Source organism: Dermacentor silvarum, chromosome 1, assembly GCF_013339745.2.
Source record: "Dermacentor silvarum isolate Dsil-2018 chromosome 1, BIME_Dsil_1.4, whole genome shotgun sequence".
Taxonomy (NCBI): domain Eukaryota; kingdom Metazoa; phylum Arthropoda; class Arachnida; order Ixodida; family Ixodidae; genus Dermacentor; species Dermacentor silvarum.
In genome coordinates this window covers 2,852,606-2,924,694 of record NC_051154.1, presented here as the reverse complement: position 1 = coordinate 2,924,694, position 72,089 = coordinate 2,852,606, and positions in this window count along the sequence as shown.

Below are 72,089 nucleotides of genomic sequence, written 5' to 3'. Positions count from 1 at the left end.
CAATGGAATGCAAGAGGCCTGAGAAGCCGGCTGTCTGACTTCGGGCAACGTATATTTAAATATCAATTTCCAGTGATTGTTATATGCGAGCCAAACATCGTGTCTTCATTTCGAGTATCCGGATACGTGACAATCTGGTCTCGTGACGACCGAAGTGCAAGCAAAGGGATGATTTGTGTCCGTCGCAATTCAGCCTATCTGAGACATGACGTAGCTGTTCGCGCCTCTAATGGATATATTTGTCTGACTTTAAAACATAAGCGACGTTTAATCGCTGTCATCGGTGGTTAGGTCTTTAACGTGCACCTAAATCTAAGTACACGGGTGTTTTCGCATTTCGCCCCCATCGAAATGCGGCCGCCGTGGCCGGGATTCGATCCCGCGACCTCGTGCTCAGCAGCCCAACGCCATAGCCACTGAGCAACCACGGGGGGTATCCGTTGTCTCTTGTCACCGACGCTCATGTAATCTGATTGTATGAACGACGCGAATTGTCTAGAACTATTTGGAAGACAGGCGGGTACCAGGGATTAATCTGGAACTTTCGATTACTCATGTATAAAAGCCGACGCGTTTCACCGCTGATCGGATTTTGAACGATCGCCGACTGTGTTCGCCGCTAACGTTGTGCTTTCAGTGTAGCTTGCTTTTGTGGGCACAGGTTCGCCTAATAAACAATCAGTTTCGTCATACACCGTTTTAGGACTTCACTTCATTTCCTTAAAGACCCCTCTAGGGGGTATTACATAAGGGGTGGGTTTACAATATAGCCACATAACGTCACTTACAAATAAAGTCAGTTACATCATTCAAAAACGTTGATGGACAAGCGATTGCTGCTATTTGGTGGGAAAGGCCGTTCCATTCTGATGCTGCGCGCGGAAAAAATGAAGATGAAAATGCAACGGTGCGGGCACGTGGGCGTGACACTTGAAGTTCATGGCCGACACGAAGAGATATGCGGGCAGGGGGTGCGATGTAAGGTGGATGGCCGAGAGAACTGTAAAAGAATTTGTGGAACAAAGACAGCGTGGCAATGCGACGGCGAAGATAGAGGTTTGATAAGCCGGATTCTGCTTTTAAAGATGATACACTAACGTGGTATTGATAAGCGGAATGGATGAATCTAGCAGCGCGGTTTTGAACTGCTTCCAGAGCAGTGTCGAGGTAAGACTGGTGCGGGCTCCAAATGGCGGATGCGTACTCGAGCTTAGGTCTGACGAGCGTTTTATAAGCTAGAAGTTTTACATGTATGGGGGCATGTCGGAGGTTGCGTTTTAGGAATCCAAGTGTTTTGTTGGCAGATGATATGATGTTAGTAATATGAGTACGCCAGGATAGGTCACTGCTTAAGGTTACACCCAAGTATTTGAAAGAATTAACGGTTTCTACACGAACTCCAGAAATTGTGTACGGAAAATGAAGGGGGTTAGAACGGCGCGAGAAGGTTACAGATTTGCATTTATTAGGATTAAGCATCATTAGCCATTGGCTGCACCAGGTTAAGACGTGGTTAAGATCAGTCTGTAAAGCTTGTTGGTCGAGGGCGTTATTGATAGTGTGATAAATGACGCAATCGTCGGCAACCATACGGATGTTAGTTGATACGTTTGAAGGCAAATCATTAATGTAAATCAAGAACAAAAGGGGCCCAAGGACGGATCCTTGTGGTACACCTGAGGTTACTGGGAGGAAATCAGAGGTTTTGTTACTAATAAGAACGGTTTGAGAGCGGTTAGCCAGGAATGCCTTAATCCATTCAAGAATATTGGGATCTATGTTTAAGTGGCTAAGTTTTAGTATTAGCCTTTTGTGTGCTATTTTGTCGAATGCCTTTGCAAAATCTAAGAAAATAGCGTCTGTCTGTACGTTGCGATCGAGGTTAGCGTGTAAATCGTGAAGGAAGGTGGCCAGTTGAGTTTCGCATGACAGACCTTTGCGGAAACCATGCTGTGAAGGGTTAAAGAACTGGATCGAGTCTAGATAATTCATGATATGAGAGTAAATGACGTGTTCCATAACCTTGCAGGGAACGCTGGTTAGAGAAATGGGTCGGTAGTTCAATGGGGAGTTTTTAATACCTGCTTTGTAGATTGGAAGAACCTTTCCCACTTTCCAGTCCTCAGGTAGGCTGGCAGTTGCAAGAGACTGTGAGTATAATAAACATAGATAGGCAGCAGAAATACATTTAGTGTTTTTTAGGAATTTTGAGGTAATATCATCTATACCAGATGATGAGGAGAGTTTAATGGTTTCAATCTGAGATGCTATGCCGTAGACAGAGAATACAATAGGTGGCATTTGCTGTTCAATGGGGGGGAATAAAAAAGAACATGGTGCATCACTTTCTACGGTGTAAACAGATGAAAAGGTACAATTAAATATATCAGCACATTCTTCATCAGACAAAACCTCATTGAATTCGTTTGTGAGACTTATAGTGCGGGTATTGTGAGGGTTAATTACTTCCCAAAACTTTCTTGGATTATTTTTTAATAGTTTAGGCAGGTCAACATGAAAGAATGAATATTTGGCGCGGCGAATTCCTTCCAAGTAAGTATTCTCAGCTGCGTAGTATTTTTCCCACGCATGCGCATTGCCTTTCAGTGTCGCGGCACGATAAAGCCGCTTCTTTTTATTTTCTAACCTTTTCAGTGATCTTGTAAACCATGGCTTTTGAGAGTTGGCGTGGAAAGTAATTTTAGGAATATATTTATTTACAAGCTCGTCTATTTTAGTTTTGTAGAGGATCCAATTGTCATTAACGCTTCGGTTCTCAAAGTTAGCTTCAAAAAGAGGAAGGAACTCAATTAACTCGTCATTTATAGCTTGATAGTTGGCTTTGTCGTAGAGGCGGATAGTCTTCTTAGAAGTCTGGCGCGGAACTGTTGTGAAGCTAAATGCGGCTTGGATGACTTTATGGTCACTAATTTCTCTGAGGTATGTAATTGATAAGAGGCTTTCAGGACTGTTTGTGAGTATTAAATCCAAGATGTTTGCCGATTCCTGAGTGATGCGTGTTGGTTCTGATACTAATTGCGTGAGGTTAAAATTTAGGCAAACCTCAATAAAATTTGTTGCTTCGGAGTTACTTACTATGGAAACTTGGTTATGCCAGTCAATGCTTGGATAGTTAAAATCACCGAAAAGCAGAACGTTAGCATTAGGTTGCGCTTCAAGAAGCTGGCTTAGTATATTATTGAGTTTCTGTGGGAAGTTTGGGTTGTTTAGGGGTGGTCTATAGCATACACCCAGTATGACTGTTTTTGGTGTAGCGCGACATATTAACCATACTATTTCTAGGTCAGACACGATATTAATAACGGAGCATGTCAGCTGCTGACTTGCAGCAACGAGAACGCCTCCCCCTCGGGAGCCTTTGCGGTCATTCCGATAAAGATTGAAGTTTGGCAAGTCAGCCAAAACTTCCGCGTCGCTTACGTCATTAGTAAGCCAAGTTTCTGTTAGTTCCAAAAGATTACTTGTGGATGACGAAACAAGGTTAGATACGATTTCTCGTTTCGGCAGGAAGCTGCGTATGTTTGTAAAAATGACGGAAAACGAAAGTTCTTTTGAAGGGGTGGCATTCGTACGAAAGGGTGTTTTCGGTTTTCGAGATGATTGCTAGGTGGTGGATTCTTTTACCGTTTGAGATGATGCGTCAAATGTATAACGCTGCGATCGGATGAAAAGCGTTTTGAAACGAAGGGAAAATGGAACCGATTTGGAATTGGCAAATGAAAGGAGGTGTTTCCGCGCAATGCGGACGGCACTGGAAAAATCTTCGCCCACGCTGTAGCCGGTTCCCTTGAATTTACGCCCACAGGAAAGAACTGAACATTTAGTTTTATGAAAAGCGAATTTAACTATGATAGGCCGGCATCGGTTTTGGGTGAATTTACCGAGACGGTGTGCACGATCAATATCTTTAGTATCTATGTTGGTATTTAAGTGGTTGCGACAGAGGTCAATGATTAGTTGTTCAGATTGGGTGAAAGTTTCTTTTGTGTTGGATTCGGGGATGCCGTAAAATATGAGGTTGTTCCTGCGCGAGGGATTTTCGGCATCATCCAGGCGGGCTTCAAGGTTGCAAACCAAACCAGCTGTTTGCGCAGTATCTGCCCGCAGGCTATCAATGTCTGTTTTAATTGATAGGAGGCTTTGGTAATGGTTTTCTAAGTCGGTAAGGCGTTGGCTTACGGCTGTTAATGTTTGTTCTGTAGTTTTTAACTTGTTTTTCAGGTCTTTAACCTCTGAAATCAGCTTTGACTGTCCGGTAGTTAGTTTCCGCAATTCAGCCAGTACGGCATTGAGATCCGGACCAGGGTTAGGTTCCACGTCACCAGCCAGTAGCTACAGACAGCGGATTAAATCAACCATTTCAACAGCGACAGCAAAGCAACACCGTGGGCCAGGTAGCTGCACCAAGAAGTAATTGCTCGTACTCTTGGAAAACAGAGAATATTGTTTACAGACCTGTGTGACGAAGACGAAAGGATTAGCCGTCATCGTTGTGGCGCAGCCACCAAGCCCACGAAGTGTTGAGCGCGGGTCGCATTCTTTTATAGGTAGCGAAACGGGGGCCGTTGATGACGATGGCACCTCCCATGCTGAACCGAGGGGCGGGTGCCCGACCGACAGCGCCGCTGGGAGGACCGGTGTAGCGCTGAAGAATTCCATGGCGTGTTCAGTGCGCAGTAGCGGACTGTTTTCTTCACTGTCACTACTACGTGACATCTGGTGGAGGTGCTATAGGGCGGTCATGCAGCGAACGCCCCCGCAAAGCCGCGATCCAAGCCCAAAACCGGAGGACAACACCAGCTGCCTGCCGCTCCCGTCGCCGAGCACAGAATGAGGGGGCGGACACGGCCGGATCGTTGAGCGGTGGTGACGTATTCCCTCGGCACTTGTCTTCGGTGTACGGCTATCGGCGAATCTGTTCAGCAGCCAAGATATAATTTCTTGATGTCAAAAAACAGCATCCACGGTCGCCAAGCCTGCGAATACGGAAGGTAACACGTTAGGCCGGGTGAAGCGTTCGAGCTGCCTGCCGCTGCCGTCGCCGAGCACAGAATTCACCTACCTTTCCTCTGTACTCACTCGCCACGCTGCATTGTTCGCCCACAGCACGGCAGAACTCCCAGGCACTAATTTGCTGGTGCACCATATACCCACGGGTGACCACTCGCCGATATGTGTGCCACTGAGCAGGTACGCTGAACGCGAGCATACCGTGATCGCGCAACACGTGCGGGAAATGCTCGACACGGGCATCACTCGGCCCTCTTCAAGCCCGTGGGCAGCGCTTGTCGTGCTTGTTCGGAAAAAGCATGGTTAGTTGAGGTTTTGTGTTGACTACAGGCAGCGCAATAAGTGTAGGACGCCCGCCGCGCACCCACTACCTCGAACTGATGACGCCATGGATACGGTCTGCCAATCCAAGTTCTTTTCATCGCTTGATTTAAGCGCGGGATTCTGGCACATCAACGTCGCGGAAGAAGATAAGTGTAAGACAGCCTTTTGGATTCCTTCAGGCTTGTACGAATTTAAGCGCATGCCATTTAGGTTGCGCACGGCTCCTAGTATCTTGCAGCTCGCCATGAATTGCTTGCTAGGACCTCTGAAGAACCAAGCTTGTGTCGCATTCAGGACCACATCCCGGTCGTTGGCGCAACGGAAGAATAACATCTGTGCAATTTAGACGAAGTACTGCACAAACTCTATGAGGCTGGGCTTCGGTTTAACCGCGAAAAGTGCCAGTTTGGTCTCTACAAGATTTCATACCTAGGACATACCATATCTCCAAACGGCATCCAGCCCGGAGCGCATTACTGCTGTGGCGGAATATCCTACACCAACTTGCCTGAAACAAGTTCAGTTGCTTGTGGGCATGGCTTCGTATTTATACAGATTTATTCCTCACTTCCTATCGACCACCGCTCCCTTGACCGATTTACTTAAAAGGGGAGTTTGTTTTCAATGGGGCGCCGCAAACGAAATAGGTTTTTGAACTTTAAGACAGCGGTTAACTCACTGCCCTGAACTAAGCCACTTCAATGACGTTTGGACTACGGAAGTGCACACTGATGCCAGCCAGATGAGCGTCGGGGCAGTGCTAGTGCATCGTGACCCTGATGGCATCGAACGTATTGTCGCATAAGCGAGCCGCAAACTTTCAGATACCGAGCGCCACTACCACTCCAATGAGCTGGAATGCCTTGCGGTGGAATGGAGTGTGGATGATCAATTCCGTCACTATCTCTTTAGTGCAAATTCACGGTTGTGACCGGTAATGCTGCATTAACATAAGTGTTTTCCAAGCAGCAGCTGAAGCATAAATTCGCCCGATGGATAATCACGCTGCAAGAGTACGATTTTGACGTGCGTCACCCTACTGGGGGCTAAACAACGTCGCAGATGCTTTCTCACGGAGCCCCCTTGACTGCGTGTCTCAGAAAGACTAGAATCGCATTTTTATTTCGTAACAAGACTTCTCCAAAGCCCCACAGGAGGACAAAGACTTGGCATCAATCATTGCCACAATCGCTGCTACAGGAAAGAATTCGACATATGTAATACGCGATGACACACTGTATCATCAAGGCGAAAGGTCCTTGTCAGTGACACAAGGACTACTCCGAAGAACGTGATATCCTAGTGATGCCCAATTGTTTTAGATCGGAAATATTGCGAGCCGTTTATGACACCCCGGAAGGAGGGCACATCGGCCAGCGAGCCACGCTCCGCAAAATACGGAACGCTTCTGGTGCCCGAAGATGGAAAGCAATGTCCACTCCTACGTCGCTAGTTGCGAAGTGTGTCAGCAATATAAACGACTGCCAGTATCCCAGCCTGGACTACTGACACCTATACCGCTTCCAGAAACTATTTTAACGGCGAAGCTGTTTAAGCCAGCCGTAATGTGTGGTTCGTATCCATGATACCGAAACATAACAAACCCATCAATCTACAAAACCTGTGCGCGATCTTCCCCACGTCGTGCGCAAGCAACCTATTCGGACACATGGTTCACAACCGACTTTCCCCGTACCACGAGGAAGATGGATTCCTGCCAAGCACCATGTACGGCTTTCGACCCCGCCTGTCGACGAGGACGTTCTCCTACAACTAAAGGAACGCGTGATAGACAACCTGAGCACGAAACACAAGAGCGCGATCCTGGCCCTGGACGTCAAGGGAGCGCTCGACAACAACTCCCATTGTGCTGTCCTTTACAGCCCGGACAAGACGGACTGCGGCCAGAAAACTTACAACTATGTCCGGGACTTCCTGACGGACCGGAAGGCCACGGTGGGGCTGGCCCACCTGAGAACGAAGCTCAGAGTCCCTCGGAAAGGAACCCCTCATGGCTCGGTAATCTCCCTACTGTTATTCAACATTGCGATGAGGGGCTTGCCACTGCTCCTGAGGGAAATCAGGGCTATCGAGCATGCGTTATACGAGGACGATATAACCATCTGTACCGAGCCGCACCTTTCCCCGGGAGAGCAGCGAGACGCGCTGCAGGAGGCGGTAGACAAGACCGAGAGCTAGTTGCGCGAGTGCGACCTCGCGTGCGCCCCGGAGAAGTCCGAGCTGATAGTGTTGAGTGGGAGGATGAGAGGGCGTCCTCCACTGGAGACGCCGGACCCCGAACTCACGCTGAATGGCGTAAGAATATTCAAGGTGGACACACTCCGAGTCCTGGGGCTCACTTTGCAAAAGGACGGCGCGGGAATGGCGACCATCAACCACTCAACAAGACCGTCGCGCAGATTGTCCAACTAATACAGAGGGTCGCGAACCGCAGACACGGCCTTAAGGAGCAAGATACGTTCGGGATAGTGCAGGCCCTGGTTATCGGTAGGGTGACGTACGGCACGCCTTACCTGGGACTTGAAAACAGCGAGCGTGACAAGCTGGACGCCCTGATACGAAAGGCACACAAGACGGCGTTAGGGTTACCCCAGACGGCGTCCACGGAAAAGCTACTGAGCCTGGGTATCCATAACACATGGGAAGAGCTAGCGGAAGCCGGGAAGAGACACTCTGAGAAGCCTGGGGTACCGAGTAGAAGACGACGGCAAAGGCAGGAAAAGAATATCGCTGCAGCTACAAAACAACATCAAAGTAGGGGCGCTGCCGTACCAAATGCATCCCGAGTATGACAAGGGAAGAAGAACAGCGAGAATCAAGATGCTCAGAAAGGCGTACGCAGACGACGAGGATATCCGCTATGCAGACGCCGCCAAGTACAGAGGGGTGGAGGCGCACTCCGTCAGCGTGACGAACGGTAGAAGAGAACAGCTCATGCACGCGTCAGTTGCCACCCCGGACACGGACTCGGCCGAAGAGACGGCGATCGCCCTCGCGGCTGCCACAGCGAGGGGAAACGGACACGTAGTCATGATAACAGACTCGCAAGCGGTGTGTAGGCACAACCAACTTAGAAGAATAAGTGCTCCAGCTTTAGACATACTCAGAGAGGCCAAGGACCTCCCGGACATATACATAGTCTGGAGTTCGGGACACGAGTCCCTGGCTGGGAACGCGGTGGCCCACGCCGTATCCCGAGAACACACTCTCCGGGCTAACCCGCCGGGGGTCCGCGCCGCGGAGGACCCCGACGAAGGCGTCCAGCCGCTCCCGGAGCGCATTACTGCTGTGGCGGAATATCCTACACCAACTTGCTTGAAACAAGTTCAGTTGCTTGTGGGTATGGCTTCGTATTTATGCAGATTTATTACCCACTTCGCATCGACCACCGCTCCCTTGACCGATTTACTTAAAAAGGAGTTTGTTTTGAATAGGGCGCCGCAAAAGAAATAGCTTTTTTAACTTTAAAACAGCGGTTAACTCACTGCCCTGTACTCAGCCACTTCAATGAAGTTAGGACTACGGAAGTGCACACTGATGCCAGGCAGATGAGCCGCGGGGCAGTGCTAGTGCAAAGTGACCCTGATAATGAAACCCATTATTACTATAGTTTACTATTCTTTATATTTTCTGATTTATTTTGAATTTCGCTTTAGCTAATTAATTCTTATTATTCCAGACACTTTAGTAACTCGTAACTAAACTTATGCTCTGATATCATATCTGTAATTAAACCCATTAATTTTGTACAGTACTATTTTTTCTATTTCTTATCAGTTTCGTCCCCGGTCGTCTCAGGAGGTGAACTGGAAGTGCTGCACAAGAAACAAGAGTGTCACTCGATGCTCGTGCCACAAAAAATTCATGAGCCATTCCGCTCAGTGAAGGTGGATGACCAGCGAAGATGATTAGCGCACGACACAGAGGTGACACAGAATTTTGAACAAAGGTACGAACATAATTATTAGTGGCACGAGCATCGAGTGACACTCTTGTTTCTTGCGCAGCACTTACGGTTCTCCTCCTGAGACGACCAGGGAAAAAATTCAGAAAAATTTTTTAAAATAGTACAGTACAAAATTCATGGGTTTCATTATAGATATGATATCTGAGCATACTTTTAGTCACAAGTTGATTTACTGAAGTGTCTAGAATAATTAGAATTTATTAGCTCAGACGACCGGGGACGAAATTGAGAATAAATCAGAAACCTTGGGGCCGGCTGCGAATGACGACGACAATAAAGTTGGGCGGCGCGTGCTAAGGGCGCAAGCACGACACGCGCTAGTCCATTCTGAAAACCTGCTGAGCTGCTGCTCTGGCGCTCCACTGCGACCCCTCGGTTCCCGACAAGAGAATAAGTTTAGTTACAAGTTGAGTTACTGAAGTGTCTGGAAGAATTATAATTATTATAAATCACTGATTACCGCACACCAATGCACAGAACACCAACGCCGAGGTGCGAGTGCCACTTAGACACCTAAATCAAAGATTAGGGTCGCCTACCGTTTTTCCCTGATCCATGGCCGTCGTGACGACGCACACACATTCCCGTATCACCTGTGTTATTAAATCTGTCCGTCACATAAGACGGAGATACCCCCTTTAGCAATGGCTCATATCCCCGTCACGGAGCGAGAATTATTGAGGAGACGAAACAGCGCTCGCCAAGTCAAGGCGTCGGGCACTAAAGTGCCAGTATAGTAAAAGTACCGTCATCTACTCTTTCCTCCGTCGTCTCCTCTCCTAAAGCGCTTTTTTTCCCTTTACTTTTTCCTTACGAAAGCGAGTCGACGGTGGCGACCCTAGAAAGTCCCCGTTAAAGCTTTCAGGTCAGGCGCGCGCCATGGCCGCCGCCGGCGACTGCGGCTGTGGCTACGCAGAGGGAGTTTCAACATGGCTCTGAGGCGAAAAAAACAAAAACAAAACAAAATATAAACAAGTGAAAGCGCGCGCTATCATCGTCCAATCGGAGATACAGGAGAGAGACAAGCGGCGTTGATCAAAGGATGGCATCCTATATAGGATGTCACTTTTCCTATATAGGGACTTTATCGATGATGGTGATGATTTATTGGCATCCCCTTTGAAACGGGGCGGCGACAAATAGTCACCTAGCCTGCTTGATTTAATCAGGTATACTATACATGTTCTTTATCTAGCATTTTTGTACACCTCTCATTATTTTTCTTTTTCAAAAATTTACCTTGTACAACTGCCTATGATTTTAAGAGATCAGGTCGTATCCATCTTTTCCCTGCTTTTTTTCCACCAGTACTCTAATCGTCTCTTGCTGATCTCTACGGCTGATCTGTTTATGTTTCCTTCCACTTTAAACCCAAGCGCTTCTGGGAGTTGCACGTTACCTACGGTTCTCGCTGGGTGGATCCCGTCGCATTCCATTAGGATGTGCTGAGTGGTCTCTGGATCTTTACTGCAGCATACACATGTCTCATCTAGTTCCGAATATTTGTTCCGATATGTTTTCGTCCTTAGGCAACCGGCTCGAGCCTCAAATAGCAAGGCACTGCCCTATCGGGCACGCTTCTGGAGCGCCCTCTGTCGTGAGTCGGGTCGCCGAGAAGGCAATACGCGCACGGCGCGCTTTGCTAAAAAGCCTCGCCGGTTCATGGTCGTTCGGTGGCGATTCGCCACAAGCGCTTTACGCACGAATGGGTGTGTTTGTTGCGACTCTTCGCCGGCTGCAAAAGCCTTGAAAAATTAATGAAAAAAATGCGTCACTTACAGAGCAATCACCTGCGTGATGTATTCTTGTAGAACGCCAAATCTATAATGTATGTTTTTTATTGCGATAGCAATTATATGGACACTTCAACCGGATTTCTGCCGTCGGCGTCGCCGTCGCCATCGCCGTGAGGTTCCGTATAGATTCCAAGGGCGATAAAATCGTCGCCGCGCGCCGTATGCGCGAGCGCAAGCGCGCGGGGGACGCGCGCTATCACGGAGGGCGAACGCATGGCGGAAAGCCAACGCGACCGTCTCGCGAAAGGCCGTTGGGGTATGGGAGGGAGGGCGGCGAGGCGGCGCTGTGCTCCGGCGCCAAAGGCATATCTTACCACTCAATCTCCCACGCGAAAGCAAGAAACGGGAAGAGGGGGGGGGGGGGGGGGGGGGCAGCTTCTCCTCTGCCAACAACTTCTCTGCCCGGCGGTCGCCCGCACCGTCTCTTATCTCCACACGGCTCTGACCTTTGTATGGGCTGTGCATTTGCCGCTCAGTTTCCGTTGAAGCGATAGACCGCGCGAACTTGCGCTTGCTGCCAGCGTTTTGACACTCGTTGGCTGCGGTCATTCAGTGTGATCTATTCATGTTTGCTTGTGCGCGCTGACACCACGATTGTTAATTCAGTTAGTAAGCCAATGTGTCCATGTTTATGCAGCCGATAAAACTACTATCCCTACTCCGAATAGCGCTCTACTAATTTGCTATCGCAATCGATGCTTCGCCTTTCGGGCGAAACTGCGACATTTTTTTTAATGCGAAATCGATAAGTCAGGTGTGATTTGTTTCAGCGAATGACGGTACTTACCCTCTATGCCATTAGTTCATATTTAGATTGTTCTTCTGACTTCTTCCCCGCCGTGCCTAAGATGATTGAAAACCCGCCGTGGTTGCTCAGTGGCTATGGTGTTGGGCTGCTGAGCACGAGGTCGCGGGATCGAATCCCGGCCATGGCGGCCGCATTTCTATGGGGGCGAAATGCGAAAACGCACGTGTACTTAGATTTTTTTTTTTTTTCATCAGCCTATATTTATGTTCACTGCAGGACGAAGGCCTCTCCCTGCGATCTCCAATTACCCCTGTCTTGCGCTAGCGTATTCCAACTTGCGCCTGCGAATTTCCTAACCTCATCATCCCACCTGACTTTCTGCCGTCCTCGACTGCGCTTCCCTTCTCTTGGTATCCATTCTGTGACCCTAATGGTCCACCGGTTATCCATCCTACGCATTACATGGCCTGTCCAGCTCCATTTCTTCCGCTTAATGTCAACTAGAATATCGTCTACCCACGTTTGTTCTCTGATCCACACCGCTCTCTTCCTGTCTCTTAACGTTACTCCTAACGTTACTCCTTTTCGTTCCATTGCTCTTTGTGCGGTCCTTAACTTCGATTAGATTTAGATTAGATTTAAATTAGATTTAGCGTACTTAGATTTAGGTGCACGTTAAAGAACCCCAAGTGGTCGAAATTTCCGGAGTCTCCTACTATGGCGTGCCTCATAATCTGATCGTGGTTTTGGCACGTAAAACCCCAGAATTTAATTTAAAGATTATTGAAAGCATCGTTAATGGCCATTGTTGGAAACCGCTAACTCCTGCGATAGTATCGCCTCAGGTGTCTGACGATCCGTAGGACGCAGGTAAAAAACAAAGTGCGCGGAATGCACTATACCTACTTCTGTATCATGTGTGTCAATTTACAAATATAACGATTAGTTTTCTTTGCTGCTGCAATCTAATTATATATACTGCGAGAAGGCAGCGAGTTTGTCCGGAGCTTCCCGAAGGCTCACTTACCACCACCCTGCTGGTCGAAGTCTGTAATATTCCAGCACCAACCTATTTCTAGTGGTAACTGCTTCACAGCTTCCATTCGGAAGTCCTTGATCCATGCTAAGAATATTTTAAGCACGAACTCAAATGATAATGAACACGCGCAGCCGAAACAGAATCACACAAGGGCGGAACTTCCAATTGTTTTTAATGTATACGGATTAATTTTACACAGGAGGTTGGACGACAAAAGTTTACGTCGTATTTTTGTTCTTTAATTAATGCAACAACAGCAAAAAGAAAGAATCACGCTCGTAAAACTCGCCGAAACCGATCGCCGTCAGCGATCTCAAGACGTACGAGGTGGCGCGCGCCATCATGGAATTCGCAGGGGGCTCCGCCGCGAGATTTAAAGGCGACGACATGATCATCCGCCTCAGATCGGGCTCGAACATCGTGATCGTCAGCACCGCGTTCGAAGAACTAAGGAAACGGATCGAGAAACTCAAGCAGCTCAAGCTAAAAGACAAGACCCACCCGATGTCTGCCTACGCAACGACCCCCGAATACCTCCTGAAGGGGGTGTTACACGGCATCAATACAGACGTCACGGATGACGAAATCATGGACAACATCTGCGTCAGAACGCAAAGAGTGGAGGTGCTCCAGGCGCGGCGCCTGTGGGGAAGCAAAACGGTGTTGCTGATCTTCGACGGGGACGTGTTGCCTCGCTTCGTCTACCTCTTCAGCGGCGAGACACCGTGCATCCCTTACCAGCCGACGAGGCAGTACTGCAGCACCTGCCAGGAGACGGGCCACCGCACGGACGTGTGCCCAAAAAAGTGCCAAGCCAATGCGCACAGTGCGGAATGGGGGACCCACCGCAAGACCACGTCTGCGAAACCACTTGGGCCTTCTGTGGCGGGGAACACGCCACCGGCGCCCCAGAATGTCACAAGGAGCTCAAGCAAATCCAGTCACGAGGCCGACTGAAACCGCAACAGCAGCAGCACTGTAGCCAGCCCAAGCAGCGGGGGGACATCAAGCAACGCTGGCTGAGCTCGGAGAGGGAGCGCTCAGTCACTCCGGGAAGGTCCAAGTCGAGGTCGAGACCGAAGTCTAGGGGGATATCCAGCTCCCCAGAGGCGAGGAAATCACCACCGCCTCAGCAGAACCAGAAAAAAATGAAACAAGCTGACAAAGAAATCGAGGTGAGCTGGGCAACAGTGGCCTCCCAACCCAAACCAGACAACACACTTTCTGCCGAACTAGCGTAGCTAAGGAGATAGTTAGAAATCACAAGAGTCAGATTAGGCGACTTGGAGAGAGAAAACACGCAGCTTAAAAACCAGGTACAGACACCCGCGTTTCAACAGTCACTCCCTCAACCAAATAACACAGCAACGGTGAGCAATAGCACTGCCAAGCCCGCACTGGAGACACTAGTCACGGAGGCAACATTAAAACACCTGGGCCGGAATTTTGTAGCCATGCCTTTCTGATGCTAATGTCTTTTCGCGCTTTTCGCGCTTGGTCAGTGGTAAGAGCGACGGTCTGCTCACGTTATCAACGGGATCAGCCGGCCCTGAGCGGTGGATGATATGACTAGTATAGAATAAAGCACAACGCATTGCTACAAAATACCGGCGCTGGCGATCAACATCATCAGCCTATATTTATGTCCACAGCAGGACGAAGGCTTCTCCCTGTGATGTCCAATCACCCCTGTCTTGCGCTAGCTGATCCCAACTTGCGCCTGCGAATTGCCTAACTTCATCAGCCCACTAGCTTTCTTCCGTCCTCGACTACGCTTCCCTTCTCTTGGTATCCATTCTGTAACTCTAATGGCCCACCGGTTATCCATTCTACGCATTACATGGCCTGCCTAGCTCCATTTTTCAGCTTAATGTGAACTAGAATACCGGTTATCCCCGTGTCTTCTCTGATCCACACCGCTCTCTTCCTGTCTCTTAACGTTAGGCCTAACATTTTTCGTTCCATCGCTCTTTGTGCGGTTCTTAACTTGTTCTCGAGCTTCTTTGTTAACCTCGAAGTTTATGCCCCATATGTTAGTACCGGTAGAATGCAATGATTGCACACTTTTCTTTTCAACGACAGTTCTAAGCTCCCAGTCAGGATTTGACAATTCGTGCCGTATGCACTCCAACCTAATTTTATTCTTCTGTAAATTTCTTTCTCATGATCAGGGTCCCCTGTGAGTTATTGACCTAAATAACCGTACTCCTTTACAGAGCCTAGAGGCTGACTGGCGATCCTGAATTCTTGTTCTCTTGCCAGCCTATTTAACATTATCTTTGTCTTCTGCATGTTAATCTTCCACCCCACTCTTACACTTTCTCGGTTAAGGTCCTCAATCATTAGCTGCAAATCGTCCTCATTGTTGCTGAATAGGACAATGTCATCTGCAAACCGAAGCTTGTTGAGATATTCACCATTGATCCTCACTCCTAAGCCTTCCCAGTCTAAGAGATTGAATGATTCCTCTAAGCATGCAGTGAATAGCATTGGAGAGATTGTGTCTCCTTTCCTGACCGCTTTATTGATAGGTATCTTTCTACTTTTCTTATGAAGAACCAAGGTTGCTGTGCAATCCTTGTAGACATTTGCCAAGATATTCACGTATGCCTCATGTACTCCTTGATTTCGCAGTGCCTCTATGGCTGCTGGTATCTCTACTGAATCAAATGCTTTTTCATTGTCTATGAAAGCCATATTGACACGTGTACATGTTTATCTTTCACCGGTCACCGCTTTTCACCGACTAACAAATGTTGAACGTTATCGCTAGGCACAGGACGCGCCTGCATGTTTCCGAAGTTTCTCGAACGTTATCGATGCTTCTATCCGTTGTCTGTTTTCACCGACGCTTACGTAATCTGATAGTGTGACCGACGCGAATGGTCTAGAACTTTCTGGAAGATACGCGGGCACCAGGGAATAATCTGGAACTTTCGATGACTCATGTATAAAAGCCGACGCGTTTCGCCGCTGATTAGATTTTCGACGATCGCCGACTGTGTTCGCCGCTATAGTTGTCCTTCGAGTGTAACTCGCTTTTGTGGGCACATGTTCGCCCAATAAAGAATCGTCACTCACAGTTTTACGACTGTTTGCTTCGTCGTCACTACTACGTGACATCTGGTGGAGGTGCTTTTATGTCCTTGTAACGGACCCCCCAGTCCAGCCGTGAGCCAAGCCCACACTGTCTAGAAGACGTCGACGCCTACCGCGACCAGCGAGCTAGCCGCAGGCTACTGAACCTGCCACCGAAGTACGAACCTCTACCCGACAGGACCAAGAGGACAAAAGTCATGACCTCGGCAGCAGCTACCATGACAGCCCCTGCGCCAACATCTGCGGTCGCGGTGCAACAACCCAGGGAGCCACCGACTTTCCGCGGTTCCCCATGTGAAGACCCCGAAAGCTGGCTGGAGCCATACGACCGGGTCACTACGTTGAACAAGTGGGACTGCGACGAAAAGCTGCGCCATGTTTACTTCTCTCTTGAAAACGGCGCCAGAACCTGGTTTGAGAATAGGGAGCGTGCACTAATAACCTGGCACCTCTTCCGAGCCGCATTCCTGGACACCTTCACGAGCGTCGTCCGTAAAGAAAGAGCTGCAGCCTGGCTGGAAAACCGTGTACAGCTCCCGAATGAGAGATCTGAAGTGAAGGCGCGAAAACAACGACGGACGAAGAGAGAACAGGCCCTGTGATGCGCCCTGTGTGTGTGTTCTTTCTTCGTCCGTCGTCGTTTTCGCGCCTTCACTTCAGATCATGCTTAACCAACACGCCCAACATTCCATCCTAACGCCGAATCAGAGCATCGGTATGCACCCTGAAGAAATGACTTGATTGTTCCGGCACGCCGATCCCGCTATGCCCGAAGACAAGAAAGTTCGCTTGCTCATGCTGGGAGTTAAGCAGGAGCTATTCGCCGGACTGGTGCGGAATCCACTAACGACATTACAAGACTTTCTCTCGGAGGCTACGACGATCGAGAAAGCACTGGACATGCGCCACTGGCAATACAATCGCCGTTCGATACGACACTACGTCGAAGTCCAAGGACACTCCGACGACCTACGAGACACCATCAGGGCGATAGTACGCGAAGAGCTGCATAAGTGCTACAGTCGTCGCAACCTCAAGTTGCTTCCATCGCCGATATCGTGCGGGACAAAATCCAGCAATCGCTAGGACTTCCCGAATCGCCGCAACCACAGCCGGAAGCGATGACCTACGCCGCCGTCGCCCGTCGTCAAGACCCCCCTCCGCACTCGCGCCAGGGCCCTGTAACGCCACAGTTCCGTCGTCCACCGCCGCCGCCGCCAGCACTCCGGCCCGTCGCCCAGCGCAGCTACCAGAGGAACACGAACATTTGGTGCGCCCCCGACCACCGCCCGCTCTGCTATCACTGTGAGGAAGCTGGCTATGTCTATCGCCGATGCCCATACCGCGAGATGGGCCTACAAGAGTTCGTCGTCAACGTGCCACGTCCACAGATTGGCGAGCGACCACATGACATCGCCGACTACCTTGCCGGAGCCCAGTGGCAACCACCACGACCCTCACGCTCGCCGTCACCAGGCCGCTACATCTCTCCGCATCACCGGCTGTACGCCGGCACAACCCGGGAAACTAAAGGCAGCAACCGATGGAGGTGCGGTTGCTGTACGACGCAATGCCGAAGATCCTCCGCCGCCGACGAACAAGATTCGCGAATCATCACGACGAGGTATCAGCACACCGCCTGGCAAGAGCCTTGACGACTGCACTTCGCCGCCTAAAAAAGACCTGCTGACACGACGTAGCAGCAGCGGAGCAAGCCGACGCAGCCGTGATCCGACGCCACGACTTAACCGTAACGCCAGACGACGATCTACCGACCTAGACGTGCTAATCGATGGTCTTAACGTCACCGCTCTCATCGACACTGGAGCCGACTATTCCGTCTTCAGTGGCCTGTTCGCCGTCAAGTTGAAGAAGGTGAAAACGGCCTGACAAGGACCCGATATCCGGACAGCAGGAGGCCACCTAATGACGCCGGCTGGAATCTGCACAGAGCGAGTCACGGTAAACAACCGCACTTACCCGGCGAGCTTCGTAATCCTGCAGCACTGCTCCAGGGATGTCATCCTAGGCATGGACTTTCTAAACCAACACAGTGCAGTCAGCGACTTGAGGTCCAAGTCGATAACGCTTTCAACGCACAACGCGATACCACCGGATACAAGCGCCAGAACAAGTCGCCGTTCCGCCTCACTCCAGCGTAATGATTTCCGTCGGTAGCGAAGTGTCTGCAGACATGGAGGGCGTCATCGAGGGCGATCATCACGTACTGCTCGACCGTGAAATTTGCATCGCTACAGGCATAGCTGAGCTACGTGCAGGGAAAGCAAGAGCGATGCTCAGGAACTTCAGCCACGAATACAAGCACATTAACAAATGCACCATGGTCGCCTACATCGACGAAATAGTACAAGCCAGCAGTGCTTTCGCCTTCACGGATTCTAGCGCAGCTGCAACGACGACTGTAGTACCTGAACCAACTTTCGACGTCAATCAGAACCTTCCCAGGCATAAGAAAGAACAGCTTAAAGCTCTGCTCCTGCAATACAAGGACTGCTTCTCGTCGTCGTCAAAAGTTCGGCAAACCCCTGTCCCCAAGCACCGCATCATAACCGACGAATATGTCCGCCCACTCCGTCAGAGCCCGTACCGAGTTTCGTCGCGCGAACGCGAGACCATAAGGCAACAAGTCGACGAAATGCTACGCGACGACAACGCGAGACCATAAGGCAACAAGTCGACGAAATGCTACGCGACATCATCCCGCCATCCAAGAGTCCGTGGGCGTCCTCCGTGGTGTTCGTGAAGAAGGATGGAACCGTACGTTCCTGCGTCGATTATCGTCGCCTCAACAATATCACCAAGAAGGGCGTATACCTTCTCCCACGGATTGACGACACCTTGGATCGGTTCTACAACGCAAAATATTTTTCGTTGATGGACCTCAAAACCGGCTACTGGCAAATCGAAGTCGACGAGAGGGACCGGGAGAAGACTGCCTTTATAACACCAGACGGACTGTTAGAGTTCAAGGTCATGCCGTTTGGTCTTTTCTCGGCACCTGCGACTTTCCAGCGCTTCATGGATACAGTACTGGCCGGCTTGAAGTGGCAGACTTGCCTCGTCTATTTGGACGACGTCGTTGTGTTTGCTTCAAGCTTCGAGGAACACCTTCGGCGCCTTGAAACAGTTCTTCAAGCAATCAAGATCTCCGGACTCACGTTGAAGCCAGAAAAGTGCCGCTTCGCATACGAGGAGCTCTTGTTTTTGGGCCACGTCATCATCAAGTCTGGAGTGTACCCTGACCCACAGAAAACAGCGGCCATCAGAGACTTTCCTCCACCCGCCGACAAGAAGGCAGTGCGTAGATTTCTTGGACTGTGCGCCTATTACAGGCGCTTCGTCAAGGACTTTTCACGGATCGTCGAGCCACTGACGTACCTCACTAAGGCCGACGTCGAGTTTAAGTGGGAGACGCCGCAAGTCGAAGCATTTGAAGAACTAAAGCGACGCCTGCAATCGCCGCCAATACTTGCGCATTTCGCCGATACCGAAGTCCACACCGACGCAAGCAGCATAGGACTCGGCGCCGTGCTTGTGCAGAGGACTGACGGACTAGAAAGGGTTGTAAGTTACGCTAGCCGGTCGCTATCAAAGGCAGAAGCAAATTATTCCACAACAGAAATGGAGTGCCTCACCATCATCTGGGCTACATCAAAGTTTCACCCCTACCTCTATGGCCGGCCCTTCAAAGTTGTGAGCGACCACCACGCCTTGTGTTGGTTAGCTAACTTGAAGGATCCTTCAGGTCGCCTCGCACGATGGAGTCTGAGACTTCAAGCTTTCGACAGAACCGTCGTTTACAAGTCCGGGCGAACCACTTGGCAACAGCGGGGGTAGCCCGACAACCTTCTGAAGCTACTTTGTATATTTGCAGCTTGGACCACTGTTTCAACAGCTGCTTACGGCACGCTGTAATATCAGCAAGTGCAAGGCTCACCTGCAGTGACTACGTGTGACTGCCAGTGACGTCACATCCACCAGGTGGAAGAACAAGCTACATAAAGGCGTGCATCTTCGATCTGCAACCACTTGGCTGCAGCGGGGGTAGCCCGACAACCTTCTGGAGCTACTTTGTATATTTGCAGCTTGGACCATTGTTTCAACAGCTGCTTACGGCACGCTGTGATATCAGCAAGTGCAAGGCTCACCTGCAGTGACTACGTGTGACTGCCAGTGACGTCACGTCCACCAGGTGGAAGAACAAGCTACATAAAGGCGTGCATCTTCGATCTGCAACCACTTGGATGCAGCGGGGGTAGCCCGACAACCTTCTGAAGCTACTTTGTATATTTGCAGCTTGGACCACTGTTTCAACAGCTGCTTACGGCATGCTGTGATATCAGCAAGTGCAAGGCTCACCTGCAGTGACTACGTGTGACTGCCAGTGACGTCACGTCCACCAGGTGGAAGAACAAGCTACATAAAGGCGTGCATCTTCGATCTGCAACCACTTGGCATCAGCGGGGGTAGCCCGACAACCTTCTGGAGCTACTTTGTATATTTGCAGCTTGGACCACTGTTTCAACAGCTGCTTACGGCACGCTGTGATATCAGCAAGTGCAAGGCTCACCTGCAGTGACTACGTGTGACTGCCAGTGACGTCACGTCCACCAGGTGGAAGAACAAGCTACATAAAGGCGTGCATCTTCGATCTGCAACCACTTGGCTGCAGCGGGGGTAGCCCGACAACCTTCTGAAGCTACTTTGTATATTTGCAGCTTGGACCACTGTTTCAACAGCTGCTTACGGCACGCTGTGATATCAGCAAGTGCAAGGCTCACCTGCAGTGACTACGTGTGACTGCCAGTGACGTCACGTCCACCAGGTGGAAGAACAAGCTACATAAAGGCGTGCATCTTCGATCTGCAACCACTTGGCTGCAGCGGGGGTAGCCCGACAACCTTCTGGAGCTACTTTGTATATTTGCAGCTTGGACCACTGTTTCAACAGCTGCTTACGGCACGCTGTGATATCAGCAAGTGCAAGGCTCACCTGCAGTGACTACGTGTGACTGCCAGTGACGTCACGTCCACCAGGTGGAAGAACAAGCTACATAAAGGCGTGCATCTTCGATCTGCAACCACTTGGATGCAGCGGGGGTAGCCCGACAACCTTCTGAAGCTACTTTGTATATGTGCAGCTTGGACCACTGTTTCAACAGCTGCTTACGGCACGCTGTGATATCAGCAAGTGCAAGGCTCACCTGCAGTGACTACGTGTGACTGCCAGTGACGTCACGTCCACCAGGTGGAAGAACAAGCTACATAAAGGCGTGCATCTTCGATCTGCAACCACTTGGCTGCAGCGGGGGTAGCCCGACAACCTTCTGAAGCTACTTTGTATATTTGCAGCTTGGACCACTGTTTCAACAGCTGCTTACAGCACGCTGTGATATCAGCAAGTGCAAGGCTCACCTGCAGTGACTACGTGTGACTGCCAGTGACGTCACGTCCACCAGGTGGAAGAACAAGCTACAAAAAGGCGTGCATCTTTGACCTGCAACCACTTGGCTGCAGCGGGGGTAGCCCGACAACCTTCTGAAGCTACTTTGTATATTTGCAGGTTAGAATTATTTTCCACAATTAATACAGAAACACTGTGATTTATGCCTTAGCTGCTGCCGATACCAGTGCTTGTGTGTTCTCTTGTATTGTGCATGTTATGACTGATTCCGCCAAATTTCGTGAGGAGCTTAGGAAGGAAATATCAGGTTTCAAATCTAAAGTGGAACGCGAAATCAGAAAAGAACTTAGAGAGCTGAAGGCAAGTCTTGACTTCTGTCATGCCGAACTCGAAAAGGTCAAGCATGAAAAAGATGAAATCGCGGAAGAAAATGAGGAGCTCAAGGCAATTAACACGAAACTTGCAAGCGATTGCTCAACGCTATCAAAGCAAGTTGCTCAATTGAGAACCGTGTTACTGTGTCTGAGCAGTACTCAAGAAACCGCAATCTCGAGATAAAAGCTGTACCCTTGACTGAAGGTGAAAGCCTTCCTAAGGTTTTGCACAAAATCGGCGTGGTCCTGAGGGAACCTATCATGGAAACAGACATTGAAGTGTACCATCGTGTGCCTACAAGGAATGCTGATACCACCCCAAACATAATCGTGCAGTTTAAGAGCTGTAACAAACGTGATTTAATCCTACAAAAAGCAAAAAAGTCATGCCTTTCAACTCAGGAATTGGGTTTTTCCCCTGGTTCACCACTGTATGTTAACGAGCACCTTTGTCCAACGCTGCAGCATCTTGTCGGCATGGCGCTTGCACAAAAGAGAGTGAAAAACTGGCGATTTGTTTGGTCAAGCAGCGGCAAGATTTTGCTCAGGAAAGATGAAACGTCGCCGATTGTGCACATTCGCAGTGAGCGTGATCTAGACAGGATTGACTCGTTTGCGCTGACTGCACATATTTTTTGTTGCTCAGTGCTCTTGCAATGGCTGTGTCCCCAGAATACGTTAATGCATTTCACCTTTCTAAAAACCCTTTCACATGTTTTCACTTGAATGTGTGGTCCCTAAGAAACAAGGAGGACGAACTGTCAGTTTTATTAGATGAATTTGTTTTCAATTTCGACGTGATAATGTTTACAGAGACATGGTGTTCTGCAAATACTGAAATTTCCAGCCGCAGTGGTTATCAAAGCTTCTTTCTTAATAGGCAACATAAGCAAGGTGGTGGTTTAGAAGTTCTCGTGAAACGTGAGCTTGAATGTGAAATAGATACCGAGTTTCCCATTATATCCGAGGACATAGAATGTTTGACATTATTATGCCGCGAATATATTTTCACTGTCATGTATCGGCCACCGAAGGCACAAATCTAACATTTCATTGAATACCTTGAAAAGCTTCTAAATTATGTTAATTCGAAAAACGCGAAACTAATTCTTGGCGGAGACCTAAATATTGATATATTAAAAGCTTGCCGCATTAAAGAAACACTTTTTTCAGCAGTAGAGTCATTGGTCACGCTGTCATAACAGATATGGCAACGCGCGTTACATCCCACACAGAGACACTCATCGACCTCTTTATTACAAATATACATACAAAAAGTTTGACAACTGGTGTCCTGAATTGTGATATCAGCGACCACTTACCGATTTATCTGTTTATCAGGGGTGAAGACAAACTTGCATATGCGCAAATGAACGATGTAATGAGGGTACAAAATATCGTACCTACAACTTTAAGCGCCTTCTACGCATGCCTTGAAAAAGAAACTTGGACTGACGTATACGATTCTTTAACAGCCGACGCCGCATACGAGGCTTTCATTTCTGCTTTCAAACGTATTTATTTTGAACATTTTAAGGAAAAAATATTGCGAAAATATAACAAAAACCGGAAACCATGGATCAACCGCGAGTGCCTGCGCAGAATAAAAAAGAAAGCAAGATTGTTCCAAAAATTTCTTAAGACCAGGTCACCAGAGGATCTCGATATTTATAAAAAAATATCGTAATAAGCTGAACACCTTTCTAAAAAATGAAAAGCGCTGTTTTCTGCACGATCAGTTTAGTAAAGAGCAATGTAGAGATAGTGCGCAGATGTGGAATAAGCTCAACAGTTTGCTAAATCGCACACCGGTCTCGGCAACAGTCACAGAGCTAAACCATCAAGGTCGTCGTATTGAGGGATTCCAGCTTGCTGAACAATTTAATACGTTTCTCAGAGATGTTGTGTCAGGTCCGCAAAGGTCAAGTAGGACTAAACATGCCATAAATAGGAACCCTTCTAGCATGTATCTCGAACCAACCAATGAGGCTGAAATATGTGCCATAATTAACTCATTTAAAACAGCAAAGCGCGGGATACTGATGGTATTGAGGTAGCTCCAGTTAAACACGTGGTTGAAATAATAGCCCCGATATTGGCTTATGTATATAACTTATCAATATCCTCAGGTCACTTTCCAAAACTAATGCATGTAGCTAAAGTCAGCATGATTTTTAAAAGTGGTGACAGAAATGACATAGCTAACTATAGGCCAATTTCGATTCTACCCATTTTTTCCAAGGGCTTGGAGAAGATAATTTATAAGCGACTAATGAAGTTTTGCGTGAAATTTAACTTGATTACTTCATCGCAGTATGGCTTTCTACCTAACAGGTCCACAGAAATAGCTCTCCTAAAGCAAAAAGAATTAATTCTTGAGTTCATTGAAAACAAAGAATTGTGCATCGGTGTATTTGTAGACAAGTCGAAGGCGTTGTATCGGATGAATGATGAAATACTTTTGGAAAAACTGGAATTATATGGCATTCGTGGAATCGCAGCGCTCCTCCTAAAAAACGTACCTGCAATATCGATGCCAGCGTGTGACGATAGGAAACCACGTGCCTACTTGCCAGAATATAACCACAGTATCCTGGGCCCATTATAGTTTTTGCTATATATTATTGATATAACAACTATGAGCAACGATCCAAGTTATATTTTGTATGCAGATGACACAAGCCTCCTATTTAAAAGCAGCGGCACGCAACACCTGATCTTGGTTATTAACGAAACTATGGAAAAACTTAGTACATGGAGCGCTGAAAATTGCCTGTTAATAAATTCCAAAAAAAAAAAAAAAGCTGTGTTGTTCCACGCGCGTCAAAGTTCGCTTATTGTACAACCAGTGATAAAGTTCGAAAACTGCAACATTGAGATAGTTGATACTGTAAAAACACTAGAAATACTTTTCAATAAAAACATGAGCTGGGATACCCACGTTAGCTCAGTTATGTCTCGCCTAAATAGGTGTGTTGGTGTTCTAGCAAAATTTCGCTTATACCTTCCCGTATCTGTAAAAGTATTAATTTATAACACACTGTTCTTATCACATCTTAACTATTGTTTCCTGGTTTGGGGAAGTACCACATCGTCTAACATTAGTAAACTGCATGTGCTACAAAAGAAGGCGTTACGTCATATCGCTAGTGCTGATTACAATGCACACACTGCTGAACTGTTTCGCCAGTTTAAAATTGTTCCCGTTCCCAAACTTTACGAGTATTTTCTATGCATGAGATACAAAAAAATATGTATATAACTGCGAGCATGCATTTCATTAGCATATCATCGCTGAAAACGAATACCATTGTGTATCCATTCCGCAGTAAACAGTATTGGGACGTGCCCTTTTGTCGTACTCAGCATGGGCGGCAAATGTTGCGTCATTCACTTGCAGTTCTGTTAAACAGGCTAATTTTCGAAAACATTCATGTGGAAATGTGCAGCATACGTAACATACGAGAGTATTTCATTCCATGATGTCAGTACTATTTTCCACTGCTGTTAGTGTTTTTTATATATTTGTAATTATTGTCAAGCTGTTCGTATTATATAACACTGCATAACACTAGAGGTGGATCTGCAATCATAAACAGTTAAAATGCCTTGTTAGTGTATATTGTAGCCCTTTTTGTATGCCTTGTATATGGGGGCTCGGGCGCTTCTCAAGTGAATTGATTTTAACTTTTTGCCCGAGCATTCCCGCATTGGGATGATGCAAATAAATTTCAACTTCAAAGCACTCTGACGCCGACTGCTTGTCTCGCGCCCCCGTCGAACCGCCGCCACAGGACGACCAGGAGGACGTCACTTTCTTGGGACCCATCAGTGCCGACGGATTCGCCAAACAACAGCGAGCCGACCCGGAACTAAGGAGCCTTGTAGACTACCTGGAAGGCAAGACCGTCATTGTGCCGAAGGTGTTCAGGCGAGGATTGGCGTCGTTTTTCTTGCAAAACGACATTCTCCTAAAGAAGAACTTCTCGCCTCTCCGAGCCAACTACCTCCTCGTCGTACCCTCAGAATTGCGTCCAGAGGTTCTGCAAGCTCTCCATGACGACCCAATGTCTGGACACCTTGGTTTTTCCCACACGCTCACGAGGATACAAGCAAAATACTACTGGCCTCGCCTCTCTGCCGATGTCGCCCATTACGTAAGGACATGCCGAGACTGTCAGTGACGCAAAACACCGCCGACAAGGCCAGCCGGACTTCTACAGCCAATCGAGCCACCTCGCCGACCGTTCCAGCAGATCGGGATAGACTTACTGGGGCCTTTTCCGAAGTCGACGTCCGGGAATAAATGGATCATCGTAGCTACGGACAACCTCACCCGCTACGCTGAAACAAAAGCCTTGCCCAAAGGCAGTGCCGCCGAGGTAGCCCGATTCTTCGTTGAGAACATCCTCCTGCGTCACGGTGCCCCGGAAGTCCTCATCACCGACAGAGGTACGGCCTTCACGGCTGAACTAACTCAAGCCATCCTGCGATACAGCCAGACAAGCCATCGCCGCACCACCGCCTACCAGCCGCAGACGAATGGCCTCACCGAGTGCCTAAATAAGACCATCGCCGACATGCTGGCAATGTACGTCGACGTCGAACACAAGACGTGGGATGCCATCCTTCCGTACGTGACCTTCGCATACAACACGGCCGTGCAAGAAACGACGCACATGGCGCCGTTCAACCTGGTCTACGGAAGGAACCCGGCAACGACGCTTGACGCCATGCTACCAGACGTCGCTGACGAAGAAAATCTCGACGTTGCCACTTATTTGCAGCGTGCCGAAGAAGGTCGACAGCTCGCCCGCCTGCGCATCAAGAACCAGCAGAGGACCGACAGCCGACACTACAATCTTCGACGACGCTACGTCGAGTACCAGCCCGGCGACCGTGTTTTGGTCAGGATTCCGATACGTCGACGAGGACTTTGCGAGAAACTGTTACGTCGCTATTTCGGACCCTATAAGATCATCCGACGTATTGGCGCACTGGACTATGAGGTCGTGCCAGACGGCATTTCGCAATCACAGCGGCGCCACGCACGACCTGGGGCGGTATTCTGTAAGAGTCCACCTAGTGGGCTGTCCATTTGGGCTGTCGTGGATTGGCTGCTGCCTGACGTGCAGGAAGGTGCCAGCCAGTCTCCTTCCTGCACGTCAAGCTGCAGCCAATCAGCGAAAGCTGAAATGGACAGTCCACTAGGTAGACTCTTACAGAATACCGCCCCAGAAGTCATCCACGTGGCCCGTCTTAAGCATTTCTACGCCCGCTGACGAACTTAAGTACTTTGTTACTTTGTTATTGTTCTTTTATTTTGTTTTGTCTCTAATACGCGTGGTTTTGTTTTTGCTTTCGTGGTTGTAGCATCGGAACGGTGTTTTTTTAAGGGGAGGGTATTGACACGTGTACATGTTCACCTTTCACCGGTGACCGCTTTTCACCGACTAACAAATGTTATAATACCCCTGACACACGGGCATTCTAAAGTCCTTTAGGTAAGAGGACATCTTCCGGAAAGGCGTTCAAGCCCCGTGACACACGACAAAGGAGTATCTCCCTCCAGGCAAAGCTCTTTTGCGGGAAGGAAGATCGGGCATCTACTTTTCGAGCGGAAAGGTGTACTCTCGCATACAGCGTGCACAACTCATCAATAGACGAAAACGTGTTATATAACTATGGTGCCCCGTACGCATTTTTTTACCTTGGAAAATGTAGTATTCTTTAGCAGTAATGTGATTTGTAAAACAGTAAACATTTACTCTAGCTATATTCTCAAACGCTCGCGCCACGTCGCTAGCGCCGCCATGTTGAATTCCGAATGTGCGCATATTATAAGCCATCAAAAATGGAAAAAGATGTTTTTAGGTTCTACAATCACTAAATGTAATCTACATGGGCAGCTTTTTCTAAATGTGTGCTCTCTCGCGGCTTGAAGAAGCAAAGCGTTTTTTTTTTCGTTTTTTTTCTTTTTTTTTTGCGGCGTTTGTCTGAGGAATCACCTAAAGAAGTTAGTGCGGTGCCTTGCGTCATCGGCACGAAACCTTTCTGCAAAAGGACCATCGGAGTAAGAAAAGAGGTTTCCTGCAAAGAGGTTTACTTTTGCTCGTGTGTCAGGGGTATAACTCGCTTTTGTGGGCACAGGCTCGCCCAATAAAGAATCAGTTTCATCATTCACAGTTTTACGACTGTTTGCTTCATCAGCACTACTACGTGACAATATAGAGAGGTTAATTGTACTCTGCAGATTTCTCTATTACCTGATTGGTGACATGGATATGATCCATCGTAGAATATCCCTTCCTGAAGCCAGCCTGTTCTCTTAGTTGGCTGAAGTCAAGTGTTGCCCTGATTCTATTCGAAATTATCTCGGTTAATATTTTATGCAATACTGAAAGCAAGCTAATGGGTCTATAATTCTTCAATTCTTTAACGTCTCCCTTCTTATGGATGAGTATAACTTTGGCGTTCTTCCAGCTTTCTGGTACACTTGAAGTCGTGAGGTATTGCGTATAAAAGTTCGCAAGCTTTTCAAGCATGATATCTCCTCCATCTTTGATTAAATCGACTGTTATTGAATCTTCTCTGGCAGCTGTTCCCCTGGTCACGTCTTTCAAGGCCCTTCTAACTTCATCGCTAGTTATAGAAGGAGCCTCTGTATCCCGTTCATCACTACTTCAAGTGAAATAGCTTGGCTGCCCTGGGCACTGTACAGGTCAGTATAGAATTCTTCCACTGCTTTTACTATGTCATCCAAATTGCTGATGATATTACCCTGCTTATGTTTCAGTGAGTACATTTTGCCTTGTCCTATGCCAAGTTTTGTTCTCATTGATTTCATGCTGCGTCCATATTTTACTGCTTCCTCAATCTTTTTCACGTTATAATTTCGGATATGCCTTACTTTCTTCTTATGGATCAGTTTGAACAGTTCAGCGAATTCTATCTGATCTCTCGATTTTGACACTTTCATGTTTTGCCGTTTCTTTATTAGGTCCTTTGTTACTTAGGAGAGCTAACCTACTGGTTGCATTGGTGCTTTACCTCCCACTTCAACTGCTGCTTCTGAGATCAGCCTAGTTACGGTTTCATTCATTACCTCTATGTTGTCTTCCTCCTCCTTTTCTAACGCTGCATATTTGTTTGAGAGCACCAGCCTGGATTTGTCTGTTTTTACTTTCACTGCATCTAGGTTGTCCTGTTTCTTCTTGATTAATTTTATTCTTTCTCTCTTCAAATTGAGCGAACTCCTAGATCTCACTAACCTGTGGTCACTGCACTTTATCCTGCCTAACACTTTTACATCCTGCACTATGCTGGGATCGGCAGAGAGTATGAAATCTATTTCATTCCTTGTCTCTCCATTAGGACTTTTCCAGGTCCACTTACTGTTGCTGCGCTTCCTGAAGAAGATATTCATTATTCGAAGCTTACTGCTTTCCGCGAATTCTACCAACATCTCTCCTCTAGTGTTCCTAGAATCGATGCCGTAGTTGCCAATTGCTTGCTCACCAGCCTGCCTTTTCCCCACTTTTGCAGTGAAGTCACCCATTACTACAGTATACTGAGTTTGCACCTTCCTCATTGCTCATTCAACATCTTCACAAAACTGTTTTATTTCTTCATCATTGTGACTGGAGGTTGGGGCGTAGGCTTGTACTACCTTCATTCTATACCACGTATTGAGCTTTATTACGACGACTGCTACCCTCTCATTAATGCTGTAGAATTCCTCACTGTTGCCCGTTATCTCCTTATGGACTAGAAATCCTACCCCGGATTCTCTCTTGTCTGGAAGACCTCTGTAGCAGAGGACGTGGCCGTTAGTCAGCACTGTATCAGCCTCAACAGTTCTTCTAACCTCACTAAGGCCAATAATATCGCAGGCAATACCTGATAATTCTTCAAATAGCCCCGCTAAGCTAGCCTCACTCGATAGGGTACGTGTGTTGAACGTTGCCAGGTTCAGGTTCTCTTGGATAAATAGTGCAGTAAAAGTGATCTGTTAACTGCCGCACGGCATCCACACCTGGTCGTTTACTTAAACAATATGCGTTCACTGAGCTTTTGTACGAATATAATTAAGTTATACCTCGCATGCCAGTGCGAAGGTAATTTGCGGGGACTAAAATCAAAACACGCCGTCACCAGTGGCGCAGCCAGAAATTTTGTTCGGGGGCTCAGGTTGCAGCGCGGCCTTCTCCTAATAGAATTTGTCCAGGGATCAAATACATGAACAATAACTGCATTGCCATTGCCAATGCCATTGTGTATTAGATGTTGCGAACGAATTCTTGAACGCTGCGCACTGTCAAGACAAGTGAAATATTTATTTTTTCATAAAATTATATATATATTCGTATGTCCCAAAAATTGTGCCAGAAGTAACTGATGTGAATGCTTCCATGTTTTTTTGTCAATTTAATAAGTAAAGAAGATATCACATGAACTTTAGAACTATGTCAGTTCGAAACCAGCAAAGCAGTGCATGCCGCTGATATGAAAAAACGTAAAGGCCATGAAATGGACAAGTTGATGACAAATTTTTAAATGAATCTTTGTCATTCAAGAACCTAGTTTACATGTTTGTACATATGCAACGGCCAGAGAAAAATCTTAATGACGCTGTCCTTCGTTTCAAATTATTGCGCAGGAGCAGATGTCACCGGTAGTGTATTGTGAGTAATTGCACCGACATTATAGTCTGTGGGGATTGAGGGTTGCGCCGGCAATCGGGCTTCACTGCTCTGCCATCCCTCGCCATCGTTCCCCGCTGGCCTCCTTCTCCGCCCGCGCCGCCTAACCGGTTCCCGCGGTGGCGCTGCGCACGCGGCGGTTGTAAAGCCCCTTGATCTTAGAAAGTAGCGACACGCTTTGATCTACGCCGCAACACCCTCGCCGGCGCGGTCAACCTCCTCTTTTTCTCCCCCTCTTTCGCGGAGGCAGCGCATCCGCCACGCTGAATGGCTGCGGCGCTCGAGATTACCCTGTCAGGTGACCCTGACGTCACGAGAACGGCGCTAAACTTGCTTCCGCGCGCCTTTAGTTTCTCCCGCTTGCCATGAGCAGTCCAAGTGGTGGTCGCCCTGCCGCTCCGAACGTGTGTTTCCCAAGTTTTTCCATCCTTTAGTAGGAATCTGAGATTCGTTCTCCGTGAAAATGCCTTGCTGCTGCGCGTTTCAATGCAGCAGCAGGCCAGAGAAAGGGCAAGCCTTATTTTATATCCCCCGAGGTGAACGGAATGTCGTGCGTCGGAAGCAGTGGCTCCATAACATCGGGAGAAGGGATTTCGCCCCTTCTAAGCACGCCGTTCTTTGCGAGGTGAATGTTGCAGCTTTCCTCATATTTGTGGATGAAGTCGCATGGAGATTTTAATGCTCTTCGCATAGCCGGACTCTTCGTTCAGTTTAATAGAGATCACCGATAACTGTGCATATACTTTTTTTTAAGTGAGTCGGCGGAAATTTTCGTTGACTCTTCGAGCCGTGACAAAGCTTTTTGTGTTTTCGCGCGTGCGTTAGTTTTCAAATGTATGTAATTTGTGAGTTAATGCCTGTAACTCATACTTTGTAGTTGTGTGCGTGCGTGTGTGCGTGTTTGTGTATGTGCGTGCGTGTGTGCGTGTATGTGTGTGCGCGCGCGTGTGTGTGTGCGTGTGATTCTTGCGCCTGATACTTGTGAAGCCAAGGAACTATTTTACTCTTATGGCGTGCTTATTGTATCTTTGCAAAGTTTCAATACTGCGAGCATTTTTTTTCTTTATGCACTTTATGTTGCGAAGGATGAACCGCAATATATAGGTAGATAAGTGGTATTATGTATTATGTATTATTCGCGCATGCTCATTAAGTACAAGCCACGCGCTTCTGATAATCTCCCTCAATTCTGATAAACTTGACATCTTGAAGTCTGTAAGTTAATTATCAAGTGCCAGTCTTAGCAGTTTCCGTGTGAGCAATCAGCCTCTTTTTTTGAGAGAGAGATTTAGGTTACTCCCAGAGGTGATGGAATGTAATTTCTCGTCGTTTCATAGTGACGGAATACAGGCGCGTGTGTAAAGTTCTATGTTGGCTGTTTCGCAAACACAGCACGTATTTCGCACAGTGGCATTGGTACAAAGGGTTTTGGCCCACTCATTTTGGCGAATTCACTTTAAGTAAACTATCACATTTCTTCTTGGTTACCTTCTCTGAGCCTTTTAGGAGCGAAGATTGTGAACCAAATTCTCGTTTATACTCTACGCTGCTTATATTGTATGCACCCAATACACCTCCGCGTTACGGACAACCCAAGTGGCGACGTAGAGGTAAACAGCTCAGCCACTGCTTGGTACTCATTTTTTCGGAGCATGTCGGGGAGAGTGTCGCTACTTTCTAACATCAAGGGGCTTTAGGCGGTTGGCGGTGGGGGCGGAGCGCTGACGTCACTACGCGGCCGGTTGTCGGCCGCTAGCGGGGAAGCGTGGACTTCTCTCCGGGACCAGCGCACGGTACGTTCATGCTTTCCTCTCGTCCGCCGACACCTTTGTGACTAGGACTGAGCTCGCGCACGGTGCCTTTGCCCGTGCGGGGAGCGCGTACTTTGTGCTGATCCTTTCCCGACGCTAAGCCGACGAGCGGTGCCATTAGTGCTCGCGCGAGGTCGTACCCCGCCGAGCCGCACTTGCCGAAAGCCTAAGCCGAAGGATACTGCCCGTGCTCTCGCGAGTTGACCCATTGGTTATCGCCAGAGCAAGTAGCATAGCCGCCGGGACTTTTCCTAGCGGCGTGTCCCAGCTTGAGCCTGTGCTCTCGCCGCGACGTGCTATAGGCGCCTGTTATTGTATTTTCGCCCTGGTGCGGGACCCCTTTGGCTCCCCTCCGTGCGGGCGTTTGTGCAGTGCTGGTGCCGACGGTTTCAGTAAACGGTTTCCGTCAACTCAGGGCTTTACTGTGTGTTTTTGCGTGCGTCGCTCGGTAGCCCCTTGCGGCCTCTGAGCTCGCGCGCGAGCGGTGCTGGAGGCGACGGCTGACGCGGCCCTGTGGCTCGCTAAGCTCGAACCCGCGGTGGTTGGTCTCCTGTGAGACACCAAGAACCCACACTGGCGCCCAACGCGGATTCAAAGGCTCATTAAGCCTTTGTCTGTGCTTAGCCGAGTCAATACGCCTTAGCGAATTGGACTCGCCGCGTTATGTCTGCTAGGCGTAGTGACCTTTGTCCTTTGTTAGTGCTAGCAGACGCCGCGTTGCTCGAGAACGGGGCCAGGCGCCCCCATGAGCAGCGCACTCCTGCACCCTCGCTTGTAACGACCCCCTGTGGGGACGGCAACGCGAGGCGCTACGTACCAGCTCCTTTTGGAGCAGTAGCGTTGTTTGAAAACGGGGCCAGAGCCCTCTCCGAACAGTGCACACGGGCACATTCGTCTGCCACGGCTCCCTTTGGAATGCCAAGCAGTGCGATGTCGCAGCGCTCCCGATCATTGACTCCTTCGGGAGTAAACGGAGCGCAGCGCGGAAACGGGGCCTTAGCCCTCTCAGACTTTTGCCCGTTGGCTGCTTCTCAATTGAACAGCCAAAACCAGTGGTATGCCGCGGCCCCCTGTGGGGAACCTTCAATCACGGCGACCACGAATTCCGCTCATACGTCTCCCTTTGGAGTACACTCGGTGGCGCCCAGTGGCACACCGATCGAGCACACACCTGTTGTATCGACACTGGCTGCTTCTCAATTGAACAGCCAAAACCAGTGGTATGCCGCGGCCCCCTGTGGGGAACCTTCAATCACGGCGACCACGAATTCCGCTCATACGTCTCCCTTTGGAGTACACTCGGTGGCGCCCAGTGGCACACCGATCGAGCACACACCTGTTGTATCGACACTGGCTGCTTCTCAATTGAACAGCCAAAACCAGTGGTATGCCGCGGCCCCCTGTGGGGAACCTTCAATCACGGCGACCACGAATTCCGCTCATACGTCTCCCTTTGGAGTACACTCGGTGGCGCCCAGTGGCACACCGATCGAGCACACACCTGTTGTATCGACACTGGCTGCTTCTCAATTGAACAGCCAAAACCAGTGGTATGCCGCGGCCCCCTGTGGGGAACCTTCAATCACGGCGACCACGAATTCCGCTCATACGTCTCCCTTTGGAGTACACTCGGTGGCGCCCAGTGGCACACCGATCGAGCACACACCTGTTGTATCGACACTGGCTGCTTCTCAATTGAACAGCCAAAACCAGTGGTATGCCGCGGCCCCCTGTGGGGAACCTTCAATCACGGCGACCACGAATTCCGCTCATACGTCTCCCTTTGGAGTACACTCGGTGGCGCCCAGTGGCACACCGATCGAGCACACACCTGTTGTATCGACACTGGCTGCTTCTCAATTGAACAGCCAAAACCAGTGGTATGCCGCGGCCCCCTGTGGGGAACCTTCAATCACGGCGACCACGAATTCCGCTCATACGTCTTCCTTTGGAGTACACTCGGTGGCGCCCAGTGGCACACCGATCGAGCACACACCTGTTGTATCAACACTGGCTGCTTCTCAATTGAACAGCCAAAACCAGTGGTATGCCGCGGCCCCCTGTGGGGAACCTTCAATCACGGCGACCACGAATTCCGCTCATACGTCTCCCTTTGGAGTACACTCGGTGGCGCCCAGTGGCACACCGATCGAGCACACACCTGTTGTATCGACACTGGCTGCTTCTCAATTGAACAGCCAAAACCAGTGGTATGCCGCGGCCCCCTGTGGGGAACCTTCAATCACGGCGACCACGAATTCCGCTCATACGTCTCCCTTTGGAGTACACTCGGTGGCGCCCAGTGGCACACCGATCGAGCACACACCTGTTGTATCGACACTGGCTGCTTCTCAATTGAACAGCCAAAACCAGTGGTATGCCGCGGCCCCCTGTGGGGAACCTTCAATCACGGCGACCACGAATTCCGCTCATACGTCTCCCTTTGGAGTACACTCGGTGGCGCCCAGTGGCACACCGATCGAGCACACACCTGTTGTATCAACACTGGCTGCTTCTCAATTGAACAGCCAAAACCAGTGGTATGCCGCGGCCCCCTGTGGGGAACCTTCAATCACGGCGACCACGAATTCCGCTCATACGTCTCCCTTTGGAGTACACTCGGTGGCGCCCAGTGGCACACCGATCGAGCACACACCTGTTGTATCGACACTGGCTGCTTCTCAATTGAACAGCCAAAACCAGTGGTATGCCGCGGCCCCCTGTGGGGAACCTTCAATCACGGCGACCACGAATTCCGCTCATACGTCTCCCTTTGGAGTACATTCGGTGGCGCCCAGTGGCACACCGATCGAGCACACACCTGTTGTATCGACACTGGCTGCTTCTCAATTGAACAGCCAAAACCAGTGGTATGCCGCGGCCCCCTGTGGGGAACCTTCAATCACGGCGACCACGAATTCCGCTCATACGTCTCCCTTTGGAGTACACTCGGTGGCGCCCAGTGGCACACCGATCGAGCACACACCTGTTGTATCGACACTGGCTGCTTCTCAATTGAACAGCCAAAACCAGTGGTATGCCGCGGCCCCCTGTGGGGAACCTTCAATCACGGCGACCACGAATTCCGCTCATACGTCTCCCTTTGGAGTACATTCGGTGGCGCCCAGTGGCACACCGATCGAGCACGCGCCTGTTGTATCGACACTGGCTGCTTCTCAATTGAACAGCCAAAACCAGTGGTATGCCGCGGCCCCCTGTGGGGAACCTTCAATCACGGCGACCACGAATTCCGCTCATACGTCTCCCTTTGGAGTACACTCGGTGGCGCCCAGTGGCACACCGATCGAGCACACACCTGTTGTATCGACACTGGCTGCTTCTCAATTGAACAGCCAAAACCAGTGGTATGCCGCGGCCCCCTGTGGGGAACCTTCAATCACGGCGACCACGAATTCCGCTCATACGTCTCCCTTTGGAGTACACTCGGTGGCGCCCAGTGGCACACCGATCGAGCACACACCTGTTGTATCGACACTGGCTGCTTCTCAATTGAACAGCCAAAACCAGTGGTATGCCGCGGCCCCCTGTGGGGAACCTTCAATCACGGCGACCACGAATTCCGCTCATACGTCTCCCTTTGGAGTACACTCGGTGGCGCCCAGTGGCACACCGATCGAGCACACACCTGTTGTATCGACACTGGCTGCTTCTCAATTGAACAGCCAAAACCAGTGGTATGCCGCGGCCCCCTGTGGGGAACCTTCAATCACGGCGACCACGAATTCCGCTCATACGTCTCCCTTTGGAGTACACTCGGTGGCGCCCAGTGGCACACCGATCGAGCACACACCTGTTGTATCGACACTGGCTGCTTCTCAATTGAACAGCCAAAACCAGTGGTATGCCGCGGCCCCCTGTGGGGAATCTTCAATCACGGCGACCACGAATTCCGCTCATACGTCTCCCTTTGGAGTACACTCGGTGGCGCCCAGTGGCACACCGATCGAGCACACACCTGTTGTATCAACACTGGCTGCTTCTCAATTGAACAGCCAAAACCAGTGGTATGCCGCGGCCCCCTGTGGGGAATCTTCAATCACGGCGACCACGAATTCCGCTCATACGTCTCCCTTTGGAGTACACTCGGTGGCGCCCAGTGGCACACCGATCGAGCACACACCTGTTGTATCAACACTGGCTGCTTCTCAATTGAACAGCCAAAACCAGTGGTATGCCGCGGCCCCCTGTGGGGAACCTTCAATCACGGCGACCACGAATTCCGCTCATACGTCTCCCTTTGGAGTACACTCGGTGGCGCCCAGTGGCACACCGATCGAGCACACACCAGTTGTATCGACACTGGCTGCTTCTCAATTGAACAGCCAAAACCAGTGGTATGCCGCGGCCCCCTGTGGGGAACCTTCAATCACGGCGACCACGAATTCCGCTCATACGTCTCCCTTTGGAGTACACTCGGTGGCGCCCAGTGGCACACCGATCGAGCACACACCTGTTGTATCAACACTGGCTGCTTCTCAATTGAACAGCCAAAACCAGTGGTATGCCGCGGCCCCCTGTGGGGAATCTTCAATCACGGCGACCACGAATTCCGCTCATACGTCTCCCTTTGGAGTACACTCGGTGGCGCCCAGTGGCACACCGATCGAGCACACACCTGTTGTATCAACACTGGCTGCTTCTCAATTGAACAGCCAAAACCAGTGGTATGCCGCGGCCCCCTGTGGGGAACCTTCAATCACGGCGACCACGAATTCCGCTCATACGTCTCCCTTTGGAGTACACTCGGTGGCGCCCAGTGGCACACCGATCGAGCACACACCTGTTGTATCGACACTGGCTGCTTCTCAATTGAACAGCCAAAACCAGTGGTATGCCGCGGCCCCCTGTGGGGAACCTTCAATCACGGCGACCACGAATTCCGCTCATACGTCTCCCTTTGGAGTACACTCGGTGGCGCCCAGTGGCACACCGATCGAGCACACACCTGTTGTATCGACACTGGCTGCTTCTCAATTGAACAGCCAAAACCAGTGGTATGCCGCGGCCCCCTGTGGGGAACCTTCAATCACGGCGACCACGAATTCCGCTCATACGTCTCCCTTTGGAGTACACTCGGTGGCGCCCAGTGGCACACCGATCGAGCACACACCTGTTGTATCAACACTGGCTGCTTCTCAATTGAACAGCCAAAACCAGTGGTATGCCGCGGCCCCCTGTGGGGAATCTTCAATCACGGCGACCACGAATTCCGCTCATACGTCTCCCTTTGGAGTACACTCGGTGGCGCCCAGTGGCACACCGATCGAGCACACACCTGTTGTATCAACACTGGCTGCTTCTCAATTGAACAGCCAAAACCAGTGGTATGCCGCGGCCCCCTGTGGGGAATCTTCAATCACGGCGACCACGAATTCCGCTCATACGTCTCCCTTTGGAGTACACTCGGTGGCGCCCAGTGGCACACCGATCGAGCACACACCTGTTGTATCGACACTGGCTGCTTCTCAATTGAACAGCCAAAACCAGTGGTATGCCGCGGCCCCCTGTGGGGAACCTTCAATCACGGCGACCACGAATTCGGCTCATACGTCTCCCTTTGGAGTACACTCGGTGGCGCCCAGTGGCACACCGATCGAGCACACACCTGTTGTATCGACACTGGCTGCTTCTCAATTGAACAGCCAAAACCAGTGGTATGCCGCGGCCCCCTGTGGGGAACCTTCAATCACGGCGACCACGAATTCCGCTCATACGTCTCCCTTTGGAGTACACTCGGTGGCGCCCAGTGGCACACCGATCGAGCACACACCTGTTGTATCAACACTGGCTGCTTCTCAATTGAACAGCCAAAACCAGTGGTATGCCGCGGCCCCCTGTGGGGAACCTTCAATCACGGCGACCACGAATTCCGCTCATACGTCTCCCTTTGGAGTACACTCGGTGGCGCCCAGTGGCACACCGATCGAGCACACACCTGTTGTATCGACACTGGCTGCTTCTCAATTGAACAGCCAAAACCAGTGGTATGCCGCGGCCCCCTGTGGGGAACCTTCAATCACGGCGACCACGAATTCCGCTCATACGTCTCCCTTTGGAGTACACTCGGTGGCGCCCAGTGGCACACCGATCGAGCACACACCTGTTGTATCGACACTGGCTGCTTCTCAATTGAACAGCCAAAACCAGTGGTATGCCGCGGCCCCCTGTGGGGAACCTTCAATCACGGCGACCATGAATTCCGCTCATACGTCTCCCTTTGGAGTACATTCGGTGGCGCCCAGTGGCACACCGATCGAGCACGCGCCTGTTTTGTCAACGCTGGCTGCAAGCGGCCTAAGCAATTCACGTATAGCTGCCTCAAGTGGCAGCTGTGAACGACAGCAGGCGCACCCCGCTAGGAGCCCTTTTTGCTCTGGGGACGGCGGCGCGCCGGCCGGTATCCCTGTGGAAACCGCGCCACTCATCGAGCTGGACGTCAGTTCATCCTTGCTCGATCGCGCCGCTAACGCGCCAACGGCTCCCTTTGGAGCAGGCGCACAGACGCTGTTGCATAACGCCGCCGAAATGATCCAGGCGCTCTCTGGGGCAGTTAAAACGCTGTCGGCTGTTCCGAAATGCGCTCACCCCGCTGTACGGTTGGCAGTCCCGACCTACAGCGGATACGGTGACCTGCTCAGTGCCAGGGACTACTGTTACTCCCTCGCACGCTACCAGAGAGCTCTGGGTTTGAACGATCAGGATGTACTCGGACGCGTCGTCCCTGTTGCACTCACTGACTCGGCGGCTAGGTGGTACAGGCTTTCCGGACACCGTGCAACAACCCTCGAGGAGTTCCGCGCGGCATTCCTGCGTGAATTCCTACCCGCTGACTACGAGAGTCGGATGCGGCGAGAGCTTGGGCTACGTACACAGGCTCCTGATGAGTCGCTTCAGGAGTACGTACGGGCGATGGAAGACCTTTTCTTAGTCGCCGAGCCCAATGCCTCGAACGAGGAACGCGTCGAACGGGTGATCAGGCAGGCACATCCGACCTTTTCGGCGTACCTGCGCGGCGGCCGCTTCCGAAATCTGGAGGAATTAGCCGCCGAGGCAAAGCGCATTCAAGGCGACATTATCGCCGCGCGCGCCTATCGCCCACCGCCGCCCGCCAGCGAGGCCCTTGAGCCGAGCTGCGCGTGGAGAGGGCCTGAGCCCTTTCCCCAACGGCAACAACCCGGCCAAGCTGCCTTTGTGGCTGCAAGCGGGTGTGTTTGGGAGCTGAGCGCGCGCGCTCTCGGCCCCTACACGCACGGGAGACGGGCAGCCTGTGCTGAGCCACCGACCGAAACGCATGCGCAGGGACGCTTTTCGACCCAGCGCATCGCGGAGGGAAACGCTCGTTATCGGCCCATTGGCCAAGCGGCGAGCCGACCCCGGCAGGGAGCTGAGGCTGCTCCGCCTCGGGAAAGATACCGCGACGGAGTACGCTGTTTTCGCTGCCAACAACGAGGGCACATTGCAAGGGATTGCACCGCGCCCCGGTCTCCTGTGAGGTCGGGAAACGGGATAGCAGGTCGCTCGTGAAGGCACGAGTGACCGAACCTTTGTTTGTTCCCTCGGCGTACCGAGCAGGTTGTGTTGCTGGTGCGCACGCGCCGTTTATTCCGGTGACCATTGCCGGCCGCGAATTTTCGGCGCTGCTGGACACGGGCGCAAGCGCTTCGTTGTTCGGCGAACAGGTTTTGTCCCACTTGCAAAAGCACGCAGTGCGCTTGCGGGACTGCCGAACGACATTCAATCTTGCGAAAGGCGTGGCCCATTCGGCTGGCGCCGCAAGGCTGACTGTCAGGTGGGGAGAGCGAATGAGACGCACGCGTTTCGTTCATCTCCCAGGGCTCAGTGTTCCTGTGATTCTCGGCCGGGACTTTCTCCTTAAAACTAGGATCGTTGTGGACATTGCGAATGGCGGCTATCGCGACGGTCAGTTCACGTCGCTAAAGCCGTTCATCAGCCCGCCGGCGTCCGATCTTGCCTGTGCAGATGGGGCGTCGGAATCGTGTCGCGCGCCGAGTTCGGGGGCAAGCCCCCGAGCTTCGCGCTCGCCCGCTCATGGTCCCCTTTGGGATCGAGAGGCACGGCACGAACCGTGTCGCGCGCAGAATTCGGGGGCAAGCCCCTGCGCTATGCGCTTGTCGACTCACAATCCCCAGTGGGATAGAGCGACACGGCACGAAGAGGCACCACATCCTCTGTCCGCCTGTGCGGCTCATTTGGATGATGCACAGAAGGCTCGTTTGTCGGCACTGTTACGCGACAACGCAGACCTTTTCACCGATCAACCGGGCTGTACCGATTTGGCGAGCCACGCGATCGAAACTGGTGACGCGCTTCCTTTGAAGTGTAACCCCAGGCCCGTCAGTCTTGCCAAGAGGCAGGTGATTGATGGTTTGCTGGACGAGATGCTATCGGCCGACATTATCCGCCGCTCGTACAGCGCCTGGGCGTCTCCAATTGTGTTGGTGCCTAAGAAAGATGGCAGTCATCGCCTGTGCGTAGACTACCGCCGTCTGAACGGAGTGACTCGTAAGGATGCCTATCCGCTTCCTACGATTAGCTCCATTGTAGGAACCCTGGGCAGTGCGAGGTACTTCACTACGTTGGATGCCTCGAAAGGGTACCTACAGGTCCGGATGGATGCGCGTGACCGGTCCAAGACCGCGTTCACGTCCCACAGAGGGTTGTTTGAGTTTACTCGTATGCCCTTTGGTCTATGCAACGGTCCTGCGACCTTTCAGAGACTGATGGACCGCGTCCTCGGGGAAGCAAAGTGGTCATACTGCATGTGCTACCTCGACGACATCGTGATTTATTCACGAACCTTCGAAGAACACTTGGCCCATGTTGCCGATGTGCTCGAGAGGGTGCGGGCCGCCGGGATGACTTTGAATCCTGCGAAAGCCCAACTAGCGCAAACCCGAGTTCAGTTACTGGGGTTTACGCTGGGCGAAGGCTCCATTGAGCCGGATCGGGAGAAACTTCGGGCAATCCTCGATTTCCCCGCGCCCAAGGACGTACGTGGCCTTCGCCGCTTTTTGGGAATGGCCAACTTTTACCGGTCGTTCATCCCGTCCTGTGCCCGAGTGCAGGCGCCCTTGAGCAAGCTCTTGGGTAAGTCGGCCGAGTGGCAATGGGGACCTGAGCAGCAGCAGACTTTTCGCCAACTGTCTAGCGCCATTGCGGAGACAGCGCAGCTCAGACTCCCCGACCTGACCAGACCGTTCGTTGTCCAGACCGACGCGAGCGATCTGGGTTTAGGAGCAGTCCTCCTACAGGAATACGATGGCGTGTTGCAGCCGCTGGCCTTTGCCAGCCGCTCCTTGATACCGGCTGAGAGGAATTATTCCGTGACGGAGAAGGAGTGCCTCGCTATCGTGTTTGCACTACGTAAATTCGATGTCTACCTTGATGGTACGAAATTCGTAGTGCAAACGGACCACAGTGCGCTAAGCTGGCTGATGCGGCTCCGGGAGCCTGCGGGCCGGCTGGCGCGCTGGGCTCTCCTGATACAGCATTATGACTTTTCTGTGCAGTATCGAAAGGGGAGCACTAACGTGGTAGCTGACGCGCTATCTCGTGCCCCATTGTCCACCCAGAGCTTTTCTCCAGGTGCAACTGCCGGTGCCTTAGCGCCAGCTAGCGTCGGGGGCGAAACGAGCGGGGAGAGAGGCGAGTCCGCAAGCGGGCAAACCTGTTTCTCCGCGCTCCAGGCAAGCAGCGCGCCGGAAAGCGTGCGTGCGGGGGAGCTTCACGAAAGCGAACCCATGACGCCGATGGCTGCAGTCCTGAGTGGGGACGAGACCAACCTCCCCTTTGGGAGAATTGGAATCGCTTTCAGCAGGCAAGAGCTACTGAAGGCCCAGCAAATTGATCCGTTTTGTCGCGGAGTGAGCGACGGTCTCAGGGAGACGGAGCGCCGAGACGCTGCTGGTAGTGCGGCGGGCGCAGGGGGGCCGGAAACAGCGTGTGTCGCTGAGTCCCCCGCGGATTTATATTTGCTGGATCATGATGGGCTTCTGCTGAAATACATAGCCACCGATGATGACGCTGTGGACCCGTTTAAGGTGGTTATCCCCAAAAGTCTGAGAAGCGCACTGTTGCGATGTTCTCATGACGAACCCTTGGCCGGTCATTTGAGTGGCTCTAAAGTTTTTGCGAAACTAAGCCAAACTGTGACCTGGCCTGGTATAAAGCGTGACATTTTTCGCTATTGCCGTTCCTGCCATGTCTGTCAAATGGTGAAATTAAGGGGTGGCAAGCCGCCCCTGGCTGATGAAACCAATCGGCAGTGAGCGTCCGTGGCAAGTGGCCACCTGCGATCTTATGGGGCCTTTCCCCAGGAGTAAGCAGGGGTTCACACACCTGATGGTAGTCGTTGATCATTTTTCTAAATGGGTGGAACTGTTTCCGCTTCGTAAAGTGACAGCGCGAGCGGTGCTGGAAAGGCTACAGGAAGTGTTTTGTCGGTTCGGCTTTCCGAAAAGACTGATTACGGACAATGCGTCCTATTTCACCGCTCGAGTGTTTGGTGCTACGTGCCGTTCCCTGGGAATTAATCACTGCACCACTTCGCCCTACCATCCCCAGTCCCATTTGACGGAGAGACTCAATAGAACTCTTAAACCAATGTTAGCGGCCTTTGCCGAACGTCAAAAGGATTGGGCAGACCACTTGAGTGAGCTCGCGTTCGCAGTCCGAACCTCCGAGAATCGCTCAACTGGTTTCTCTCCCGCCTTTCTCAATTTTGGAAGGGAGTTGGCTAATCCGGTGACCAGTGTCATGCAATGCCAGCTCGGGGACGAGGAAGCGCCGGCAGACTGTTCTGCTTACGCTTCAGCACTTCGGGACAGGCTTTGTCGGGCTCTCTGCAGAGCAAGGCAGAGTTTAGCGTCGGCCAGGGCCCAGCAGAAGGCTCAATACGACCGGAAGCATCGCCATCTTTCATTTAAGGTAGGTGATCTCGTCCTGAAGCGCAACCACGCTCTTAGCGATGCGACCAAAGGGTTCTCAGCCTCGCTCGCTCCTAAGTGGCTTGGTCCGTACCGAGTGGAGAAAGTTTGGTCTTCACTCGCGTACTTGCTGAAGGATCCCTCTTCGGGAAAACTCAGCCGTGCCCATATCGCCGACCTGAAGGCCTTTGCGTCACGGTCCGACGAGCTCGCGCCAGTGCCCAGTGGCATTGCGCGCAAGCAACGGGGCACACCCGGAGCAACGGACCGCATTCGGACCACGCACCGGTACAATCTGAGGAAGCGGTCACCTGTGTGATTTCGCGCCGGACGACGGACTTTTCCGCAACCGAAGGCCCTCAGTAAAATGCGTAGCCTCAGTGGGCTAGCTTCTTTACGGCCAGTGCACGAAAATAAGCTAGCCCCAGCCCAGCGTATTGCAAGTGTGTTTATGTAGTGTTTTAACAGTGTGCATTTTTTTCCCATTTTTTTTAAGTACGCACGCTGAGTGTATTTATGCTTTTTTCTTTTTGAAAGTGTGTTTAATTTTCGCGTGTACAGCCTTATAGTTTAATTCATTACGTGTTTTTTTTTCTTGTACGTAGACGGTGAAGATCTTTGTTTTTCTTGTTCTTTTCTTTTTCCCTTTTTTTTTTCACTTTGCCGAGAAGGGGGTTGTTGATTTGCGCGGTCGTCAGGCACGGTGGTGGACAATGGTCCCATTGACTCGTCGGTGTGAGGGGGACGAAGGACGCTTTGCGCCTTCTATGGCGAGGCGCGTTGTGTACGGCGATGAGCATGGCGGTGTTTGGGAGTGTTGCGCAGCCATGGTGAAAACCTCAAGGAGTGTGTGCGTGCGTGTGTGTGTGCGCGTGCGTGGTGCCTGTTGCTCTTCGAAGCAACCAGAAGTCGCATCAACTGCAGCATCGGATCGTCGTGGACACTGAAGGTGGACGGGGTCACTGACCCTCTGACGACAGACCGAGAGCCCGGCTCTCTGCAGTCGCCGCCGCCGTGCGAACGCCTTGCAGCCACGGTTGTGGCTGCCCCTTTTCATCTTGGCTCCGGCGGCGTGGCCAGCTGACCCGGCAGTATCCTGCCCCATCCGGCTGGAGTTCGGGACCGCCACCACCACGAAAACAACTCCGATCTACCAACGGTGAGCCCGTTCCTGCAATCAAGGCTGCCCTCGAGACTCCTACGTCTTCGGCCACCGCCCCTAGCCACAGAACTTTACGCGCCGTTTCCCCTTCGCACCTTGGACACTGTCCCGCGCGAGCGGCCGACTATTTTTGTTAATATTTCTCCCCCCTCTCGCGGCATTTTTTTTTGTATTATAGAGCGTAGCAGTCGAAGTTTTTTTATTTTTCCACGATCGTTGTATATAATTATTATTATTGTAGTGCATGAAAGTGTTTTTTATATATATATATCTCGGAACGCAGTGTGTTAAGAGTACTTGCTGGGCTGAGGTTAGCATTTAGCTTGTGCATGAAAGACTCAATTGTCTTTGATGCATAAGCCCCTACTAGCTGTTTCGCCAGGCTGGTAGGGGGGCATTTAAGGAGAGGAGGATGTGGGGATTGAGGGTTGCGCCGGCAATCGGGCTTCACTGCTCTGCCATCCCTCGCCATCGTTCCCCGCTGGCCTCCTTCTCCGCCCGCGCCGCCTAACCGGTTCCCGCGGTGGCGCTGCGCACGCGGCGGTTGGCGGTGGGGGCGGAGCGCTGACGTCACTACGCGGCCGGTTGTCGGCCGCTAGCGGGGAAGCGTGGACTTCTCTCCGGGACCAGCGCACGGTACGTTCATGCTTTCCTCTCGTCCGCCGACACCTTTGTGACTAGGACTGAGCTCGCGCACGGTGCCTTTGCCCGTGCGGGGAGCGCGTACTTTGTGCTGATCCTTTCCCGACGCTAAGCCGACGAGCGGTGCCATTAGTGCTCGCGCGAGGTCGTACCCCGCCGAGCCGCACTTGCCGAAAGCCTAAGCCGAAGGATACTGCCCGTGCTCTCGCGAGTTGACCCATTGGTTATCGCCAGAGCAAGTAGCATAGCCGCCGGGACTTTTCCTAGCGGCGTGTCCCAGCTTGAGCCTGTGCTCTCGCCGCGACGTGCTATAGGCGCCTGTTATTGTATTTTCGCCCTGGTGCGGGACCCCTTTGGCTCCCCTCCGTGCGGGCGTTTGTGCAGTGCTGGTGCCGACGGTTTCAGTAAACGGTTTCCGTCAACTCAGGGCTTTACTGTGTGTTTTTGCGTGCGTCGCTCGGTAGCCCCTTGCGGCCTCTGAGCTCGCGCGCGAGCGGTGCTGGAGGCGACGGCTGACGCGGCCCTGTGGCTCGCTAAGCTCGAACCCGCGGTGGTTGGTCTCCTGTGAGACACCAAGAACCCACAAGTCACAAAAGAGAGCACATATAAAAAGCAGGAGTTCTGCAAAATATACATTAGAAATGTTAAGATACAACGGAATGTACAAATGATAAAGGCACAGCATGATAAAGGGCAAAAAAGTGTCAATAGTCGCAGTTCTCCCAAAGCAGTCCTCACATCCACGTCCTGCGCAAAAACGGCCAGGAGATGTTGTGCTCCTTTTTCTCGATCATCTTGCAATGATGGCATTGCGGATGGTACAATTGCAGAAAAGTCCTGTAAGATTGCCCTGTGCTTTTCGAACCATTGGTGTAACTGTGCTAATACGTAGCCCATGAATGGAGTGAACACAGTTCTCCGGAAATAATCCTCAGCATTTCCTGCTGCAACGCTCCTGCTGTCGAACGCCGGCTCGTCGGCGGGTGACTTCCACAACCAGTTTTTTGCCAGTTCATGTACTTGTGCAAAGATTTTTGAGAATGAAGCAGTCGCATTGTTGCGGTCATTTTCGATCGCCTGCTGTACCACACCTACGTCATAAATGGCGGCGCTCATGTCGACGTTCCTCGTCTGCAGCAGATTACAGAGGCAGAGTGACCGCTAACACATGCTCCGCCACATGCAGGTTCACAAGGAATGCCGTTGACAAAAGTGTCAACGCTAGACTATTTGCCTGAACTGGACTTTCGCCAATGCCGTTTAATTTTATCTGCTCTGGTGCCGCGATCACCGGTTCAAACAGATTCACAAATGAAAGAACTGCATCATCCTTTTCCACCCAGCGCCTTTCACATAATCCCCTAAGTCGCTGCCTTGTGGACTCAGGAAACTTCAAACTTATCACTGCTCGTAAAAAATGTGAGCGGCTAGGAAATTTCCGGAAAAAGTTCGACGTTGCCTTTATGGTTCCAAAACAGTTTCGGATATCTGTGATGGAGCACGCCGCACAGCGAACTAGGTTGAGGGAGTGGCTGGCGCAATGTGTGTATTCGCAACTCCAGCAATCCATGCGACACCTAGCGGCAGTAGGTAGAAACGCCATACGGAGGTCCAGTCGCCATGTGCCCCGTAGAGGCTGCTGTCCCGGACGGAAGAATGGAGCCGCTTGCGAAAAAAGCGAACGGCCAAGCAGTTCTGCTGTGTTCCTCAGTGCGTGTCAGCGAGGTGGAAGGACACCAATATGTCTTTTCACGCATTTCCCTCCGAGTCGAAAGACCGAAGCCGCAGAGCCAGGTGGATCGCTGTCACAAAAGAGCGCGAAATCCAAGCGCGCGCCGAGTGTCGCGCAAGCCAGCGAAAGAACACGCCGGCCCCGCGGCAACTTCAACAGAGGGGGAGAGCGCATACGCCTCAAGCAACAATGCTAACAACGGCGCCGAAAGGTCTGGAAGAGACTCGACGGAGCGACGTTAACCAGAGAGAGAGAGAGAGAGAGAGGACACGCGCGCGCCGAGACACCTTCTCACCCGGCGAGTCGAGAGAGATAACTACAGCGTGAGCGCGCGCGCCAACAGCATGAGTCATCACCACCCCCCTCGACAACACCCAGACAGCGGTCGAAGGTACGAGAAAAGACGCGAAGCTTCCCAAGCTTTGGCCATGCTACGTGATCATGACTCCGATAGGAATGTTCGAGAACGCCTGTGGAAGCTATATAACCGCCGTGCGAGAATTGTTTAGTGGAATCCAGGAATCCAGGAATTCAGGGAATTCAGGAGTTCGAGAGCTGAGTCCACACCGGTGAAGTGATGTAACGTGAAGACCGAGCGTCTGCGGAAGAAGGGGATTCCCCGGCAAGCTAGTCGACGAGTTCATCGAGCGTGTGCATTTCCGGAAGAAGTTCTTTCTTCGAGATTTGCCGCCAAGTTACGCCGAGATCGTCTGACTTCAAGACCAACACGGTGAATACGATTGGACACTTAGTGTTCCTATTTATTTTGTACTTTACGTGTTGGACTCTTAGTGCTTGTCGTGAATTATTTTCTTGTGTTGGTTAATACCCATCTGATTTGTATTGTGTTGTGTCTAGCCTAATTGTGCAAGGGTGTGTGTAACTGCCTTGTGTGAAGAATATATTTTGTTGTGTTTTGACAACTCTGGGCTCTGACTCGGTCTTTGGACAGCAACCGGCGTTCGCTGGCGCACCAGAGGGCCCATTCTTAATTGTCCTTGCTTTCGTGGGATTATTTTCGGAAGCTGATAAGTCGGCTTTGGAATTTAGTCCGGCGTCTGCGCCTCGTTCACGGGGTCTGTGACAATCGCTAAGCTCCGCATCGGCAAGGCTGTGACGCTGACAGTGGCTGTCTGCTCACGGCATTTTGCACGGGATCATTTCTCCTTTCCAGGTGAGTCACTGTTGAGAACTTGTGAACTCGAACCTAATACATGACCATTGTACATGGTCATTATACATGTCGCTGCGGCAACTTAAGTATGTAAACACGTTTCACATTGCGAGGACTTGCGATTGGGCTGTGCATTATTTGCGGCATATGGTAGCCGCAACGCGAAATTCGAGCACAGGTTCGACCTCTCACAGCGCTTTTGTGCGGGGAACTTCTCTGCACTCGTTGACTACACGTGGCTGTGGGTGAACACGGCTCAGCGTGGCCGCGCTCTGCGGAGCGCCAGTCGCGCATCGAAGGGAAGCGGCGCACACGGACCGAGGGGAGATGCTTCGCGTCGTCTACTACATCGAGGGAGCGCGCCGCTCTTGCTTTGCTGTGAAGTACACTTCACTAAACACAGGCGACCGAGCAGCCGAGGCGGCGTCGTCAAGGGAAAGCGCGTTTCACTAACTAAAGATTTTTCCGGCTGATTTTGCCTACAGCTTGTGAACAGCCTGCTCAATCAATATACATACTGTACACAGAAACAAGCTTCTCAGCGCATAAACGACTTGGCATTTTTAAAAAATATTTGATGAGGGTAAAAGAACAGTTATTTTTGGCGCGCTCTTTTTAGGCTGGTGCCATCTTTATTTTACTGCTACAGCTGTTGGTGCAGTACATCCGGAAAAACAAATCAGGCGCACTTTTCATGTGTCTTTCGCTTTAACGAACGACCCCGGAATTTTTCACTTATGAGCGACCAGCCACTTAGTTGAGCAGTCATTGGCAGTAGCGTATCAGCATCGTAAGCTGATAAGAGAGGTTAGCATGACCCAAGCAAAAAAATTAGCTCGGCGGTAGATCGGACTGACGCCCATGGTCAGTTAAAAGTAAACCGCCCGATCTGGGTCGGGTCGGGCTTGGCTTTTGTAAATGGCCAGCCAGTTGGCCGACCACCAGGCCGGCGACTTCCTCACGATGGCAACAGCATTGCTTGTCCGCGGCCAGCATTCATTTGCCGGTAATCATATTTTGGTTTTACCGACTCAGCCTAGCCACCCCCCTTCCCTCCTCGAAAAAAGAAAAGTCGCAGTTTCGCCCGAAAGGCGAAGCATCAGTTGCGATAGCAAATTAGTAGAGAACTATTCGGAGTAGGGATAGTAGTTTTATCGGTTGCATAAACTTATACACATTGGCTTACTAACTGAATTAACAATCGTGGTGTCAGCGCGCACAAGCAAACATGAATAGATCACACTCAATGACCGGAGCCAAAGACTGTCAAAACGCTGGCAGCAAGCGCAGGTTCGCGCGGTCTATCGCTTCAACGGAAACTGAGCGGCGAATGCACAGCGCATGCAAAGGTCAGAGCCGTGTGGAGATAAGAGACGGTGCGGGCGACCGCCACTGCCGGGCAAAGTACAAACGCAGTTGTTGGCAGAGTAGAATGGCAGAGTAGAATGCAGAGTAGAAAGTAGAGTGTTGGCAGAGTAGAAGCTGCCCACCCTCCCTCCCGCACTGCCTTCCCGCTTCCTTGCTTTCGCGTGGGAGATTGAGTGGCCAGTTCTCCTTGCGCCCGGTTGCAAGATAAGCATTTGGTGCCGCAGCACAGCGTCGCCCCCCCCCCCTCCCTCGCTCCCACGGCCTTTCGCGCGACGGTCGCGTTTGCTTTCCGCCGTGCGTTTGATCTCCGTGATAGCGCGCGGGGGAATGCGGTGCGCGGCGACGATTATATCGCCCTTGGACTTTATACGGAACCTCACGGCGACGGCAGAAATCCGGTTGAAGTTTCCATATAATTGCTATCGCAATAAAAAGATAAATCAATTCATCATACTCCCCAAATTTACCCGGTGCCTACCTCTAGGCGTAGTGCAAACGCCATGAGTCGCTCCGGGACGTATACCCCACAAAATTATTAAATGTTAGTGCGAATATGCATATGACCTTTTCCGACGAAATGAACTAGAAGCAACTAACGACTTAATTACCCGGCAAAGCATACTGTAAGCTACCAAACATACATGTCGATTATAGATTTTCTACTCCAACCACCTATTGATAATGGAAACAACCAGCATTTTCATGCTGCGTGCATTAACTCTAAGAATATAAAAAAAGGAAAAAGAAGCGTCCGCGTCACCTACTTTACATCAGCTTATCAATGTTATGAAATGATTTATCGATGATTCCTCTAAATGAGAATTCCTGCGTCGTGTATGCGACAATGTACCGGCACTGCTTGCGCAATTTTACATAAAGTGTGACAAGAAAAAAATTACTGCATATTTTATTGAATGTAGCAAATGAAATTGGGGCGTAAAATTACTGCCAAATCAGTTGCTATATGAGACAGCAGTTTCGTGCATCACGTAAAGTGATCCACGCACATCTGCGAGAGACGCGGCAATAAGAAATCCACGGAGCAGCGCATGCTCCTGAGTTACTGTACTCTTTTTGCCCTCCTTAATGGTAGAATCGATGAAAAAAATTAATTATGGGGTTTTACGTGCCAAAACTACGATCTGATTATGAGGCATGCCGTAGTGGGGGACTCGAGAAATATGGACCGCCTGAGGTTCTTTAACGTGCAGCTAAATCTAAGTACACGGGTGTTTTCGCATTTCGCCCCCATCGAAATGCGGCCGCCGTGGCCGGGATTCGATCCCGCGACCTCGTGCTCAGCAGCCGTGGTGCCACTGAGCAACCACGGCGGGTGGGGAAGAATCGACAAGCATGATCAAATATACATGCATGATTGAACAATCGCTCTCTAACTTTCTGTGAAGTTTATGGCGGGTGTTGGTCATTTTTTAAGTCAATTAACCAAATTTTATATAGCATCAAGAGAAGCGTGAAACGGCGCACTAGGCTCATCACGTCGTGAGCCCAATCATGAAAAGCGCTCCTAATGTGTTTCTCCGGCTGCACTGCATCAACAGCTGTGGCAGCCTAATAAAGAGCGCGCAAACAATACCTCTCTGTTCTTTTACCCTCCTCACTTAGAAAAAAAAACAAAAAACCATGCGAAGTCGTTTGTGCGCTGAGAAGCTTGTTTTTGCTTATGCATATTGACTAAACAGGTTGTTCACAAGCTGCAGGCAAAAGCAGCCGGAAAATGCTTCGATTAGTGAAACGCGCTTTCCCTGGACGCCGCCGCCTCGGATGCTCGGTCGCCTGTGTTTAGTGAAGTGTACTTGACAGCAAAGCAAGAGCGGCGCGCTCCCGCGATGTACCAGACGACGCGAAACACGAGTCGGTCCTTGGTGCTTCGATGCTTCGTCGAAGGTGCTTCGATGCGCGCCGGACGGACTGGCGCGCCGCAGAGCGCGGCCACGCTGAGCCGTGTTCCCCTTAAGAGTGGACGACCCTGTACGTGGCATGCTCAAATGCAATAAATCTCATGCGTGGCGCGGATGAATTTGCAGCGCAGACGCACTGCACACGGGCACTTCCCAGCGCGACTGATTACGAATTTGCCACTTGCGCTTGAGAATCGCTGACGCGCTCAAGAGTGCCCATATGACATTGGTATTTCGCACCGATGGCGAGCGTGTCACGTTCATTGCACAAGTTGGCTACTTACGCACCAGCTACAGGTCAATTTTACACGCGTTTGCAAGTTGCGAGAAAAATTTACGGCATCCGCCATCTACTGACGTGTCCCATATATATGTGCAGTATCAGTACCTAAACTAGCATTATCTGGATTATTATAAATAATCCCCAAGTCACTGGCAAAAATACTCGGGTCATGTGCTGGTGTTTGCAGCTGTGTAATTTGTGTTATGAGCAGCTTTCAACTACATTTTGCAGATGCTACCTTCGGTGTACAACGTTGAATAGCTCTGCACGCTCAAACCTGTGCTTCATTTGCTTGCAAATGCTTTTTTATAAATGTTGTGGCCTTGTTTCCGAGGTAAAAAAAAATTCTGGGTGCAGCACATATTGAGACACAATAAAGCATAAACAATACATTTATTTTTTCAGATGTTGCATGTCAAAGACGGCGGCTGAAAAAAAAATGCAATACCAACTGAAAACCTGCCAAGGACGTCATGGTATGACAAAAACAAGGATGCTCGTACGAAAGAGCTTTCACTGGCAAGACTTCGCCGACGTGCTGATCGGTCAGCCAGAGTAAGTTAATTTGACTGCATAGTGCAGTACTTGTATGCTTATGGTACATACACCATGGCTACAAGCATGCAATAAATAATGTCAACACTTTTAATGCATTACAGAAGCATCAAGCAAACAAACTGCTGCCTCCCCATTGGAAGCAAAGGCATTGTCTGATGCACCTGTAAGCACGACCACCATGGTAAAATGGCTGCTTGCAACTTGTGCACACATTGCTTAACCACTGGTTCCTTGGGACTAAACTCTGACATTGCAGAACGATCCCCCATCCCCTGACAGCAGCAGCATGGACCAAATAAGTGACAAATAAAATATGCTAATTTCTTTTTGTATATAGATATATGTGTTGTGGTAGCTTTCTTTACCTAGACGGCGGCATGCTTTCTGGATTTACTTCGCAAAAGCATTGCATCATGCGGTGTGTGATGGGTGCACATTAATTGCAACTTGTGCACACATTGCTTAACCACTGGTTCCTTGGTTCCAATCTGACATTGCAGGACGATCTCCCATTCCCTAACAGCATGGACCAAAGTCTTGTAAACACCATAAGTGACAAGGACATAGCAAATCCGGTAATTTATTTTTTATAAATATGTGATGTGGTCTGTCTTTACCTAGACGGCAGCATGCTTTCTGGATTTACTTCGCGAAATCACTGTGGTGTGTGGTGGGTGCACATTAACTGATGCAAAAACCCTGGGTTTCCTACTTCCAACATTGAATTTAACACATTGACATGCATTATTGGAAAAAGTACTTTGACAAAAAAGAAGCTACATCTCGTATCAGTTATCATTTATGTCAGACATTATAACTCTTGCTTTTGTTCCGTGACAGGAATGTGCTTGCCAACCTGACCCCCGGACATTAATGGCAGAGTATTCTAGAGAAGAAAAAGATGTGCCAAATTTCCTCCTAGGAATGGGACAAGGCTTACAGGAAACCAGGCTATCCAAGTGACATCGGGTTCTTTTCATCATCATCATCATCATCATCATCATCATCATCATCATCATCATCATCATCATCATTTATTGACCCTTAAATGCCCCTGTTGGGGCGTTACATAAGGGGGGAGCATACATAAAAAAAGAAACGTTGAAATAGTAATGACTGAAGTAAAAACAATAACAATAACAATCAGAAGGATAAAAAAGGTGTATTGCAATGACAGTCAAACACACAAAGTAATAACCAATGCACTAAAAAAAAGGGGCGATACAGCAAAAGGAGCAATAAAGGAGTACCTTTATCTAGGTCAACTACTCACAGGGGACCCTGATCATAAGAAAGAAAGTTACAGGAGAATAAAATTGGGCTGGAGTGCATACGGCAGGCATGGCCAAATCATGAATGGGAGCTTACCACTGTCATTAAAACGAAAAGTGTACAATCATTGCATTCTACCGCTGCTAACATATGGGGCAGAAACTTGGAGGTTAACAAAGAAGCTCGAGAACAAGTTAGGGACCGCACAAAGAGCGATGGAACGGAAAATGTTAGGCCTAACGTAAAGAGACAGGAAGAGAGCGGTGTGGATCAGAGAAGAAACGGGGATAACCGATATTCTAGTTCACATTAAACGGAAAAAATGGAGCTAGGCAGGTCATGTAATGCGTAGAATGGATAACCGGTGGACCATTAGAGTTACAGAATGGATACCAAGAGAAGGAAAGCGCAGTCGAGGACGGCAGAAAGCTAGGTGGCGTGATGAAGTTAGGCAATTCGCAGGCGCAAGTTGGAATAAGCTAGCGCAAGACAGGGGTAATTGGAGATCACAGGGAGAAGCCTTCGTCCTGCAGTGGACATGATGATGATGATGGCTGATGATGATCGCGGTAGTTAAATCTCCACCGCGCGTGGCCAGGCCTCTCTCGCGCGGCTCACTGTTTTTACGGCACCGATCTTCGCGACAGCAAAAATAAGTTAAATACGTTAAGCATCAATACTCAGAAAGTTCGTTAGTAAGTTTCGAAACTTGGTAGTGTTACGTTCGATTACTACGTGATCAGGTAAACTATTCCATTCTGCAATAGCTACCGGCAAGAAAGAGTTGTTGAAAGATTTTGTATAGCCGTGAAGACGTTGAAGACTGGGGTTGTTTGAGAGACGGCGTGAAGTACGGTTGGGTGGCAAAAGAAGCGTGTCGCGTAAATGTGGGAAATTGTAATAGACCTTTTGAAAAAGGCAAATTTTTCGGCGATGTTCTAATGATAGTGTAGTGAAGAAGAGGAAGAAGTGCTCTTGCGTCTGTCGCTGTGCGCACCATCAGCGTTGGTGGACTGCCTCGATTGCGTGAGACGGCTAATAAATCGTCATATCACATTTGGTGGAAGGTGCTGCAATCCCCGACCTCACCCTGGAACTTCGCAGCCGAACGTTGCCGACTGCTTCAGCCGCTACCATGCTCGAGCCTACCGACAATCCGCCAGCAGCTTCCGCCGCGCCCATCATTTGCGGTGCCGTCCAGCGGCAGCGGGACCCCCCCGTCTTCAGCGGAGCCGGTGAGACTGACGTGGAAGATTGGCTCTCTACCTATGAGCGCGTCAGTGAGAACAACAAGTGGGATGACCCGACGAAGTTACGTTCCGTCATCTTCTATCTTGCTGACGTTGCGAACCTGTGGTTCCGCAATCATGAGCGGGACCTCCAAACCTGGTCCGCTTTCAAGGCAGCATTCACGGAAGTCTTCGGCCGCCCAGCCTTACGAAAGCTCCGTGCTGAACAGCGTCTACGCCAGCGCGCTCAACAGCCCGGCGAGACGTACACCAGCTACATAGAGGATGTCGTCGATATTTGCGCCCGCGTCGATTCTACCATGAGTGAAGAGGACAAGGTGAAGCACATCCTCAAGGGCATCGAGGACGATGCATTTCAAATGCTTCTCGCGCGAAACCCTTCATCTGTCGCAGCTGTCGTCACTCTTTGCCAGAGCTTCGATGAGCTGCGTCGCCAGAGGGTCCTTGCGCGCAGCGCTGTTGCACCCGGCCACTCTCTCTCGGGCCTCACGCTTCCTTCCAACTCCTCGCCTGAATCCTCACTCTCCGTTCAGATTAAGGATTTTATTCGTGCGGAGGTGGCGCGCCAACTGTCTATGCTGCCTCTCAGCGATCGACCCCTACAACCTGACACATCTCTGGCTGCTCCCATTAGGAGAGCCATTCGCGAGGAACTTGCCGACTCGCTACCTTTGGCTCAACCATGTCCTCCCGTGGCGGCACCTCTGACCTATGCAGCAGTCGCAGCGCGGCCTGCGCCGCCGACATTCGCATTTCCTGCGACAGTGCGACCTCAAGCAGTGCCAACTCCCGTGTCGCCTCCTATTCCGCCTCGAAGCCCAATTCAGAACCCTTGGCGCACACGTGACAACCGACGCATATGTTTCGCTTGCGGTTTCGCCGGCCATGTCGCGCGCTTCTGCCATCGTCGCATGCCACCTTCTAACCCTGCTGTCTCAACGCCTGGGTATGGATATTCCCACGATGCTACCGGCCATTCCATGCATCCCGACCCAGAGTATCCGCCGTCTTCTCGACGCCCTTTCGGCAACCATCGTTCTCCGTCACCACGTCGTCGCTCGCTTTCCCCCTTACGTCGTCGCCAGTCACCTAGCGAGGGAAACTAGTTGCTGCAGTTCTGCAGGCACGAACTGCCAGCTTCGCGACTTCTACAAGGCCTGCACAGTCGCCACACAATTTACTGGACGTTTTGGTTGAAGGAACCGCCACAATTGCGCTTATTGATACTGGGGCTGCGGTTTCTGTTATGGACGAAAAGCTTTGTCGTAAGCTCCGCAAGGTCACCACGCCGTTGTCTGGTTTGCTACTGCGTACCGCGAGTGCGCAGCATATAGCACCGCTCGCTCAATGTACCGCAAGAGTGCTCATTGCCGACGTAGTTTATGTTGTTGAATTTTTCGTGCTTCCTTCATGTTCACATGACATCATTCTTGGCTGGGACTTCTTGTCTCACCATCGTGCCATCATCGACTGTGCTCGGGCCGAAGTGGCGCTTTTCCCGCTTTCCGAAGCCTCGCTGCCTGACCCTTCTGAAAGTAAGGCCGCCAAGCTCACGGTTGTCTCCGATACAAACATACCACCCGAAATGTCGGTTCTTGTGCCCGTATCTTGCTCCGCCGCGCCAGACGCTACGGTGCTTTTTACACCATCGCCTATTTTTCTACGTCGCAAGGCTCTCTCTCTACCATTTGCCGTCCTCAACACTGTATCTGGATTATCCACTATGCTTGTGTGTAACCCGCTTCAATCCCCTGTGACCTTACAGCGTGGAGAATCCCTTGGTCGTGTTCAGCCCCTTGACCCGCTTCACATTCTCGATACTTCCGACGACATGGCCTGTTATGAGCTCGACGCCCTCACTTCTCCATTGCTGTGCGCATCATCATCATCATTGTCGTCGTCGTCAGACGTTCTCGAATCTGCCTTGGACGCCGATCTCCCACCTGCGTACCGCCAGCAAGTCCTCGCGCTTCTTCAGAATTTTCGCTCGTCGTTTGATTGCGACCAACCATCCCTGGGACGTACGGCGACCGTCACTCACAGCATCCACACTGGTTCCCATCCACCATTACGCCAGCGGCCATACCGCGTGTCGGCAGCCGAGCGACAAATCATTACCGAGCAAGTCGACGATATGCTGCATCGTGGCGTCATTCGGCCTTCCCAGAGTCCTTGGGCGTCTCCTGTAGTATTAGTACGCAAGAAGGACGGCTCAATACGCTTCTGTGTGGATTACCGTCGGCTCAATAAGATAACTCGTAAAGATGTGTATCCGCTGCCTCGGATAGATGACGCCCTCGACTCCCTACAAGGCGCGGAGTACTTCTCATCTTTGGATCTTCGCTCCGGCTATTGGCAAGTGCCGATGGCTGAAGACGACTGTGAGAAGACCGCTTTCGTCACGCCCGACGGCTTGTATGAATTTACCGTAATGCCATTCGGGCTCTGCAACGCGCCCGCTACTTTCGAGCGTATGATGGACACTATCCTTCGTAACTACAAGTGGAAAACATGTCTATGCTATCTTGATGATATTGTCGTGTTTTCGCCCGATTTCCCGACGCACCTCGTTCGCTTGCGTGAGATCCTGACGTGTATCACCTCTGCCGGCCTCCAATTCAACATCAAAAAGTGCCGTTTTGCTGCCCGCAAGTTAACAATATTGGGACACGTTGTTTCGAAGGATGGTGTACTTCCTGACCCAGCCAAGCTTCGCGCGGTCGCAGAGTTTCCGATGCCCACCACTCTTAAGGCACTCCGCAGCTTTATAGGGCTCTGCTCTTACTTTCGGCGTTTTGTGCGCAATTTTGCCACTATTATCGCACCACTGACCAATTTGCTTACGGCTAGCAGCGGCATCTCCGCGTGGTCAACTTCGTGTGACGACGCCTTCAAGCAACTACGTCGTCTACTTACTTCGCCGCCGATTCTTCGACACTACGATCCGACAGCGCCCACAGAGCTAGCGCAACGGAAAGACGGCTACGACGAGTACGTCGTCGCATATGCGAGTCGCACTTTAAAGAAGGCAGAAGCCAACTACTCTGTCACAGAGAAAGAGTGCTTGGCCATTATTTGGGCTCTCGTCAAATTTCGTCCGTACCTATATGGTCGCCCTTTTGACATTGTTACCGACCACCACGCCCTTTGCTGGCTGTCCTCGTTGAAAGATCCGTCAGGTCGCCTCGGCCGCTGGGCACTTCGCTTACAAGAATATAACATCCGCGTTGTCTACCGATCGGGCCGAAAGCACTCCGACGCCGATGCGCTTTCCCGATCACCGCTACCTTCCGATGTGGCTTCAGTGTCAACGCCCTTCGCATCCATGTCGACGATCAACGTCGCTGATATGCCGGCCGAGCAGCGTAAGGATCCCCTGCTTTCAACTATGCTGAATTTCCTCCACGATCCCTCCGTCACACCCTCTTCTCGAACACTTCGTCGCCAAGCCGCTCACTTTGCTGTCCACGACAACGTCCTTTACCGCAGAAATTATTTGCCTGATGGTCGCAAATGGCTGCTTGTGATACCACGACACATGCGTACTGACATATGCGCTTATTTCCATATGCCGCTCCTCATAATGGTCACGCCGGCGTTCTGAAAACGTACACTCGGCTGAGGCAGCGTTTCTACTGGCACGGCATGTATAACTTCGTGCGCCAGTACGTACGCGCTTGCACGGCGTGCCAAAGGCGTAAAATTCAACAGCGCCCTCCTGGCGAGTTACAGCCGCTCCCCTGCCCGGCCCGGCCATTTGATCGCGTCGGCATAGACCTATACGGGCCACTTCCCTACAGTTCCTCGGGTAACCGATGGATAATTGTAGGCGTCGACCACTTGACGCGCTACGCCGAGACTGCCGCACTTCCGGCGGCTTCTGCGCGTGACGTTGCCTTCTTCATCTTGCAGAACTTCGTTCTTCGACATGGAGCACCACGCGAACTGCTCAGCGACCGGGGGCGTGTGTTCCTGTCCGAAGTAATACAAGCCCTTCTCGCTGCATGCAGCATCGTTCACCGCAAGTCTACCGCCTACCACCCGCAAACGAACGGCTTGACAGAGAGGTTCAACAGCACACTCGGTGACATGTTGACTATGTACGTTGCCTCGGACCACAGTAACTGGGACACTGTTTTGCCGTTCGTCACGTATGCCTATAACACCGCCACACAAGCTACCACTGGCTTTTCGCCATTCTTTCTGTTATATGGCCGCGAGCCCTCGTGTACAATGGACACCCTGCTCCCATACCGACCCGACGCTTCTAAATGCACGCCAGTGTCTGAAGCCGCCAAATACGCAGAGGACTGTAGGCAGCTCGCCCGTACCCTTACGACCGCCGCCCAAGGTCGCCAAAAGCTGCGGCATGACAGTAACGTGCCTACACCACATTTTCCGCCTGGTTCCCTTGTTTGGTGGGGATCTCACCTCACAGCCCTGGCCTTTCAACCAAACTTCTTGCACGCTATGATGGTCCCTACCGCGTCATCGACCGTACCTCGGCTGTCAACTACGTTGTCGAGCCTGTGACGCCATCACACGACCTTAGACATCGCGGACGTGACACGGTTCATGTCAGCCGACTTAAGCCATACTATGACCCCCTGGTCCTACCTACGCCGTAGGTCGCCAGGATGGCTCATCTTCTCTCCCGGGGGCCATTGTAGTGAAGAAGAGGAAGAAGTGCTCTTGCGTCTGTCGCTGTGCGCACCATCAGCGTTGGTGGACTGCCTCGATTGCGTGAGACGGCTAATAAATCGTCATATCACAATAGGATGTGATTTGATGTTTCTACCACTTAGCCGATAGCCGTACTGGGATGTTATAAACCGGGATGCGCGGTTTTGGATGGCTTGAAGTAGCTCAACAAGCTACCCTTGATGGGGATTCCATGTTGCCGACGCGAATTCCAGTTTAGTACGGATAAATGTCTCTTATGCTAGTTGACGTATCACAGGGGGTGGTGATGATAGTGACCGTCTTATGAATCCCAGGGATCGATTAGTGGCAGTAACCAGATTTTGGATATGTTCTGACCATGTAAGGTTGCTAGTGATGGTGACACCAAGGTACCTGTGTGATTGAACCAGCTCAATAGGAAGGGAATGCAAAGATCGAGTAAGAAAGAGTATGAGATGAGAGAGTGTTTCCGCGATACGCGCATCAACTTACATTTTTTGACGTTTAGTTGCATGAGCCACTCAGTGCACCATTTTTCAATAGTAGTGAGGTCATGCTGTAAAAGCAACTGATCATTATATGAGTTAACTTAACTTTTTGCCAATGACAGCACGCAGTCATTGGCAAAAAGCCGGATGGATGACGAAATACCAGAATGGAGGTCATTAATGAAAATTAAAAACAAAAGGGGTCCAAGGACTGAACCTTGCGGTACTCCAGGTAGCACTTCGGTGACTGCAGAGTGACGATGCCCAATCACTGTAAACTGTGATCGGCCAATGAGGAAGCCCCGGATCCAGGACGTGATTAGAGGATGGAGACATAAGCTATTTACTTTGATCATTAGTCGTTCGTGAGGTACACGGTCAAAGGCTTTCGAGAAGTCCAGGTAAATTACGTCTGTTTGGAAAAGAGAATCAAGGTTTAAATGGAGGTCAGTAGTGAATTCAAAGAGTTGAGTTTCACATGAGTGACCTGGTCGGAAGCCATGCTGGTTACTGAAAAGGAAAGAGTTAGCTTCAATATGAGAGGCAACTTGAGAATATATTATGCGTTCAAGAAGTTTGCAGGCAATACAGGTGAGTGATATCGGGCGATAATTTGAGGGATCAGTTCTGTCGCCGCTTTTGAAAACCGGGACAACCTTGCTTAACTTCCAGTCATTAGAAATCGTACTGGTAGTTATGGACTGCGAGAAGATGATTTGTAGAAATTTACTAGTAAGCACCTTACTGCTTTTGACGACTTTAGCGGGAATGTTATCCGGACCGGGAGCACTGGAGACCTTGATATTATCGATCAAGGCTAAAATGCCCTCAGATGTGACGTCAATTGAAGGCATGCAGGAAAATCTGCAATCAGGAAGGGTACTGCCCAGGCAGCACAACCAGGCTGGCCCCAGCACGGCAATATCCCGGCAAACACCGGCACAAATATAGGCCCGAAACCGGCAGCGCTACCCGCGTCAAGAATGGCCCAGCGCGGCCATGCCACTAAAGGGCCTATTTCGGCCATTGTGTGGCAGCGCCAATACAGGCAGATAGCCGGCTCTGCCGTTCATTGCCATTCTAGTGTCCCACCTTGCCTACTGGCAGCGCCGGTATTGGTCAATAGCCGGCTCTTAGTTAATTTATTGTCCCGCATTATCCACTGGCATGGCCCTATTGGCAGATTGTGATGTATGTGGGCGATGCCGTTATTTCCTACGATTTTAAATTACGCAAATATTGCACGATAGCTCGATGCAACATGCCATAATCTACTATAAAATCACCAAATAATATACACAATTTATTTATTGGTCTTAAAATAGGTTGATACAGATTGTCGCTCGTATCTCCAATCCTGTGGGCCACCTACGAAAGCTTTGTTTATGACGCTACGGGGGGTTGAGCCGCTTCGGCGTAACGCCGCCTTCTGCAATAGTCGACGGCGTCTGGCAGCCTTATTCTTATGAAGTCTTGCGCTTGGTTGATGTCGATGTCTGCGTCTCTCAGGCACCATCTGCATACAATACATATACTTTTATTATCACAACACTGTCAGCATTGCATAATATAAGCAAAAGGTACAAAACTGAGAAATTAAATGCGTATCACCTGTTCCCACTCTGCATAGCCGCGTGTTAAACAGTCTCTTGCTTTTATTTCCATCCATGCTGTACGGCAGTTGAACTGCATGGTCCATGATGGCGTTCAATATAGTGAAGGCAATCTCCCACAGATATGATTTCTCCATTCAAACAAATTATTGAAGCTGAAAAAAAGAAACAGAAATACGAAAAAATTTGGTAGGAAATTCCGCTGCATCTAAACATGCGATTTTTGTTCTAACTAGGCAATTTTGATGAATTATGCCTTCATCGCGAGACTTCTCGTAAGTGCTTGTGGGTAGCTGTACTTAGTCTTTGGCAATGCGTAAGCTTTTAGAACAGAGGTAGCAAAGAAAGGGTGCTTTGTTTCATGATAAACACCTAAGCAAGCTGCAATACAACAGATTATACTCTTGCAGGAAGTTCTGAACACCAGTCAGCTCGCAGAATGTACTTCCTGAGTAAGGAATTACGACAATCCAACTTTGGTCTTCTTGAGTGTACTAGCCGAAATGTGCCGTGCTGCGTGTTTTCAAACAGACAGTGCGTTTCAGCTGACGCTGAAGCGGTGCAGCACCGTCTACGTACATAGTAAGAAGTGGCCGTACATTATCTCTGTAAAAAAAGAAAATACACGTATTAGGCAATGCACTTAGTTGAAGCACTATACTTGAGAATAAAAATAAGACAATTGTACTTACCTTGCGATAATTGAGCTTATTTCGCAGTAAATGCAGTTTTCCAACGTTTGGCTAGTTGTTCATGTTTCACCCAATAGCAATGTGGAACCAAGCTTGTAGTGGCGAAGGTCAAGCCGCTGGTACTGAACACGTTGCTGGACAAGTTGATGCATGCTTCGCAAGCAAAACATGGTGAAAGAAATATGGGCTACGACAGCTCACAGGCAGAAGCAGAATGTGTACGGGTCCCTCGTCCTCCGAGAGTCACCACGTTTCTTTGGAAGCGGGCGACGTCCCCGCAGGGAGCAACATATTTGACAATTATTCACGCTTCTTTGTGCGCCCATCCGGTTCTGATTAGCAACGCAGGCTCGGCTGTGCGCATTATAGACCGTGCATACCTTCGACACTGCAAAGCGAGGGAACGCAGGGAAAACGTGGTGAGAGTGAAACGCATTCTTGGGGCTTTGACGTCACTTCGCCTGATAGTAGTGAAGAACGACAAGCGGACGTTTTTTTTATTCTTTTATTTATTTATTTATTTTTATTTTTACAAAAGCTGCTGCGGCTGAAGGATCCGTAGCACTTGTGCTGATTTTAAAATATATTATAGCTGAAATGTAAAACATGACAAATGAACCTGTAAAACAACTCAAAGTGATCAATGAATGTGTTCATTGTTATTCTTTTGCCACTGCTTATCCCAGGAGAACGGTAGAGCAAGACAACGTGTGCGCAAAGGGGTAGTCCGGCGCACAGCATCACTTGCTAACATGCCCCCATGGATTTCTTGCTTCTAGTTAAATAATACAACCTCCCCCTTCGAAAAAAAAATGAATAGACACATAGGAGCGGCAGCCGTATCTAAGAAACATCGCGACAATACATTACGCGGCGCATAACATATCAGTGAAGCCCAAATAGCGAGTACAAGAATCTCGTTCAAGTTCGCCATATTAATTTAATTAATTATGTTAGTATAGTGTCAAAGCCCGAAGGCTTTACATAAAAAAAGCGGGTAGTTTTTTTTTTCTTCTTTTCATAAACAAGAAAGCTTCAAACGTGGCCGCTGCGAGAAGAAACGTAGGTGGGAGGTTGAAAAATATGTCTTTTAAGCAGCGGGAGTAATAAAATAAATCGTAATAAACAAACACAAGCGAGATCGCATACGGCGACAAGGTAAACCAAGCGATGATTTTGTAGAAGCCGCATTGGCTACACGTGAGTAATTGTATGTAACAAAACAAGGACGGCAAGGTTTTGGGCACTTTCGAGAGTTGCGAGACAGAACTGGTGTACTCGAAGATCTGAGACCCCACCATAGATTTATAAAATAAAAGCTTCCCATGAAGAAAATTTTGGAGCGAGAAACCAAACATGTGGTTGGCATTGGTAAATTGAAAACTCAATATACACATTCCAAAAATGTTGTGTGTGATGTGTATACCGAGATATTTATCTACAAGAGGGAGAAGTTACCAGAGGTGTGTCGTTGAGGGTGCAAGTGGGAGCCTGAATTTAATAAGGAATAAGGAAGCTTATGTATGCCTCCTTGCAAAGTCAAAACAACGATAGATTTATTTATTAGCTCATATAAGATGCAAACGTCAGCAAAAAATTTATTCAAATCTGTGTTGCTCTCACAAAAAGAGTTCACCTACTTGAAAAATGTATATATATTTATATATATTTTAGTAGTTTTTTTCTTTATGCTAGTTCCACTTTTTAATCAGAAATTAATTTTATTCAGTAGCTTACATTATTATCCAGTAGCATTCTTCTTTTTTTCCATTCTATATTCCTGTATTCTCCTTAATCTTAGCCTCGTTCTTCGTTCTCAGTCCTAGGTCGGTAACTTAACTCTTTCAGCCATCCGTCAAGGTTCGGAATGGCGCGGCGGGCCACGAACATTCCTGTTCTTTTTTTTTTATTTTTCTTTATTTTCTGTTCCCTTCCAACGGAGAGCGCCTTGTGTAGTCGTCTTGGTCGTCTGACCAAACCTTTTCTCTTCACTCCCCCCCTCCCACCCCCGTATATCTATTGTGGCGTTGTCTCTGTTCTCGGCCTTCCCTTTTCTTTTCAGTGTAGATATATTTGGCGTCGTGCAAAATAAGCATTTCATTGTAAATTAGCGTTGGGCTTGTCTCACATTCTTGTCTCTTCTATTGGCTGTTTTTTTTTAGAAATATGCACCAATAGCCCAGCAGAAACCTCTTTTTCAACATGGCGCAATTTCTTTTTGTCCCCGGTTCTTTCTGCGGAGAGGAATTTACGCCTACTGTGCCAGTTGGTCTGAAAAAAGTCATCTGGCATAAAAAAAAACAAAAAAAAACAAAAAAAAAAAACAAAAAAAAAAAACACGCAAGACAGAGTTTTCCGGGAAAGGCACCTAAGATTATAATGAAGCTGGCCACAGGAGACACTACTGCACAGTTCGATATGCTCTCTATGCAGAAAAATAATATAGCGAGCAGTCATCTAAAATGCCTTGTATTTTACTGGCAATAAAATTTACAGCCGCTACAGAAAATGAGCTAGCGACGGCATTACTGGCAAGCGGTACAGATGATTGCACCATAAAGTTATGCAGTATTTTGCAATTCACTACCTGCAACACTACTTAAACGACGCACATGTAAGCGCACATGCTTTTTAATTATATACCCCCTTGAATTTGTTATTGCGCCTATCGAGAATGCACACGGCATGCGCGCATTGGATGGATGGATGGAAAAACTTTATTTTGGTCCATTGGGTCGCGCTAGATTCCTAGCCCGAAGCGGGCCGCTCCCACGTTGACGCATTATAATGGAGTGCCCTTGTGCCACTTGTTAACAATGTCCGATCGAATGATTCAACACAATAAATACAATTACGCGAAAGTTAACAGCCTTTGTAATAAAACGAAAAAAATATTCAGAACTTACATAATAACTTAGTAAGAAACAAAAAAATACCAGAGTGATATCGTTGCAGTTGGCGTGCGTGGTGAAAAATTCAAATAAAAATTGCATGCTGTAAACATATATAATCGGGAATGGCCAGCGAATGCTGCGTGAAAGGAAATATTGAAATGCCGTTCTGTTTGACAGGCCGATATTTACGGGTCTATCAGAACTGCTAAACAATGTGGCTATGCCTATAGCTTCGAATGGACGTTCTTAACCAATGTTTAGAGATGTACAGCCAATGACGGCATTCTTACGGCAAAGCAGGCCCGGGATAGCCAGTTGCGACGCCCGGCCTAGCCATTAACGGGCATTCACCGGCAAAGCAGGGCCATCGCTGGATGTCTGTTACAGTGGCTTTGCCAGCACTGGCATTACGGAGGCAACGGCGGGCCTTCGCGGCCCAGCCAGTGCCGGCTGAAAACCATCATTGGCCCTAGTTGGCCCCATGTGATGTGCTGCCTGGGTGCTACTTAAGGCGGCTTCTTGAGTGAAAAGAGAACAGAAATAACAATTCATGACATCGGAACGATGATCGGTAGGGACAGGTGATTCATCAGGATACGACAAAGTTATATTGTGAGAAGCACTGTCGTTCGTAGGTAGAAGCTGCCAAAATTTCTGTGGGCTTTCATGATACCAAGAAGGTCAATCCGAAAAAATCTTTTTTGATTGCCTCAACAAATTATTGTGCTGGCGGAGGCATGCGAAATACTTTTCCCATTTGGAATTGCAGTCCGAGAGTTTAGCTGCCCGAAAAAAGCGCTTCTTTTTGTTTACGAGCTTCCTAAGGTCAACTTGGTTTATCGACATCGCTCCGAATACGGACAAGTGGCACATATTTCTCGACAAGAGACAATATCTTCTGTTTATAAAGTAGTCAATTGCTCTCTACACTTCGCGAGGAAGCGAACTGATCAAAAGACACAAAAAAAGCATGTAAATCCTGAGTTATTTTAGAGAAGTCTGCTTTCTTGTAATCGCGGATATATTTTGTTGAAGGCTGACTGGTTGGTACCAGATGGTAAAATAACACCATCTTGTGATCACTTAGGCCATCGATACAAATTAACGATTGAACAGCATCGGGGTTGGAAACCAAAACTAAATCAAGAATATTGGCACCGCGAGTCAGTGTAGATACCATTTGTGTGAAGTTAAATGTTAGAACCAGATCAAGAAATTCTTTTGATAGCTGAGAAGAAGCTGTCATTCTATCCCAGTTACTGCCAGGGAAGTTAAAATCACCGCAGATGACGAAGTTACTTTTGGGAAATGTAGCAAATAAATACAAAAGCAAGTTGCGTAGGTCTTTCGTGAAAGATGTATCGCAGTCGGACGCACGGTAGCACGCGATAATAATATTTTAGCAAAAACGAAAGGACACTTTAACGCAAAGAATTTCTTGTACATTTTTTATTGGTAAATCGGAGGAAGACAGATCAGTTTTAATCAGTAAGAGAACACCCCCTCCCCCTAGGAGAACAACCTTGTCAATCAACAACCTTGGCACAAGGGAAAACCGGAGGCACCACGTGACAAGCAAAGCTGCGACGGCCATCTCCCAGAAAGCGGCGTCACCGTGCCTCTATAAAAGGCGAAGGAACGGCTGGCCCAGGCTACAGTTCGGCAGCAGCGCACCGTCCGTACAGCGCTAATAGCCATCGCCTGCTTTCGCAGGAAACGTGCTGCATCTGCATCTGCATCAGCATATCAGCAAGAAGGGAAGGAGCGGCACAAGGGAAAACCGGAGGCACCACGTGACAAGCAAAGCTACGACGGCCATCTCCCAGAAAGCGGCGTCACCGTGCCTCTATAAAAGGCGAAGGAACGGCTGGCCCAGGATACAGTTCGGCAGCAGCGCACCGTCCGTACAGCGCTAATAGCCATCGCCTGCTTTCGCAGGAAACGTGCTGCATCTGCATCTGCATCAGCATATCAGCAAGAAGGGAAGGAGCGGCACAAGGGAAAACCGGAGGCACCACGTGACAAGCAAAGGTGCGACGGCCATCTCCCAGAAAGCGGCGTCACCATGCCTCTATAAAAGGCGAAGGAACGGCTGGCCCAGGATACAGTTCGGCAGCAGCGCACCGTCCGTACAGCGCTAATAGCCATCGCCTGCTTTCGCAGGAAACGTGCTGCATCTGCATCTGCATCAGCATATCAGCAAGAAGGGAAGGAGCGGCACAAGGGAAAACCGGAGGCACCACGTGACAAGCAAAGCTGCGACGGCCATCTCCCAGAAAGCGGCGTCACCATGCCTCTATAAAAGGCGAAGGAACGGCTGGCCCAGGATACAGTTCGGCAGCAGCGCACCGTCCGTACAGCGCTAATAGCCATCGCCTGCTTTCGCAGGAAACGTGCTGCATCTGCATCTGCATCAGCATATCAGCAAGAAGGGAAGGAGCGGCACAAGGGAAAACCGGAGGCACCACGTGACAAGCAAAGCTGCGACGGCCATCTCCCAGAAAGCGGCGTCACCGTGCCTCTATAAAAGGCGAAGGAACGGCTGGCCCAGGATACAGTTCGGCAGCAGCGCACCGTCCGTACAGCGCTAATAGCCATCGCCTGCTTTCGCAGGAAACGTGCTGCATCTGCATCTGCATCAGCATATCAGCAAGAAGGGAAGGAGCGGCACAAGGGAAAACCGGAGGCACCACGTGACAAGCAAAGCTGCGACGGCCATCTCCAGAAAGCGGCGTCACCGTGCCTCTATAAAAGGCGAAGGAACGGCTGGCCCAGGATAGAGTTCGGCAGCAGCGCACCGTCCGTACAGCGCTAATAGCCATCGCCTGCTTTCGCAGGAAACGTGCTGCATCTGCATCTGCATCAGCATATCAGCAAGAAGGGAAGGAGCGGCACAAGGGAAAACCGGAGGCACCACGTGACAAGCAAAGCTACGACGGCCATCTTCCCAGAAAGCGGCGTCACCGTGCCTCTATAAAAGGCGAAGGAACGGCTGGCCCAGGATACAGTTCGGCAGCAGCGCACCGTCCGTACAGCGCTAATAGCCATCGCCTGCTTTCGCAGGAAACGTGCTGCATCTGCATCTGCATCAGCATATCAGCAAGAAGGGAAGGAGCGGCACAAGGGAAAACCGGAGGCACCACGTGACAAGCAAAGCTACGACGGCCATCTTCCAGAAAGAGGCGTCACCGTGCCTCTATAAAAGGCGAAGGAACGGCTGGCCCAGGATACAGTTCGGCAGCAGCGCACCGTCCGTACAGCGCTAATAGCCATCGCCTGCTTTCGCAGGAAACGTGCTGCATCTGCATCTGCATCAGCATATCAGCAAGAAGGGAAGGAGCGGCACAAGGGAAAACCGGAGGCACCACGTGACAAGCAAAGCTACGACGGCCATCTTCCAGAAAGCGGCGTCACCGTGCCTCTATAAAAGGCGAAGGAACGGCTGGCCCAGGATACAGTTCGGCAGCAGCGCACCGTCCGTACAGCGCTAATAGCCATCGCCTGCTTTCGCAGGAAACGTGCTGCATCTGCATCTGCATCAGCATATCAGCAAGAAGGGAAGGAGCGGCACAAGGGAAAACCGGAGGCACCACGTGACAAGCAAAGCTACGACGGCCATCTTCCAGAAAGAGGCGTCACCGTGCCTCTATAAAAGGCGAAGGAACGGCTGGCCCAGGATACAGTTCGGCAGCAGCGCACCGTCCGTACAGCGCTAATAGCCATCGCCTGCTTTCGCAGGAAACGTGCTGCATCTGCATCTGCATCAGCATATCAGCAAGAAGGGAAGGAGCGGCACAAGGGAAAACCGGAGGCACCACGTGACAAGCAAAGCTACGACGGCCATCTTCCAGAAAGCGGCGTCACCGTGCCTCTATAAAAGGCGAAGGAACGGCTGGCCCAGGATACAGTTCGGCAGCAGCGCACCGTCCGTACAGCGCTAATAGCCATCGCCTGCTTTCGCAGGAAACGTGCTGCATCTGCATCTGCATCAGCATATCAGCAAGAAGGGAAGGAGCGGCACAAGGGAAAACCGGAGGCACCACGTGACAAGCAAAGCTACGACGGCCATCTCCCAGAAAGCGGCGTCACCGTGCCTCTATAAAAGGCGAAGGAACGGCTGGCCCAGGATACAGTTCGGCAGCAGCGCACCGTCCGTACAGCGCTAATAGCCATCGCCTGCTTTCGCAGGAAACGTGCTGCATCTGCATCTGCATCAGCATATCAGCAAGAAGGGAAGGAGCGGCACAAGGGAAAACCGGAGGCACCACGTGACAAGCAAAGCTACGACGGCCATCTCCCAGAAAGCGGCGTCACCGTGCCTCTATAAAAGGCGAAGGAACGGCTGGCCCAGGATACAGTTCGGCAGCAGCGCACCGTCCGTACAGCGCTAATAGCCATCGCCTGCTTTCGCAGGAAACGTGCTGCATCTGCATCTGCATCAGCATATCAGCAAGAAGGGAAGGAGCGGCACAAGGGAAAACCGGAGGCACCACGTGACAAGCAAAGCTACGACGGCCATCTTCCAGAAAGCGGCGTCACCGTGCCTCTATAAAAGGCGAAGGAACGGCTGGCCCAGGATACAGTTCGGCAGCAGCGCACCGTCCGTACAGCGCTAATAGCCATCGCCTGCTTTCGCAGGAAACGTGCTGCATCTGCATCTGCATCAGCATATCAGCAAGAAGGGAAGGAGCGGCACAAGGGAAAACCGGAGGCACCACGTGACAAGCAAAGCTACGACGGCCATCTCCAGAAAGCGGCGTCACCGTGCCTCTATAAAAGGCGAAGGAACGGCTGGCCCAGGATACAGTTCGGCAGCAGCGCACCGTCCGTACAGCGCTAATAGCCATCGCCTGCTTTCGCAGGAAACGTGCTGCATCTGCATCTGCATCAGCATATCAGCAAGAAGGGAAGGAGCGGCACAAGGGAAAACCGGAGGCACCACGTGACAAGCAAAGCTACGACGGCCATCTCCAGAAAGCGGCGTCACCGTGCCTCTATAAAAGGCGAAGGAACGGCTGGCCCAGGATACAGTTCGGCAGCAGCGCACCGTCCGTACAGCGCTAATAGCCATCGCCTGCTTTCGCAGGAAACGTGCTGCATCTGCATCTGCATCAGCATATCAGCAAGAAGGGAAGGAGCGGCACAAGGGAAAACCGGAGGCACCACGTGACAAGCAAAGCTACGACGGCCATCTTCCAGAAAGAGGCGTCACCGTGCCTCTATAAAAGGCGAAGGAACGGCTGGCCCAGGATACAGTTCGGCAGCAGCGCACCGTCCGTACAGCGCTAATAGCCATCGCCTGCTTTCGCAGGAAACGTGCTGCATCTGCATCTGCATCAGCATATCAGCAAGAAGGGAAGGAGCGGCACAAGGGAAAACCGGAGGCACCACGTGACAAGCAAAGCTACGACGGCCATCTCCCAGAAAGCGGCGTCACCGTGCCTCTATAAAAGGCGAAGGAACGGCTGGCCCAGGATACAGTTCGGCAGCAGCGCACCGTCCGTACAGCGCTAATAGCCATCGCCTGCTTTCGCAGGAAACGTGCTGCATCTGCATCTGCATCAGCATATCAGCAAGAAGGGAAGGAGCGGCACAAGGGAAAACCGGAGGCACCACGTGACAAGCAAAGCTACGACGGCCATCTCCAGAAAGCGGCGTCACCGTGCCTCTATAAAAGGCGAAGGAACGGCTGGCCCAGGATACAGTTCGGCAGCAGCGCACCGTCCGTACAGCGCTAATAGCCATCGCCTGCTTTCGCAGGAAACGTGCTGCATCTGCATCTGCATCAGCATATCAGCAAGAAGGGAAGGAGCGGCACAAGGGAAAACCGGAGGCACCACGTGACAAGCAAAGCTACGACGGCCATCTTCCAGAAAGAGGCGTCACCGTGCCTCTATAAAAGGCGAAGGAACGGCTGGCCCAGGATACAGTTCGGCAGCAGCGCACCGTCCGTACAGCGCTAATAGCCATCGCCTGCTTTCGCAGGAAACGTGCTGCATCTGCATCTGCATCAGCATATCAGCAAGAAGGGAAGGAGCGGCACAAGGGAAAACCGGAGGCACCACGTGACAAGCAAAGCTACGACGGCCATCTCCAGAAAGCGGCGTCACCGTGCCTCTATAAAAGGCGAAGGAACGGCTGGCCCAGGATACAGTTCGGCAGCAGCGCACCGTCCGTACAGCGCTAATAGCCATCGCCTGCTTTCGCAGGAAACGTGCTGCATCTGCATCTGCATCAGCATATCAGCAAGAAGGGAAGGAGCGGCACAAGGGAAAACCGGAGGCACCACGTGACAAGCAAAGCTACGACGGCCATCTCCAGAAAGCGGCGTCACCGTGCCTCTATAAAAGGCGAAGGAACGGCTGGCCCAGGATACAGTTCGGCAGCAGCGCACCGTCCGTACAGCGCTAATAGCCATCGCCTGCTTTCGCAGGAAACGTGCTGCATCTGCATCTGCATCAGCATATCAGCAAGAAGGGAAGGAGCGGCACAAGGGAAAACCGGAGGCACCACGTGACAAGCAAAGCTACGACGGCCATCTCCAGAAAGCGGCGTCACCGTGCCTCTATAAAAGGCGAAGGAACGGCTGGCCCAGGATACAGTTCGGCAGCAGCGCACCGTCCGTACAGCGCTAATAGCCATCGCCTGCTTTCGCAGGAAACGTGCTGCATCTGCATCTGCATCAGCATATCAGCAAGAAGGGAAGGAGCGGCACAAGGGAAAACCGGAGGCACCACGTGACAAGCAAAGCTACGACGGCCATCTCCAGAAAGCGGCGTCACCGTGCCTCTATAAAAGGCGAAGGAACGGCTGGCCCAGGATACAGTTCGGCAGCAGCGCACCGTCCGTACAGCGCTAATAGCCATCGCCTGCTTTCGCAGGAAACGTGCTGCATCTGCATCTGCATCAGCATATCAGCAAGAAGGGAAGGAGCGGCACAAGGGAAAACCGGAGGCACCACGTGACAAGCAAAGCTACGACGGCCATCTCCAGAAAGCGGCGTCACCGTGCCTCTATAAAAGGCGAAGGAACGGCTGGCCCAGGCTACAGTTCGGC